Here is a 70,783-nt window from a genome sequence, read left to right as displayed (position 1 = left end):
GTTCCACCGATCCACATCTCCTTCCCCTTACCTTTCTCCTCTCTCTCTCTCCCCCCTCTCTCTCTGTCTCTCTCTCTTCCCCTCTCTCTCTCTCTCCCCTTCTCTCTGTCTCTTCTCTCTCTCCTCACTCCTCGCTCTCTCTCTGTCTCTCTCTCCCCCCCCTCTCTCTGTCTCTCTGTCTCTCTTCCCCTCTCTCTCTCTCTCTCTCTCCCCCTTCTCTCTGTCTCTTCTCTCTCTCTCCCCCCTCCTCGCTCTCTGTCTCTGTCTCTCTCCCCCCTCTCTCTCTGTCTCTCCCTCTCTCTCTCTCTTTCTCCCGCCTCTCTATCTCTGTCTCTCTCTCTCCCTGTTTCTCTCTCTCTCTCTCCCCCCTGTCTCTCCCCTCTTTCTCTCATCTCTCTCTCTCCACCCTCTTTCTCTCTGTCTCTCTCTCTCTCTCCCCCCTCCCCTCCTTCTCCCCCCTCCCCTCCTTCTCCCCCCCCTTTCCCTCCCTCCCCCTCCCTCTCTCCCCCTCCCTCGCCCCCCACCCTCTCACCCTCTCCCTCGCCCCTCTCCCTCCCTCGCCCTCCACCTCCCTCACTCCCTCACCCCCCACCCTCACCGCCCACCCTCTCGCCCCCCCGCCCACTCCCTCTCTCACCCCCCCTCGCTCCCCCACTCCCTCCCTCCCTCTCCCGCCCCCTCCCTCCCTCTCTCCCTCTCCCCCCTCCCTCCCTCCCTCTCCCCCCTCCCTCCCTCCCTCTCCCCCCTCCCTCCCTCTCTCCCTCTCCCCCCTCCCTCCCTCCCTTGCCCGCCCATCTCTCTCGCAACCCCCTAGTTCCCCCTAGTTCCCCCCTTCTCTCTCGCCCCCCCCACCCCTCTCTCTCTCTCTGTCTCTGTCTGTGAGAGTGAGGAGGAGGCGGGGGGGGGGGGGGGGGAGGGAAGAGTGGAATGGAGTATGGAGGGACAGGTAGTGTGGAGCAGGGAGTGACAGTCCGAATCCAACAGTGAAAGACAGACCATGGGGGAGAAGGGGAAAGTGAGAGAGAGATCGACAGGAAAATAAGGGAGAGAGAATAAGACAGGGAAAGATAGACTGGCACGAGAGAGAGAGAGAGAGAGAGAGAGAGAGAGAGACAGAGAGACAGAGAGACAGACAGGGAGACAGGATGAAGCAAGAGAGGCGAATCTCCAAGTTTATGCACTTTCGCTGCTAAGATCTGTAAAAGTCGGGGAGTAGCCTTCGCGCACAAGGTCAAAACAAGAGTGAAAAAAGCACTGAGTGCTCACAATTTGAATTGAGAAAAAGAAAACAATTTAAGACGGTTGAGGGACACTTTGGATTGGGTTGAGCAGATGTCGAGATGACCAGGAACATCTGACATGTCGACGGTTCTCCAAAATAAGGATCCAATTGGATCCAGTTAAAGGGTTCACTTGGATTTGGTGGTGATAATGATACGAGATGCTTCCGCAGCTCAGCGGTGCATGGGCTCTGTCAGAAATAGCGATCAGAACGCGCAAAAATGTCGAAAATGGGAAAAGCGTGAAATGAGCGCAAGTCTTCCATATTTCCTCAGCCCGTTGACTCCATCGCGACCTCTTGCTGCCTCAGGGAAAGCAGCCAAAATAATCCAGGACCCCCGTCCCACACCGGTTCTCATTTCGTCCGTCGGGCAGAAGATACAGAAGCTTAAACTCATGGTCCCAACAAATTCGGCCTCTCACTCCCCACCCGCCGCTGTTTTTTGGCTTCTGAATGGACCAGGCAAATTGTAAATTTAAGGGGCCTTTCACACTTGGCGGACTTCCCCTGCGGTCGTAACGTTGCATTCTGTTCTACTGCCTCTCCAGCACGCTAAAAAATAGACTGTTTGCAGTGCCTGGACACGACAATAAATCAAAATCAAAATCAAAGTCAAAAACACATAAATGAGCTGGTGCAGACATAGAGTCATACAACCGCGACAGTGTGGAAATAAGTCCATACCAACCCTCTGAAGAGTATCCCACCCAGACCCATTCCCCTACCCTATTAATCTACATCTACCACCGACTAATGTGCCTCACCTACACATCCCTGAGCACTATGGGTAATTTAGCATGGCCAATCCACCCTAACCTGCACATCCCTGAACACTATGGGTAATTTAGCATGGCCAATCCACCCTAACCTGCACATCCCTGAACACTGTGGGTAATTTAGCATGGCCAATCCACCCTAACCTACACATCCCTGAACACTATGGGATAATTTAGCATGGCCAATCCACCCTAACCTGCACATCCCTGAACACTATGGGATAATTTAGCATGGCCAATCCACCCTAACCTGCACATCCCTGAACACTGTGGGTAATTTAGCATGGCCAATCCACCCTAACCTACACATCCCTGAACACTATGGGATAATTTAGCATGGCCAATCCATCCTAACCTGCACATCCCTGAGCACTATGGGTAATTTAGCATGGCCAATCCACCCTAACCTGCACATCCCTGGGCACTATGGGTAATTTAGCAAGGCCAATCCACCCTAACCTGCACATCCCTAAACACTATGGGTAATTTAGCATGGCCAATCCATCCTAACCTACACATCCCTGAACACTATGGGTAATTTAGCATGGCCAATCCACCCTAACCTACACATCCCTAAACACTATGGGTAATTTAGCATGGCCAATCCATCCTAACCTACCCATCCCTGAACACTATGGGTAATTTAGCATGGCCAATCCACCCTAACCTGCACATCCCTGGGCAATATGGGTTATTTAGCATGGCCAATCCACCCTAACCTGCACATCCCTGGGCAATATGGGTTATTTAGCATGGCCAATCCACCCTAACCTGCACATCACTGAACACTATTGGTAATTTAGCATGGCCAATCTATCCTAACCTACACATCCCTGAACACTATGGGGTAATTTAGCATGGCCAATCCACCCTAACCTACACATCCCTGAACACTATGGGGTAATTTAGCATGGCCAATCCACCCTAACCTACACATCCCTGAACACTATGGGTAATTTAGCATGGCCAATCCACCCTAACCTACACATCCCTGAACACTATGGGGTAATTTAGCATGGCCAATCCACCCTAACCTACACATCCCTGAACACTATGGGGTAATTTAGCATGGCCAATCCACCCTAACCTACACATCCCTGAACACTATGGGGTAATTTAGCATGGCCAATCCACCCTAAACTACACATCCCTGAACACTATGGGGTAATTTATCATGGCCAATCCACCCTAACCTACACATCCCTGAACACTATGGGGTAATTTATCTTGGCCAATCCACCCTAACCTGCACATCCCTGAACACTATGGGTAATTTAGCATGGCCAATCCACCCTAACCTGCACATCCCTGAGCACTATGGGTAATTTAGCATGGCTAATCCACCCTAACCTGCACATCCCTGAACACTATGGGGTAATTTAGCATGGCCAATCCACCCTAACCTGCACATCCCTGGGCACTATGGGTAATTTAACATGGCTAATCCACCCTAACCTGCACATCCCTGGGCACTATGGGTAATTTAGCATGGCCAATCCACCCTAACCTGCACATCCCTGAGCACTATGGGTAATTTAGCATGACCAATCCACTCTAACCTGCACATCCCTGAACACTATGGGGTAATTTATACATGGCCAATCCACCCTAACCTACACATCCCTGAACACTATGGGTAATTTAGCATGGCCAATCCACCCTAACCTGCACATCCCTGAGCACTATGGGGTAATTTAGCATGGCCAATCCACCCTAACCTGCACATCCCTGAACACTATGGGGTAATTTAGCACGGCCAATCCACCCTAACCTACACATCCCTGAACATTACGGGTAATTTAGCATGGCCAATCCACCCTAACCTGCACATCCCTGAACACTATGGGTAATTTAGCACAGCCAATCCACCCTAACCTACACATCCCTGAACACTATGGGGTAATTTATCATGGCCAATCCACTCTAACCTGCACATCACTGAACACTACAGGTAATTTAGCATGGCCAATCCACCCTAACCTGCACATCACTGAACACTACGGGTAATTTAGCATGGCCAATCCACCCTAACCGACACATCCCTGAACACTATGGGTAATTTAGCATGGCCAATCCACCCTAACCTACACATCCCTGAGCACTATGGGGTAATTTAGCATGGCCAATCCACCCTAACCTGCACATCCCTGAACACTATGGGTAATTTAGCACAGCCAATCCACCCTAACCTACACATCCCTGAACACTATGGGGTAATTTATCATGGCCAATCCACTCTAACCTGCACATCACTGAACACTACAGGTAATTTAGCATGGCCAATCCACCCTAACCTGCACATCACTGAACACTACGGGTAATTTAGCATGGCCAATCCACCCTAACCGACACATCCCTGAACACTATGGGTAATTTAGCATGGCCAATCCACCCTAACCTACACATCCCTGAGCACTATGGGGTAATTTAGCATGGCCAATCCACCCTAACCTGCACATCCCTGGGCACTATGGGTAATTAAACATTGGCCAATCCACCCTAACCTGCACATCCCTGGGCACTATGGGTAATTAAACATTGGTCAATCTACCCTAACCTGCACATCCCTGGGGACAATTTAGCATGGCCAATTCACCGTAACCTGCACAACACTGGTCAGTATGGGTAATTTAGCATAGCTAATCTACCTGAACCTGCGCATTCCAGGGCACTATGGAAAATTTAGCACGGCCAATCTACCCAGCCTGCACCTCCCGAACACTATGGGACAATTAAGCATTGCCAATCCACCCAAACCTGCACATCCCTGGGCATTATGGATAACTTAGCATGGCTAATCCATCCTAACCTGCACATCCCTGGGGATGATGGGGTAATTTAGCATGGCCAGTCTACCCTGGCCTGCACAACACTGGTCACTATGGTTAATTAAGCAAGGCCAATCCACTTAACCTGCACATTCCAGGGCACTATGGGAAATTTAGCACGGCCAATCCACCCTAACCTGCACATCCCTGAACACTATTGGTAATTTCCCATGGCCAATCCACCCTAACCTGCACATCCCTGAACACTATGGATAATTTAGCATGGCCAATCCACCCTAACCTGCACATCCTGAACACTATAGGTAATTTAGCATGGCCAATCCGCCCAAACCTGCATGTCCCTGAACACTATGGGTAATTTAGCAAGGCCAATCCACCCTAACCTGCACATCCCTGGGCACTATGGGTAATTTAACAAGGCCAATCCACCCTAACCTGCACATCCCTGGGCACTATGGGTAATTAAACATTGGTCAATCTACCCTAACCTACACATCCCTAAACACTATGTGTAATTTAGCATGGCCAATCCACCCTAACCTGCACATCCCTGAACACTATGGGTAATTTAGCATGGCCAATCCACCCTAACCTACACATCCCTGAACACTATGGGTAATTTAGCATGGCCAATCCACCCTAACCTGCACATCCCTGAACACTATGGGTAATTTAGCATGGCCAATCCACACTAACCTACACTTCCCTGAACACTATGGGTAATATAGCATGGCCAATCCACCCTAACCTGCACATCCCTGTGCACTATGGGTAATCTAGCATGGCCAATCCACCCTAACCTACACATCCCTGAACACTATGGGGTAATTTAGCATGGCCAATCCACCCTAACCTACACATCCCTGAGCACTATGGGGTAATTTAGCATGGCCAATCCACCCTAACCTACACATCCCTGAGCACTATGGACAGTGTGAGGGGGTGATATCATTTGACTGCACTGGGGGCCAAACAGGTGACAAGTGCAGCTACATGCAGAGGAGCGTGAGGTGACGCAGTTTGACGGTAAGGATAGGAAGACGTGAGTTAACTCTGAAAGAGGGCCTGGGGGTGTCGGGCCATGGTGGATCCACATACCTGGGCCTTTGGAAGTGGCTCCAGCAGGGTAAAAGGTCAACCACCACTCTCCTTTGAAGACCAGGAACTGAGCATGTGCACAGCGATGCTGGAACATTGGGGATTGGAGGCCGGGCCTGTCGCTGTGGCCCTGGGTTAACGTTCTGTTCCTTCCCGTCTTCACTCAGCTAGGATGCAGACCTGACTTTGCACGGAGGAAGTGCGACAGCAGCGGGCAGAGCCAGCCCATTGGCACACGCACCGGGCGAAATCCTTGGTACCTTTGTCACCCTCTCCATCCCCCACGACCCGCGGTGACTGTACGTTCCTACAGCACTCAATATCGCCGTTTCCCCCCTCCAACGACAACCATCTTCCTTGTCTCTCGATGCACCCACAAACCCGACAATCCTTGCTATCTCTGCCCCCAGCAGAGATTCACATGGGTGACTCCTGGAATGGTCGGCCTAACATAGGATGGGTGGCTGAGGATCCTGGGATTGTCTTCATCAGAGTTCGGAAGGCTGAGGGGAGGTCTAATAGAAACTTCCCAGATAACGCGCGGCTGAGGAAGGGTGGACGCTTGGAGTTTGTTTCCGTTAGGCAGGGAGACGAGGACGCATGGGCACTGCCTCAGAATTAGAGGGGGGTCAATTTAGATTTGAAATGAGGAGATATTTCTTCAGCCAGAGCACGGTGGGCCTGTGGCATTCATTGCCATGCAGCGCAAGCGAGGCCAGGACGTTAAATGTCTTCAAGGCAGAGACTGATAAATTCTTGATGACAGAAGGAATTAAGGGATATGGGGAGAGTGCTGGTAAGTGGCATTGACATGCCCATCAGTAAAGATCAAATGATGGAGTGGACTCAATGGGCCAAATGGCCTGACTTACACTCGTGGGTCTAATGGTCTTATCTCTGCACTGGCTTCTCGTCTCTGCAACACTCCCTTTGGTTAGACCACCGTTGGAGCACCGTGCACAGTTCTGGTCTCCGTATCCCTCAGTCAAACCACACTTGGAGCACCGTGCACAGTTCTGGTCTCCGTATCCCTCAGTCAGACCACACTCGGAGCACCGTGCACAGTTCTGGTCTCCGTATCCCTCAGTTAGACCCCACTTGGAGCACCGTGCACAGTTCTGGTCTCCGTATCCCTCAGTCAGACCACACTCGGAGCACCGTGCACAGTTCTGGTCTCCGTATCCCTCAGTTAGACCACACTTGGAGCACCGTGCACAGTTCTGGTCTCCGTATCCCTCAGTTAGACCACACTTGGAGCACCGTGCACAGTTCTGGTCTCCGTATCCCTCAGTTAGACCACACTTGGAGCACCGTGTACAGTTCTGGTCTCCGTATCCCTCAGTCAGACCACACTCGGAGCACCGTGCACAGTTCTGGTCTCCGTATCCCTCAGTTAGACCACACTTGGAGCACCGTGCACAGTTCTGGTCCCCGTATCCCTCAGTTAGACCACACTTGGAGCACCGTGCACAGTTCTGGTCTCCGTATCCCTCAGTTAGACCACACTTGGAGCACCGTGCACAGTTCTGGTCTCCGTATCCCTCAGTTAGACCACACTTGGAGCACCGTGTACAGTTCTGGTCTCCGTATCCCTCAGTCAGACCACACTCGGAGCACCGTGCACAGTTCTGGTCTCCGTATCCCTCAGTTAGACCACACTTGGAGCACCGTGCACAGTTCTGGTCTCCGTATCCCTCAGTTAGACCACACTTGGAGCACCGTGCACAGTTCTGGTCTCCGTATCCCTCAGTTAGACCACACTTGGAGCACCGTGCACAGTTCTGGTCTCCGTATCCCTCAGTTAGACCACACTCGGAGCACCGTGTACAGTTCTGGTCTCTGTATCCCTCAGTTAGACCACACTCGGAGCACCGTGCACAGTTCTGGTCTCCGTATCCCTCAGTTAGACCACACTTGGAGCACCGTGCACAGTTCTGGTCTCCGTATCCCTGAGATAGACCACACTTGGAGCACCGTGCACAATTCTGGTCTCCCTATCCCTCAGTTAGACCACACTTGGAGCACCGTGTACAGTTCTGGTCTCTATATCCCTCAGTTAGACCACACTTGGAGCACCGTGCACAGTTCTGGTCTCCGTATCCCTCAGTTAGACCACACTTGGAGCACCGTGCACAGTTCTGGTCCCCGTATCCCTCAGTTAGACCACACTTGGAGCACCGTGCACAGTTCTGGTCTCTGTATCCCTCAGTTAGACCACACTTGGAGCACCGTGCACAGTTCTGGTCTCCGTATCCCTCAGTTAGACCACACTTGGAGCACCGTGTACAGTTCTGGTCTCCGTATCCCTCAGTTAGACCATACTCGGAGCACCGTGTACAGTTCTGGTCTCCGTATCCCTCATTTAGACCACACTTGGAGCACCGTGCACAGTTCTGGTCCCCCTATCCCTCAGTTAGACCACACTTGGAGCACCGTCCACAGTTCTGGACTCCGTATCCCTCAGTGAGACCACACTTGGAGCACCGTGCACAGTTCTGGTCCCCCTATCCCTCAGTTAGACCACACTCGGAGCACCGTGCACAGTTCTGGTCCCCGTATCCCTCAGTTAGACCACACTTGGAGCACCGTGCACAGTTCTGGGCTCCGTATCCCTCAGTTAGACCACACTCGGAGCACCGTGCACAGTTCTGGTCTCTGTATCCCTCAGTTAGACCACACTTGGAGCACCATGCACAGTTCTGGTCTCCGTATCCCTCAGTTAGACCACACTTGGAGCACCGTGCACAGTTCTGGTCCCCCTATCCCTCAGTTAGACCACACTTGGAGCACCGTGCACAGTTCTGGTCCCCCTATCCCTCAGTTAGACCACACTTGGAGCACCGTGTACAGTTCTGGTCTCCGTATCCCTCAGTTAGACCACACTTGGAGCACCGTGCACAGTTCTGGTCTCCGTATCCCTCAGTTAGACCACACTTGGAGCACCGTGCACAGTTCTGGTCCCCCTATCCCTCAGTTAGACCACAGTTGGAGCACCGTGCACAGTTCTGGTCTCCGTATCCCTCAATTAGACCACACTTGGAGCACCGTGCACAGTTCTGGTCCCCGTATCCCTCAGTTAGACCACACTCGGAGCACCGTGCACAGTTCTGGTCCCCGTATCCCTCAGTTAGACCACACTTGGAGCACCGTGCACAGTTCTGGTCTCCGTATCCCTCAGTTAGACCACACTCGGAGCACCGTGCACAGTTCTGGTCTCTATATCCCTCAGTAAGACCACACTTGGATTACCGTGTACAGTTCTGGTCTCTATATCCCTCAGTAAGACCACACTTGGAGCACCGTGCACAGTTCTGGTCTCTGTATCCCTCAGTTAGACCACACTTGGAGCACCGTGCACAGTTCTGGTCCCCGTATCCCTCAGTTAGACCACACTTGGAGCACCGTGCACAGTTCTGGTCTCTGTATCCCTCAGTTAGACCACACTTGGAGCACCGTGTACAGTTCTGGTCTCTATGTCCCTCAGTAAGACCACACTTGGAGCACCGTGCACAGTTCTGGTCTCCGTATCCCTAAGTTAGACCACACTTGGAGCACCGTGCACAGTTCTGGTCCCCGTATCCATCAGTTAGACCACACTCGGAGCACCGTGCACAGTTCTGGTCCCCGTATCCCTCAGTTAGACCACACTTGGAGCACCGTGCACAGTTCTGGTCTCCGTATCCCTCAGTTAGACTACACTCGGAGCACCGTGCACAGTTCTGGTCTCTGTATCCCTCAGTTAGACCACACTTGGAGCACCGTGCACAGTTCTGGTCTCCGTATCCCTCAGTTAGACCACACTTGGAGCACCGTGCACAGTTCTGGTCCCCCTATCCCTCACTTAGACCACACTTGGAGCACCGTGCACAGTTCTGGTCCCCCTATCCCTCAGTTAGACCACACTCGGAGCACCGTGTACAGTTCTGGTCTCCGTATCCCTCAGTTAGACCACACTTGGAGCACCGTGCACAGTTCTGGTCTCCGTATCCCTCAGTTAGACCACACTTGGAGCACCGTGCACAGTTCTGGTCTCTGTATCCCTCAGTTAGACCACACTTGGAGCACCGTGCACAGTTCTGGTCTCCGTATCCCTCAGTTAGACCACACTTGGAGCACCGTGCACAGTTCTGGTCCCCGTATCCCTCAGTTAGACCACACTCGGAGCACCGTGCACAGTTCTGGTCCCCGTATCCCTCAGTTAGACCACACTTGGAGCACCGTGCACAGTTCTGGTCTCCGTATCCCTCAGTTAGACCACACTCGGAGCACCGTGTACAGTTCTGGTCTCTATATCCCTCAGTAAGACCACACTTGGAGCACCGTGCACAGTTCTGGTCTCCGTATCCCTCAGTTAGACCACACTTGGAGCACCGTGCACAGTTCTGGTCCCCGTATCCCTCAGTTAGACCACACTTGGAGCACCGTGCACAGTTCTGGTCTCTGTATCCCTCAGTTAGACCACACTTGGAGCACCGTGTACAGTTCTGGTCTCTATATCCCTCAGTAAGACCACACTTGGAGCACCGTGCACAGTTCTGGTCTCCGTATCCCTCAGTTAGACCACACTTGGAGCACCGTGCACAGTTCTGGTCTCCGTATCCCTCAGTTAGACCTCACTTGGAGCACCGTGCACAGTTCTGGTCTCCGTATCCCTCAGTTAGACCTCACTTGGAGCACCGTGCACAGTTCTGGTCTCCGTATCCCTCAGTTAGACCACACTTGGAGCACCGTGCACAGTTCTGGTCTCCGTATCCCTCAGTTAGACCACACTTGGAGCACCGTGCACAGTTCTGGTCTCCGTATCCCTCAGTTAGACCACACTTGGAGCACCGTGCACAGTTCTGGTCCCCGTATCCCTCAGTTAGACCACACTTGGAGCACCGTGCACAGTTCTGGTCTCTGTATCCCTCAGTTAGACCACACTTGGAGCACCGTGTACAGTTCTGGTCTCTATATCCCTCAGTAAGACCACACTTGGAGCACCGTGCACAGTTCTGGTCTCCGTATCCCTCAGTTAGACCACACTTGGAGCACCGTGCACAGTTCTGGTCTCCGTATCCCTCAGTTAGACCTCACTTGGAGCACCGTGCACAGTTCTGGTCTCCGTATCCCTCAGTTAGACCACACTTGGAGCACCGTGCACAGTTCTGGTCTCCGTATCCCTCAGTTAGACCTCACTTGGAGCACCGTACACAGTTCTGGTCTCTATATCCCTCAGTAAGACCACACTTGGAGCACCGTACACAGTTCTGGTCTCTATATCCCTCAGTAAGACCACACTTGGAGCACCGTGCACTGATCTGCTTTTCTCATATCTCAGTCAGACCACACAAACGAGATCGGGACATTTCGATCAAACAGTTAAATTAGCGAATATGACAAGTATTCTGTGGGATAAAAAGTTTGAAATGGCAATGCTGTACGGAGGCAAGAGATTACCATAACAGACTGGGACTGCATTGTGTTCGGAGCACTGAAGTGCACATCAGTAGGTTATAAACAATGCAGTGGGAGGAGAGTTTACTTGGAGTTTCAGGACACAGTGGACAGAGAGAGAGGGAGAGATACTGATAGACCATGGAGAGAGAGAGAGAGCAATGGAGGGAGCGGCAGAGAGCGATGGAAGGAGGGAAAGTGATGGCGGCTGACTGAGATGGAGAGATGACAGGAGATAGAGGAAGGAAGGGAGAGAGAGAGAAAGACAGGACGGAGAGAGAGAGAGAGAGGGAGATGGAGCGGAGAGAGAGATGCGCAATATGGACGAGAGAGAGAGAGAGAGAGAGAGAAAGAGACGGCAGGTGATGGAGAGAAGGATGGCAGGAGCGAGAGATCGATTCATGAAGGGGGAGACAGATGAGGGCGAGAGAGAGAGAGAGAGAGATGGGAGAGAGACGGGGCCAAAGATGCTGCAGAAGATGGGGAGATTTGGAAGGTGATAGAGACAGGGGGTGTGAGAGTGCGTGATGTAGGAAGTAGGGGAGGCACAGAGAGAGTTGGCGGGTGGTGGAGGCGAGCGTGAGATGGAGGGAGGAGGATAGCAATACGGAGGGAGAGGGAGAGAAATTGTGTGCGAATAGAGAGAGAGAGAGGGAGACAGGCGTTGGGGTTGGGGGGCAGGCAGAGTTTGAGAGATGGCTGGAGGGGGAGAGGGATGGAGATAGGGAGGGAGATCGGAAGTTGGGCAAAGAGAGAGAAAGAAAGACAGATGGAGGGAGAGAGAGATGAACAGAAAGATCGAGGTCGAGAGAGAGCGAGCTGGAGGGCTGGTGCCGGGGAGAGAAAGAAGGAGGGAGAGAGATGGAGACAGAGAGAGAGAGAGAGTTGGAGACAGAGTGAGAGAAAGATGGAGAGAGATGGATATAGAGAGATGGATATAGAGAGATGGAGAGAGCGAGACATGGAGAGAGATGGAGAGAGCGAGAGATGGAGAGAGCTAGAGAGAGAGAGAGAGAGAGAGACATGGAGAGAGAGAGAAAGATGCAGAGAGAGATGGAAAGAGATAGAGAGATGGAGAGAGAGATAGAGAGAGAGATGGAGAGAGAGATGGAGAGAGAGATGGAGATGGGGAGAAAGATGGAGAGAGAGAAAGATGGAGAGAGAGAAAGATGGAGAGAGAGAGAGATGGAGAGAGCAAGAGATGGAGAGAGAGAGATGGAGAGAGAGAGAGACATGGAGAGAGAGCGAGAAAGATGCAGAGAGAGATAGAGAGATGGAGAGAGAGATGGAGAGAGAGATGGAGAGAGAGAGATGGAGAGAGCGAGAGATGGAGAGAGAGTGAGATAGAGAGAGCGAGAGATGGAGACAGAGAGAGAGAGAGATGGAGAGAGAGATGGGGAGAGAGAGAGATGGAGAGAGAGAGAGATGGAGACAGAGTGAGAGAAAGATGGAGAGAGATGGATAGAGAGAGAGATGGAGAGAGCGAGAGATGGAGAGAGCAAGAGATGGAGAGAGAGAGAGAGACATGGACAGAGAGAGAGAGAAAGATGCAGTGAGAGAGATGGAGAGAGATAGAGAGATGGAGAGAGAGAGATAGAGAGAGAGGTGGAGATGGAGAGAGAAATGGAGAGAGCGAGAGATGGAGAGAGAGAGAGATGGAGAGAGCGAGAGATGGAGAGAGAGAGAGAGATGAAGAGAGAGAGAGATAGAGAGAGAGGGAGAGAGATGGAGAGAGAGAGAGAGATGAAGAGAGAGAGAGATAGAGAGAGAGGGAGAGAGATGGAGAGAGAGTGAGAGAAAGATGGAGAGAGTTGGATAGAGAGAGAGGTGGAGAGAGAGAGTGAGAGATGGAAAGTTGGAGAGAGCGAGAGATGGAGAGAGAAGAGAGAGATGGAGAGAGAGATAGAGAGAGAAAGATGGAGAGAGAGAGAGAGAGGCAGAGAGAGATGGAGAGAGAGAGATCCTTTGGCCAGGTAACCAAAACTGGGCTGAATGGCCTACTCCCTCTCCTGGACCTGTTACCTTCCTGTCCGCAGTGAGTGTTGCACATTGGGGAGTCCCTGATGGATGGAAGAAGGGTGTGGTGCCTCAGGGAATACTCACCAAAGCATTGCTTCCCTCCTGAGATTCCCCAATCAATCTGTTCACAGATTGTCTATTGTAACCAACTGGAAGAGCAGGGACTTGAACCCAGCTCCCCTGAGTCAAATACTCCCGCACCCCCACGCGGTTCCGACCAATCACAGGCTCTCGGTTTGTCTGCGTGAGCTTTGTTCAGGACTCCAAGGCCAATGCCTTCGGAAACATTTGCTCAGGCTGGGTATTGACATTCTCCAGGTGTCAACCTGACTTGGGTCACATGGTTATTTCGGTAAACAGTGGGACTCAGAATCCACGGAGTCACACCAATGCGGAAAGAGGCCATTCGGCCAATCAGGCCAAGACTGGCTCGATGGCCTTCTCCCCCATATCCTTGCTCTCCATTTCTGTCTGAATACCCATTAAATGCCGCTCTGGGATTCCCCAACTGAACCATTCCTCCACCACATTTCCACGCCATGTGTTTCACACCCTAACTGGGTCAGAATGATTCTCTTGACCATGCTCAGGCCGCGCTCGCACATCTTTTAAATCTCCTGCCCCTCCTGTTCTTATTCCTCTTCAGTCCAAAGATGTATAGGTTAGGGTGGATCGGCCATGCTAAATTACCCCATAGTGTTCAGGGATGTGTAGGTTAGGGTGGAATGGCCATGCTAAATTACCCCATAGTGTGCAGGGATGTGTAGGTTAGGGTGGATTGGCCATGCTAAATTACCCCATCGTGCTCAGGGATGTGTAGGTTAGGGTGGATTGGCCATGCTAAATTACCCCATAGTGTTCAGGGATGTGCAGGTTAGGGTGGATTGGCCATGCTAAATTACCCCATAGTGTTCAGGGATGTGTAGGTTAGGGTGGATTGGCCATGCTAAATTACCCATAGTGTTCACGGATGTGCAGGTTAGGGTGGATTGGCCATGCTAAATTACCCCATAGTGTTCAGGGATGTGCAGGTTAGGGCGGATTGGCCATGCTAAATTACCCCATAGTGTTCAGGGATGTGTAGGTTAGGGTGGATTGGCAATGCTAAATTACCCATAGTGCTCAGGGATGTGTAGGTTAGGGTGGATTGGCCATGCTAAATTACCCATAGTGTTCACGGATGTGCAGGTTAGGGTGGATTGGCCATGCTAAATTACCCATAGTGCTCAGGGATGTGTAGGTTAGGGTGGATTGGCCATGCTAAATTACCCATAGTGTTCAGGGATGTGCAGGTTAGGGTGGATTGGCCATGCTAAATTACCCCATAGTGTTCAGGGATGTGTAGGTTAGGGTGGATTGGCCGTACTAAATTACCCATAGTGTTCAGGGATGTGCAGGTTAGGGTGGATTGGCCATGCTAAATTACCCATAGTGCCCAGGGATGTGCAGGTTAGGGTGGATTGGCCATGCTAAATTACCCCATAGTGTTCAGGGATGTGCAGGTTAGGGTGGACTAATCAGGATTAAATGCAGCGTAATAGGTTTGTGGAATGAGTTGGATACTCTTCGAAGGGTCAGTGTGGATGTGTTGAGTTGAAGGGCGTGTTTCCACACTATGGGGATTCTAAAAAAAAACCCCTTCTTCCTGTCTGTTGGTTCGTTCACCACGACTGGATGTGGTCGGACTGCAGAGTTTGGATTATGTACAGTGTGGAAACAGGCCCTTCGGCCCCACAAGTCCAAACCCACCCTCCGAAGAGCAACCCACCCAGACCCATTCCCCTACACCTAACACTACGGGCAATTTAGCACGGCCAATTCACCCTAACCTGCATTTTGGAGTGTGGGATAAGCCGGAGCACCAGGAGGAAACCCACGCAGACACGGGGAGAACGTGCAAACTCCACACAGTCAGTTGCCTGAGGCAGGGATTGAACCCGTGTCTCTGGCGCTGTGAAGCAGCAGTGCTAACCCACTGTGCCACCGTGCCGCCCAGACCTTGGATTGGATCCGTTAGTTGTGGGAGTGCTTAGCTCTGTCTGTCACTTGGTGCAGATGCTGTTTGGTGGCATCGTCAGGTTGACAGCTCATCCTCCGGCCTGCCTGGTGCTGCTCCCAGCATGCCCTCCTGCACTCTCCATTGAACCAGGGTTGACCCCCTGGCTTGACGGTAATGGGTGAGTGTGGGGGGGGGGATATACCGGGCCAGGAGGTTCCAGATTGTGCTGGAGGACCGTTCTGCTGTTGTTGATGGCCCACAGCGCCTCATGGATGTCCCAGTCTTGAGCTGCTGGGTCTGTTTGAAGTCTGTCCCATTGGGGATGGAGCCACCCAACCCAATGGAGGGGATTCTCATTGGGAAGGTGGGACTTTGTCTCCATAAGGACAGTGCGGTGGTCACTCTTACCGATACGGTCATGGACAGATACATCTGCAGCCGGCTGGTTGGTGAGGATGAGGGGAGGGGTGTTTCTCCCTCCTGTTGGTTCCCCCCCTCACCCCACACCCCAACCTGCCCCAGACCCCAGTCCAGCAGCGATGTCCTTTCGGACCCGACCAGCTCGATCCGGAATGCTGCTGTCTCTGAGCCACCCTTGGTGGTGGGCACTGAAATCCCCCCCGCCCCACCCCCAGAGCACACTCTGTGCCCTTGCCACCCTCCAAGGGTGGTTCTACACAGAGAGGGGGGGGGGGGGGTATTGATCCATCAGCCGAGGGAGGGTGGTACGGGGGAACCATGGGGAAGGTTCCTTGCCCGTGTTTAACCTGAAGACATCATGGGGACCAGAGTCAATATGGAGGGCTCCCAGAGCATCTCCTCTGTATCCCACTGTGTGACAGGACACATCCAAGGGTGGTGACGGTGGGGTCTGGGACATTGTCCGTAAGGTACGACTCCATGAGTATGACTTTGTCAGACTGTGGTTGGCCCAGTCTGTGAGAGAGCTCTCCCAGCCCCCTAGACAGTAGTGAGGTGGACATCATTGCTGGTTACACTGCCAGGGTTCAGGTTGGATGGTCGGTTTGTACACGGGAGTCAGTGAGTGCATGCGTGTGTGAAACGACCTTTGTAATATTGAAATCTCTCTCCCCTCCCACCCCTCACCGACTCCCCTGTTCTGTCTGTTTGAACTCTCCTTGTGTCTCTGTCACTCCCCTCCCCCCCATCTTCTCCCTCTCCCCCTCCCCCTCCATCTCCCTCCCTCCCTCTCTCTCTCTCTCTCTCTGTTTTGATCCTGCAAGCGATTTTCACATATTTCTTTCTCAGCTGCAGCTGAACAAAGGGGCTCCAGATGGGAGGAATTGCAGAGGACTTGTTGGTATCTTAGAAATGACAAATCTGCATTGTTCCGAGAACAGGGCTCTCGCAACAAAGAATGAGCCATTCAACTCTTCACAGCTCCTCCTGTTCTCTCGCATTTCACCCATTCAAGACCACGAACGCACAGCATTTGAGAGAAATGGTGCAGACGCTATCACAGCTGGTTGCAGAATAGAGGATGACATTCGCCATGTATATTACGCAGAATAACAATCTGTGTATCTTATAGAGAATAACATCCTGCCTATATCACAGAGTATGACACCCCAGTGTAAGGAAGGGTGATGTTATTCTCAATGTATATGAAAGAGAAACAGCAGTCCCTGTGTACGTTGTAGAGAATTTTGGTCGTGTGGATGAGCAGAGGGATCTTGGTGTCCATGTACACAGATCTCTGAAAGTTGCCACCCAGGTAAATAGTGCAGTGAAGAAGGCATATGGCGTACTGGCTTTTATTGGTAGAGGAATTGAGTTCCGGAGTCCTGAGGTCATGCTGCAGTTGTATAAGACTCTGGTGCGGCCTCATCTGGAATATTGTGTGCAGTTTTGGTCGCCATACTATAGGAAGGATGTGGAGGCACTGGAACGGGTGCAGAGGAGGTTTACCAGGATGTTGCCTGGTATGGTAGGAAGATCCTATGAGGAAAGGCTGAGGCACTTGGGGTTGTTTTCATTGGAGAAGAGAAGGTTTAGGGGTGACTTGATAGAGGTGTACAAGATGATTAGGGGTTTAGATAGGGTTGACCGTGAGAACCTTTTTCCGCGTATGGAGTCAGCTGTTCCTAGGGGACACAGCTTTAAATTAAGGGGGGGTAGGTATAGGACAGATGTTAGGGATAGATTTTTTACTCAGCGGGTTGTGAGTTCATGGAATGCCCTGCCAGTAGCAGTGGTGGACTCTCCCTCTTTATGGGTATTTAAGCGGGCATTGGACAAGCATATGGAGGCTAGTGGGCTAGTGAAGGTTAGGTGGGCTTAGATCGGCGCAACATCGAGGGCCGAAGGGCCTGTACTGCGCTTATTCTTCTATGTTCTATGTTCTAATTACATACCTGCGTAGATCAGATTAGAGTCCCTACAGTGTGGAAACAGGCCCTTAAGACCTTAAGACATAGGAGTGGAAGTAAGGCCATTCGGCCCATCGAGTCCACTCCGCCATTCAATCATGGCTGCTGGGCACTTCAACTCCACTTACCCGCATTCTCCCCGTAGCCCTTAATTCCTCTAGACAACAAGAATCTATCAATCTCTGCCTTGAAGACATTTAGCGTCCCAGCCTCCACTGCACTCTGCGGCAATGAATTCCACAGGCCCACCACTCTCTGGCTGAAGAAATGTCTCCGCATTTCTGTTCTCTAATTCTAAGGCTGTGTCCACGGGTCCTAGTCTCCTCGTTTAACGGAAACAATCTCCTAGCGTCCACCCTTTCCAAGCCATGTATTATCTTGTACGTCTCTATTAAGTCTCCCCTTAATCTTCTAAACTCCAATGAATACAATCCCAAGATCCTCAGCCGTTCCTCGTATGTTAGACCTACCATTCCAGGGATCATCCGTGTGAATCTCCGCTGGACACGTTCCAGTGCCAGTATGTCCTTCCTGAGGTGTGGGGACCAAAACTGGACACAGTACTCCAAATGGGGCCTAACCAGAGCTTTATAAAGTCTCAGTAGCACAATGGTGTTTTTATATTCCAACCCTCTTGAGATAAGAGACAACATCGCATTCGCTTTCTTAATCACGGACTCAACCTGCATGTTGACCTTTAGAGAATCCTCGACGAGCACTCCCAGATCCCTTTGTACTTTGGCTTTACGAATTTTCTCACCGTTTAGAAAGTAGTCTGTGCTTTTATTCTTTTTGCCAAAGTGCAAGACCTCGCATTTGTTCATGTTGGATTCCATCAGCCATTTCCTGGACCACTCTCTCCTTTGGACCGACCAGTCCACACCGACCCTCCGAAGAGCAGCCACCCAGACCCATTACCGTCTCACGAATGATCCGAACACGACGGGCAATTTGTCATGGCCAATTCAACTGGCCGGCATATCTTTGGAGTGTGGGAGGAAACCAGAGCACCCAGAGGAAAACACGCAGACACGGGGAGAATGTGCAAACGCCATACAGTCAGTCGCCCCGAGGTTGGGAGCGAAGCTGGGAGCCTGGTGCTGTGAGGATAGTCGACCCTGTGCAGATTATGTGATATAATCCCTGTGTTCACTATACAGGAACAGCCCTGAACATATTACAGAGAATAACGACCTCGTGTATGCTGAAAGAATACCAGTCCCTGTGTATATTAGAGAGAATAGCAGTCCCTGTGTGTATTATAGAGAACAGCAGTCCCTGTGTATATTAGAGAGAAGAGCAGTCCCTGTGTGTATTATAGAGAATACCAGTCCCTGTGTATATTGTAGAGAATAGCAGTCCCTGTGTGTATTATAGAGAATAGCAGTCCCTGTGTATATTAGAGAGAAGAGCAGTCCCTGTGTGTATTATAGAGAATAGCAGTCCCTGTGTATATTAGAGAGAATACCAGTCCCTGTGTATATTAGAGAGAAGAGCAGTCCCTGTGTGTATTATAGAGAATACCAGTCCCTGTGTATATTAGAGAGAATAGCAGTCCCTGTGTATTTTAGAGAGAATGGCAGTCCCTGTGTGTATTATAGAGAATAGCAGTCCCTGTGTGTATTATAGAGAACAGCGGTCCCTGTGTATATTATAGAGAATACCAGTCCCTGTGTATATTAGAGAGAATAGCAGTCCCTGTGTGTATTATAGAGAATAGCAGTCCCTGTGTCTATTGGAGAGAATAGCAGTCCCTGTGTATATCATAGAAAATAGCAGTCCCTGTATGTATTATAGAGAATACCAGTCCCTGTGTGTATTACAGAGAATAGCAGTCCCTGTGAGTATTAGAGAGAATACCAGTCCCTGTGTGTATTACAGAGAATTGCAGTCCGTGTGTGTATTATAGAGAATAGCAGTCCCTGTGTGTATTATAGACAATACCAGTCCCTGTGTGTATTACCGAAAATAGCAGTCCCTGTGTGTATTATATAGAATACCAGTCCCTGTGAGTATTACAGAGAATTGCAGTCCGTGTGTGTATTATAGAGAATAGCAGTCCCTGTGTGTATTACAGAAAATAGCAGTCCATGTGTATATTAGAGAGAATAGCAGTCCTTGTGTGTATTATAGAGAATAGCAGTCCCTGTATGTATTGTAGAGAACAGCAGTCCCTGTTGGTATTATAGAGAATACCAGTCCCTGTGTTTATTACAGAGAATTGCAGTCCGTGTGTGCATTATAGAGAATAGCAGTCCCTGTGTGTATGAAAGAGAATAGCAGTCCCTTTATGTATTACAGAGAATAGCAGTCCCTCCGTATATTATAGAGAATAGCAGTCCCTGTGTGTATTATAGAGAATGCGAGTCCCTGTGCGTATTATAGAGAATATCAGTGCCTGTGTATATTATAGAGAATACCAGTACCTGTGTTTTTATAGAGAATACCAGTCCCTGTGTGAATTCAAGAGAATACCAGTCCCTGTGCGTATTATGGAGAATAGCAGTCCCTGTGTGTGTAATCGAGAACAGCAATCCCTGTGTGAATGAGAGAATAACAGTCCCTCTGTGTATATTATAGAGAATAGCAGTCCCTGTATGTATTGTAGAGAACAGCAGTCCCTGTTGGTATTATAGAGAATACCAGTCCCTGTGTTTATTACAGAGAATTGCAGTCCGTGTGTGCATTATAAAGAATAGCAGTCCCTGTGTATGTTATAGAGAATAACAGTCCCTGTGTATATTATAGAGAATAACAGTCCCTGTGTGTATTATAAAGAACAGCAGTCCCTGTGTGTATTATAGAGAATAGCAGTCCCTGTGTATATTACAGAGAATAGCAGCCCCGATGTGTATTATAGAGAATACCAGTCCCTGTGTGTATTATAGAGAATAGCAGTCCCTGTGTGTATTACAGAGAATACCATTCCCTCTGTGTCTTATAGAGAATAGCAGTCCCTGTGTGTATTACAGAGAATAGCAGTCCCTGTGTGTATTACAGAGAATACCATTCCCTCTGTCTCTTATAGAGAATAGCAGTCCCTGTGTATATTATAGAGAATACCAGTCCCTCTGTGTATTATAGAGATGAACAGTGCCAGTATGTATTATAGAGAATTGCAGTCCCTGTGTGTATTATAGAGAATAGCAGTCTCAGTGTGTATTATAGAGAATAGCAGTCCCTGTGTGTATTACAGAGAATAGCAGTTCATGTGAATATTACAGAAAGTAGCATTGCCTGTGTGAATTACAGAGAATAGCAGTTCCAGTGTATAATACAGAGAATAGCAGTCCCTGTGTGTATTATAGAGAATAGCAGTCCCTGTGTGTATTACAGAAAATAGCAGTCCATGTGTATATTAGAGAGAATAGCAGTCCTTGTGTGTATTATAGAGAATAGCAGTCCCTGTATGTATTGTAGAGAACAGCAGTCCCTGTTGGTATTATAGAGAATACCAGTCCCTGTGTTTATTACAGAGAATTGCAGTCCGTGTGTGCATTATAGAGAATAGCAGTCCCTGTGTGTATGAAAGAGAATAGCAGTCCCTTTATGTATTACAGAGAATAGCAGTCCCTCCGTATATTATAGAGAATAGCAGTCCCTGTGTGTATTATAGAGAATGCGAGTCCCTGTGCGTATTATAGAGAATATCAGTGCCTGTGTATATTATAGAGAATACCAGTACCTGTGTTTTTATAGAGAATACCAGTCCCTGTGTGAATTCAAGAGAATACCAGTCCCTGTGCGTATTATGGAGAATAGCAGTCCCTGTGTGTGTAATCGAGAACAGCAATCCCTGTGTGAATGAGAGAATAACAGTCCCTCTGTGTATATTATAGAGAATAGCAGTCCCTGTATGTATTGTAGAGAACAGCAGTCCCTGTTGGTATTATAGAGAATACCAGTCCCTGTGTTTATTACAGAGAATTGCAGTCCGTGTGTGCATTATAAAGAATAGCAGTCCCTGTGTATGTTATAGAGAATAACAGTCCCTGTGTATATTATAGAGAATAACAGTCCCTGTGTGTATTATAAAGAACAGCAGTCCCTGTGTGTATTATAGAGAATAGCAGTCCCTGTGTATATTACAGAGAATAGCAGCCCCGATGTGTATTATAGAGAATACCAGTCCCTGTGTGTATTATAGAGAATAGCAGTCCCTGTGTGTATTACAGAGAATACCATTCCCTCTGTGTCTTATAGAGAATAGCAGTCCCTGTGTGTATTACAGAGAATAGCAGTCCCTGTGTGTATTACAGAGAATACCATTCCCTCTGTCTCTTATAGAGAATAGCAGTCCCTGTGTATATTATAGAGAATACCAGTCCCTCTGTGTATTATAGAGATGAACAGTGCCAGTATGTATTATAGAGAATTGCAGTCCCTGTGTGTATTATAGAGAATAGCAGTCTCAGTGTGTATTATAGAGAATAGCAGTCCCTGTGTGTATTACAGAGAATAGCAGTTCATGTGAATATTACAGAAAGTAGCATTGCCTGTGTGAATTACAGAGAATAGCAGTTCCAGTGTATAATACAGAGAATAGCAGTCCCTGTGTGTATTATAGAGAATAGCAGTCCCTGTGTGTATTATAGAGAATAGCAGTTCCAGTGTATAATACAGAGAATAGCAGTCCCTGTGTGTATTATAGAGAATAGCAGTCCCTGTGTGTATTATAGAGAATAGCAGTCCCTGTGTATATTACAGAGAATAGCAGTCCCAGTGTATAATACAGAGAATAGCAGTCCCTGTGTGTATTATAGAGAATAGCAGTCCCTTTATGTATTACAGAGAATAACAGTCCCTCCGTTTATTATAGAGAATAGCCTTCCCTTTGTGTATTATAGAGAATACTAGTCCCTGTGCGTATTATAGAGAATATCAGTGCCTGTGTCTATTATAGAGAATACCAGTACCTGTGTTTTTATAGAGAATAGCAGTCCCAGTGTGGATTCAAGAGAATACCAGTCCCTGTGTATATTATAGAGAATAGCAGTCCCTGTATGTATTGTAGAGAATAACAGTCCCTGTGTATATTATCGAGAATAGCAGTCCCTGTGTGTATTACAGAGAATACCAGTCCCAGTGTGTATTATAGAGAATAACAGTCCCTGTGTATATTACAGAGAATAGCAGTCCCTGTGTGCATTGTAGAGAATAGCAGTCCTTGTGTATGTTATAGAGAATAGCAGTCCCTGTGAGTTTTATAGAGAATATCCGTCCCTGTGTGTATGACAGAGAATACCAGTCCCTCTGTGTATTATAGAGAATAGCAGTCCCTGTGTATATTACAGAGAATACCAGTCCCTGTGTGTATTATAGAGAATAGCAGTCCCTGTGTATATTATAAAGAATAGCAGTCCCTGTGTGTGTATTATAGACAATCGCTGTCCCTGTGTATATTATAGAGAGTAGCAGTCCCTGTGTATATTATAGAGAATAACAGTCCCTGTGTATATTATAGAGAATAGCAGTCCCTGTGTGTATTATAGAGAATAGCAGTCCCTGTGTATATTATACAGAATAACAGTCCCTGTGTATATTATAGAGAATAGCAGTCCCTGTGTGTATTATAGAGAATAGCAGTCCCTGTGTATATTATAGAGAATAGCAGTCCCTGTGTGTATTATAGAGAATAGCAGTCCCTGTGTATATTATAGAGAATAGCAGTCCCTGTGTATATTATACAGAATAACAGTCCCTGTGTATATTATAGAGAATAGCAGTCCCTGTGTGTATTATAGAGAATAGCAGTCCCTGTGTATATTATAGAGAATAGCAGTACCTGTGTATATTATAGAGAATAGCAGTCCCTGTGTGTATTTTGGAGAATACCAGTTCCTGTGTATATTACAGGGAATAGCAGTCCCTGTGTGTATTATACAGAATAGCAGTCCCTGTGTGTATTATAGAGAATAGCAGTCCCTGTGTGTATTATAGAGAATAACAGTCCCTGTGTATATTATAGAGAATAGCAGTCCCTGTGTGTATTATAGAGAATAGCAGTCCCTGTGTATATTGTAGAGAATAGAAGTCCCTGTGTGTATTATAGAGAATAGCAGTCCCTGTGTATATTGTAGAGAATAGCAGTCCCTGTGTATATTACAGAGAATAGCAGTCCTTGAGTCTATTTTGGAGAATACCAGTTCCTGTGTATATTACAGAGAATAGCAGTCCCTGTGTATATTATAAAGAATACCAGTTCCTGTGTATATTACAGGGAATAGCAGTCCCTGTGTGTATTATAGAGAATAGCAGTCCCTGTGTGTATTATAGAGAATAGCAGTCCCTGTGTATATTATAGAGAATAACAGTCCCTGTGTGTATTATAGAGAATAACAGTCCCTGTGTGTATTATAGAGAATAGCAGTCCCTGTGTGTTTTATAGAGAATACCAGTCCCTGTGTATATTATAGAGAATACCAGTCCCTGTGTGTATTACAGAGAATAGTAGTCCCTGTGTATATTATAGAGAATAGCAGTCCCTGTGTGTATTACAGAGAATACCAGTCCCTGTGTATATTATAGAGAAGACCAGTCCCTGTGTATATTACAGAGAATAGCAGACCCTGTGTGTATTATAGAGAATAGCATTCCTTGTGTGTATTACAGAGAATAGCAGTCCCTGTGTGTATTATGGAGAAGAGCAGTCCCTGCGTGTATTTTGGAGTATACCAGTTCCTGTGCATATTACAGAGCAAGTCAATCCCTGTGTATATTACAGAAAATATCAGTCCCTGTGTGGATTATAGAGAATATCAGTCCCTGCGTGTAATTTGGAGAATACCAGTCTATATGTATATTACAGAGAATAGCAGTCCCTGTGTATATTATAGAGAATAGCAGTCCCTGTGTGTGTATTATAGAGAATCGTTGTCCCTGTGTATATTATAGAGAGTAGCAGTCTCTGTGTGTATTATAGACAATAGCAGTCCCTGTGTATATTACACAGAATAACAGTCCCTGTGTATATTATAGAGAATAGCAGTCCCTGTGTATATTATAGAGAATAGCAGTCCCTGTGTGTATTCTGGAGAATACCAGTTCCTGTGTATATTACAGGGAATAGCAGTCCCTGTGTGTATTATAGAGAATAGCAGTCCCTGTGTATATTATAGAGAATAGCAGTCCCTGTGTATATTATAGAGAATAGCAGTCCCTGTGTGTATTATAGAGAATACCAGTTCCTGTGTATATTACAGGGAATAGCAGTCCCTGTGTGTATTATAGAGAATAGCAGTCCCTGTGTATATTATAGAGAATAGCAGTCCCTGTGTGTATTATTGAGAATACCAGTCCCTGTGTGTATTACAGAGAATAGTAGTCCCTGTGTATATTATAGAGAATACCAGTCCCTGTGTGTATTACAGAGAATACCAGTCCCTGTGTATATTATTGGAGAATACCAGTCCCTGTGTATATTACAGAGAATAGCAGTCCCTGTGTGTATTATAGAGAATAGCATTCCTTGTGTGTATTACAGAGAATAGCAGTCCCTGTGTGTATTATGGAGAAGAGCAGTCCCTGCGTGTATTTTGGAGTATACCAGTTCCTGTGCATATTACAGAGAATATCAGTCCCTGTGTGTATTATAGAGAATACCAGTCCCTGCGTGTAATTTGGAGAATACCAGTCTATGTGTATATTACAGAGAATAGCAGTCCCCGTGTATATTATAGAGAATGGCTGTTCCTGTGTATATTATAGAGAATAGCAGTCCCTGTGTGTATTATAGAGAATAGCATTCCCGGTATATATTATAGAAAATACCAGCCCCTGTGTATATTATAGAGAATAGCAGTCCCTGTGTGTATTATAGAGAATAACAGTCCCTGTGTCTATTATAGAGAATAGCATTGCTTGTGTGTATTACAGAGAATAGCAGTCCCTGTGTGTATTTTCGATAATACCAGTCCCTGTGTATATTATAGAGAATAACAGTCCCTGTGTCTATTATAGAAAATAGCAGTCCCTGTGTATATTATAGGGAATAGCAGTCCCTGTGTGTATTATAGAGAATACCAGTCCCTGTGTGTATTATAGAGAATACCAGTCCCTGTGTGTATTATAGAGAATAGCAGTCCCTGTGTGTATTATAGAAAATACCAGTCCCTGTGTGTATTATAGAGAATAGCAGTCCCTGTGTGTATTATAGAGAATAGCACTCCCTGTGTGTATTATAGAGAATACCAGTCCCTGTGTATCTTATAGAGAATACCAGTCCCTGTGTATATTAGAGAGAAAAGCAGTCCCTGTGTATATTACAGAGAATACCAGTCCCTGTGTGTATTATAGAGAATGACAGTCGATGTGTCTATTATAGAGAATAGCATTGCTTGTGTGTATTACAGGGAATAGCAGTCCCTGTGTGTATTATAGATAATACCAGTCCCTGTGTATATTATAGAGAATAACAGTCCCTGTGTCTATTATAGAAAATAGCAGTCCCTGTGTATATTATAGGGAATAGCAGTCCCTGTGTGTATTATAGAGAATACCAGTCCCTGTGTGTATTATAGAGAATAACAGTCCCTGTGTGTACTATAGAGAATTGCAGTCCCTGTGTGTATTATAGAGAATTGCAGTCCCTGTGTATATTATAGAGAATACCAGTCCCTGTGTATATTATAGAGAATAGCAGTCCCTGTGTCTATTATAGAAAATAGCAGTCCCTGTGTATATTATAGGGAATAGCAGTCCCTGTGTGTATTATAGAGAATACCAGTCCCTGTGTGTATTATACAGAATAGCAGTCCCTGTGTGTATTATAGAGAATTGCAGTCCCTGTGTGTATTATAGAGAATTGCAGTCCCTGTGTATATTATAGAGAATACCAGTCCCTGTGTATATTATAGAGAATAGCAGTCCCTGTGTCTATTATAGAAAATAGCAGTCCCTGTGTATATTATAGAGAATAGCAGTCCCTGTGTGTATTATAGAAAATAGCAGTCCCTGTGTATATTATAGAGAATACCAGTCCCTGTGTGTATTATAGAGAATACCAGTCCCTGTGTATATTATAGAGAATACTAGTCCCTGTGTGTATTATAGAGAATACCAGTCCCTGTGTGTATTATAGAGAATAGCAGTCCCTGTGTGTATTATAGAGATACCAGTCCCTGTGTATATTATAGAGAATAGCAGTCCCTGTGTCTATTATAGAAAATAGCAGTCCCTGTGTATATTATAGAGAATAGCAGTCCCTGTGTCTATTATAGAAAATAGCAGTCCCTGTATATATTATAGAGAATAGCAGTCCCTGTGTGTATTATAGAGAATAGCAGTCCCTGTGTGTATTATAGAGAATACCAGTCCCTGTGTATTTTCTAGGGAATAGCAGTCCCTGTGTGTATTTTAGAGAATAACAGTCCCTGTGTGTATTATAGAGAATACCAGTCCTTGTGTGTATTATAGAGAATACCAGTCCCTGTGTGTATTATAGAGAATACCAGTCCCTGTGTATATTATAGAGAATACCAGTCCCTGTGTATATTATAGAGAATAGCAGTCCCTGTGTGTATTATAGAGAATACCAGTCCCTGTGTATATTATAGAGAATACCAGTCCCTGTGTATATTATAGAGAATAGCAGTCCCTGTGTGTATTATAGAGAATACCAGTCCCTGTGTATATTATAGAGAATACCAGTCCCTGGGTATATTATAGAGAATACCAGTCCCTGTGTGTATTATAGAGAATACCAGTCCCTGTGTATATTATCGAGTCGAAGTTCTCAACAGGCAGGACCCCCTCCCCCACTCTCCCCAGCTGCAGCAGAGGTGCCCGCGGCTGCCCCGGGGGACTTACCCACTGTGGTGAGCCTCGTGGAAGTAATCTCTAAACTTGACCCGAGGATCGACCCCGTCATCGAAGAGTCCCGGAGCCGATGGGACTCACTCTCGGCCGCGCTCCAAAAGCACGGCCGAGTCATCGAGGAAATCGTGCGCTGAGTCGGAGGGGCTTATCTAAAGACCGCGACCTCCGAGACCATAGCAGAATCGGCCGTGGATTGGGTCCGGACTCTCGAGCAGCGAGTCCAATCACATTGACCACCTCGAAAATAGAGGCCGTCGAAAAAATATTCGTTTGCTGGGCCTTCCCGAACGGGAAGAGGAAGGCCAGCTTCCAGCGTTTCTCAAACAGTGGCTTCCACAGCTTTTAAATCTGGAGGCTGGATCAGGCCAGGTAAGGGTAGAATGGGCCTACCAGGTCGCAATACGCGGGACCGGCTCGAACCAGCGCCCCCGCCCGGTCCTGTTCCGACTGCAGAGCTACAAGGAGCGGCAGATACTCTTAGAAGCTTCCAGAAATCTTGGGAAAGATCCCCAAGCCATGATTTATAAAGGATCCAAGATTATGTTATTCCAGGACTTTTCCCCAGCTCTGGTCCCGAAAAAGGAAGGCGTTTGACGATGCGAAGAAGTGTTTAAGGGACTTAAATATTCAGTACTCCTTGCGCTGCCCAGCGACGCTACGCTTTAACCATGAAGGATCCGTGTATAACTTTGGATGGCCGGAAAAGGCCAAGGAATTTTTGGACTCTCTTAGATAAATTGTAAGAGTTAGTTGATGTTGTTTTGCTCTCCCCCCACCCTGATTTACACGCCCCCTTTTTTTAATATTAATTCCTTTCTTTAACTTACTGTTTAATATTATCTTCGGTGGGGGGGGGGGGAGAGGGGTTTATTTATTGTTCTCTACCTAGCGATTTTCTTCCCTCCCATTTTATATACATATAGGCCGAGGGGTCTAGTTAATGTCGGTGGGGGGAGGTGGTTACTTTATCCTATTTTATTTCTGTCTTTCGGAGCGGAGTTGTTTTCCCCTGTTATTTTATATTCCTATATTTAATTATTACTTGTTGAGGCTGTAATTTTATAGTTATATATGTTTATACATGGTATTAACATTACCAAATATATCCAGGTGTTGGTGGGGGTGGGTGCTCACTGTTAACTCTAGCTCTGTAGTATATTTGAATTTTTCTCATCCTATCGTGGAGTGCCTGGGTCAAAGGTGGGGTAATGGTTGGGAGAGGATACGATGGACTTTTGGAAAGGAAGTGATGCCCCTTGGGAACAAGGGGGAAAATCTCCATTTAAATATGTTTTTTTATTATTTAGAAATAGTTTTTTATTATACTGTTGTGAGTGCATTAGAGAGCCTTTATTTTTGTGAATTTTAAATGCTCTATGCTCGGGATATTCTGGATAGGGTTTCCCCTCCCGAGGGGTCTCGGATTTGCCCGGACGATTATGGTTGATCAGTCGGTTAAGTGGTGCACCTGGAATGTCAAGGGAAGTAATTCGCCAGTCAAAAGGAAGAAAATATTATCAAACCTCAAGAAAGGAAGGGTTGATATAGCTCTCCTATAGGAGACACATCTGTTGGATAAAGAACACTTGAAAATACGACAGGGTGAATTTGATCAAGCCTTTTTTTCTTCTTTTAGCTCAAAAAGCAGGGGAGTTGTTATTCTTATTCGGAAGAATTTCCCTCTCAAAATCCTAAATCAGATAAAAGACGAATCTGGACGATATATTCTGACTAAAGCCCTCAGAAATGGAGAGGAATATGGGATCTTAAATTTGTATTGCTCCCCCAGTACATCCTTTTAAATTTATAACGGAAGCCTTCTCAAAGTTGATGGCTCTTGGTGCCCGTCATACAATTATAGGGGGAGAACTTTAATTGTATTATGGATCCGGAAATAGATAGGATTCCCAAGAGTACTGCAGGAGTATCTCCAAGATCCAGACAATTGGTGGATCTGAACAAAGAATTAGGATTAGTAGATGTATGGAGATATCTTCATCCACAGGGCAGAGATTTTTCTTTTTACTCCAATCCACATAAATGCCACACCAGAATTGATATGTTTTTTGCCCCCTCGATTTTTAAAAATTCCATATCATCCTGTCAAATAGGTAGTATAGCAATTTCCGACCACGCTGCTGTATATAAGGAAACTAAGGCGAGGATCAATGGGACATCCCCTTGGCATTGGCGTATGGACCCCTTCCTGATGAAAGACAGTAAATTTGTAAAGTACTTCTCTCAAGAATTTAAAACATTTTTAGAAATTAATTCAGGTACGGCTAGCAACCCATCAATGATGTGGGAGACCATCAAAGCTTACACGCGAGGTTTGATCATCTCCTACTCAGCGACCCAGAAAAAATTGAAGGGAGAACAACAGCGTCTGCTTGAAGCTCGCTTAAAAGCAGCTGAAACAGCATACACTGATAGACCTTCTATTATTAAATTGCAAAGAATTACGGTTCTTAGGACAGCTCTAAACATCACTCTTACCCAAACGGCTAAGAGGGAACTATTATTTGCAAAACAAAGGTTCTATGAATTTGGCGACAAACCGGGTAGATACTTAACATCTCTCACAAAGAAAAAGAAGGCCCCTCAAACTATCACGTCTATCAAGGAAAGTGCGGGTATTCTGACTCGTGATCATAAAAGGATTAACACAATCTTTAGAAAATTTTATTCTGATTTATATAAATCGCAGGATTGCGAAGACAGAGCTAGGAGGATGCAATCATTTTTTAAAAACCTGACATTTCTGGACCTAACTCCCCCGACTTGACGCAATGCTTGACGCAATCAGGCAACTTCAGAGCGGTAAGGCACCAGGCCCAGATGGTTTTCAAGCTGAATTCTATGAAGAATTTACAGAAATATTGGCTGGTCCACTTATGGACATGTATAACTCTGCGTATAGTCAGGGCTGTCTCCCGCCTTCGCTGAAAGAGGCAAATATCTCTCTTATCCTTAAAAAAGGAAAGGATCCAGAAGACTGTACGTCATACAGACCAATATCCTTGCTAAATGTAGATTTTAAAATCCTCTCTAAAACGTCAGCATTGAGGCTAGAAAGGGTATTGTCACATATTATAAAGGAGGATCAGATGGGGTTTATTAAGGGCCGTAGATCATCCAATAATATTAGAGGATTTTGAATATGATTCAAGCCTGTCATCAGGGAAAGATACCAGGAGTAGTAGTTTCATTAGACGCGGAAAAGGCATTTGATAGGGTTAAATGGTCATATTTGTTTTACACATTGGAAAGGTTTGGCGTTGGACAGGTGTTTACCAAATGGGTCTCAACATTGTATAGTTAGATTGGCAAATTTTAAGGCAGGAGCATCTCCAATGTGTCCCAAATGCAAAATAGAGGTGGGCACTCTTGTACATTGCCTATGGACCTGTCATAAGATCCGTAGATATTGGACTAAAGTAGCAAGCGCTCTGACAGAAATCTTAGGAACGGAAATTAAAGTGGACCCTGTATCTCTCCTTTTGGGCTTTTCGAACTTTCCCTCCCTGGGTGTGCACGGGAAGAGACTATTTTCTATTCTCTCTTTCTGTGCAAGGAAAAATATTTTGGTGAACTGGGTGGCTGAGGGGCCCCCCTGGACTTTCGAATTGGCACAGATTAATCATGGAATATATTTCCCTTGACTTCCTCACAAATATGGTGCACCAAAAAACCAAATTATTCCATAAAATATGGCAGCCCTTCTTGAATTAGGATTTCTCATGCGTGTCTCTGTTTGGCTTGTCCCAGGATGGATGTGTTGTCCCAGTCGAAGTGGTGTCCTTTCTTGTCCGTATGTAAGGATACTAGTGAGATAGGGCCATGTCATTTTGTGGCTAGTTGGTGTTCATGTTTCCTGGTGGCTAGTTTTCTGCCTGTGTGTCCAATGCCGTGTTTGTTACAGTCCTTGCAGGGTCTTTTGTAAACGACATTAGTTTTGCGTGTTGTCGGTATTGGGTCGTTCTCGTTCACAAGCTGCTGTTTTACTGTGTTGGTGGGTTTGAGGGCCACCGTGATGCCAAGGACTCTGAAGAGTCTGGCAGTCATTTCCGAGCTGTCTTTGATGTAGGGGGAGAGTGGCGAGGGTTTCTGGAGGGGTTTCGTCAGCTTGGTTGGGGTTTGTTGCTGAGAGATCGGCGGACGGTGTTCATTGGGGACCTGTTCTTTTCGAATACACGGCACAGGTGATTTTCCTCTGCTCTGTGTTGTTCCTGTGTGCTGGAGTGTGGGTTGGGCTTGTTGGAATCATGTTGAAATGTTCGTTTGTGGGTGTTGGGATGATAGCAGTCCCTGTGAATATTATAGCCAATATCAGAACTTGTGCATAACACAGAGAATGTTATGGAGGGAGGACAAAGAGAGTGCAGCTGTGTGGGAGGGTCAGTACTGAGGGAGGGCCGCACTGTCGGAGGGTCAGTACTGAGGGAGGGCCGCACTGTCGGAGGGTCAGTACTGAGGGAGGGCCGCACTGTCGGAGGGTCAGTACTGAGGGAGGGCCGCACTGTGGGAGGGTCAGTGCTGAGAGAGTGCCGCACTGTGGGAGGGTCAGTACTGAGGGAGGGCCGCACTGTGGGAGGGTCAGTGCTGAGAGAGTGCCGCACTGTGGGAGGGTCAGTACTGAGGGAGGGCCGCACTGTGGGAGGGTCAGTACTGAGGGAGGGCCGCACTGTGGGAGGGTCAGTACTGAGGGAGGGCCGCACTGTCGGAGGGTCAGTACTGAGGGATTGCCGCACTGTGGGAGGGTCAGTACTGAGGGAGGGCCGCACTGTGGGAGGGTCAGTACTGAGGGAGGGCCGCAAAGTCGGAGGGTCAGTACTGAGGGAGTGCCGCACTGTGGGAGGGTCAGTACTGAGGGAGTGCCGCACTGTCGGAGGGTCAGTACTGAGGGAGTGTCGCACTGTGGGAGGGTCAGTACTGAGGGAGTGCCGCACTGTCGGAGGGTCAGTACTGAGGGAGGGCCGCACTGTCGGAGGATCAGTACTGAGGGAGGGCCGCACTGTCGGAGGGTCAGTACTGAGGGAGTGTCGCACTGTGGGAGGGTCAGTACTGAGGGAGGGCCGCACTGTGGGAGGGTCAGTGCTGAGAGAGTCCCGCACTGTCGGAGGGTCAGTACTGAGGGAGGGCCGCACTGTGGGAGGGTCAGTGCTGAGAGAGGCCCGCACTGTCGGAGGGTCAATACTGAGGGAGAGCTGCACTGTCGGAAGGGTCAGTACTGAGGGAGTGCGACACTGTCAGAGGGTCAGTACTGAGGGAGGGCCGCACTGTCGGAGGGTCAGTACTGAGGGAGCGCCGCACTGTCGGAGGGTCAGTACTGAGGGAGTGCCGCACTGTCGGAGGGTCAGTACTGAGGAAGTGCCGCACCATCGGAGGGTCAGTACTGAGGGAGGGCCGCACTGTCAGAGGGTCAGTACTAAGGGAGTGCTGCACTGTCGGAGGGTCAGTACTGAGGGAGGGCCGCAATGTCGGAGGGTCAGTACTGAGGGAGGGCTGCACTGTCAGAGGGTCATTACTGAGGGAGTGCCGCACCATCGGAGGGTCAGTACTGAGGGAGGGCCGCACTGTCAGAGGATCAGTACTGAGGGAGTGCCGCACTGTCGGAGGGTCAGTACTGAGGGAGTGCCGCACTGTTGGAGGGTCAGTGCTGAGGGAGTGCCGCACTGTGGGAGGGTCAGTGCTGAGGGAGAGCTGCACTGTCGGAGGGTCACTACTGAGGGAGTGCGACACTGTCAGAGGGTCAGTACTGAGGGAGGGCCGCACTGTCGGAGGGTCAGTACTGAGGGAGCGCCGCACTGTCGGAGGGTCAGTACTGAGGGAGGGCCGCACTGTCGGAGGGTCAGTGCTGAGGGAGGGCCGCACTGTCGGAGGGTCAGTACTGAGGGAGGCCGCACTGTCGGAGGGTCAGTACTGAGGGAGCGCCGCACTGTCGGAGGGTCAGTGCTGAGGGAGGGCCGCACTGTCGGAGGGTCAGTACTGAGGGAGGCCGCACTGTCGGAGGGTCAGTACTGAGGGAGTGCGACGCTGTCAGAGGGTCAGTACTGAGGGAGTGCCGCACTGTCGGAGAGTCAGTACCGAGGGAGCGCCGCACTGTGGGAGGGTCAGTACTGAGGGAGGGTCAGTACTGAGGGAGTGCCGCACTGTTGGAGGGTCAGTACTGAGGGAGTGCCGCACTGTCGGAGGGTCAGTACTGAGGGAGTGCCGCACTGTCGGAGGGTCAGTACTGAGGGAGTGCTGCACTGTCGGAGGGTCAGTACTGAGGGAGTGCCGCACTGTCGGAGGGTCAGTACTGAGGGAGGGCCGCACTGTCGGAGGGTCAGTACTGAGGGAGGGCCGCACTGTCGGAGGGTCAGTACTGAGGGAGGGCCGCACTGCGGGAGGGTCAGTACTGAGGGAGGGCCGCACTGTCGGAGGGTCAGTACTGAGTGAGTGCCGCACTGTGGGAGGGTCAGTACTGAGGGAGGGCCGCACTGTCGGAGGGTCAGTACTGAGGGAGTGCCGCACTGTCGGAGGGTCAGTACTGAGGGAGGGCCGCACTGTCGGAGGGTCAGTACTGAGGGAGGGCCGCACCGTCGGAGGGTCAGTACTGAGGGAGTGCCGCACCGTCGGAGGGTCAGTACTGAGTGAGTGCCGCACTGTCGGAGGGTCAGTACTGAGGGAATGCCGCACTGTCGGAGGGTCAGTACTGAGGGAGGGCCGCACTGTCGGAGGGTCAGTACTGAGGGAGTGCCGCACTGTCGGAGGGTCAGTACTGAGGGAGGGCCGCACTGTCGGAGGGTCAGTACTGAGGGAGGGCCGCACTGTCGGAGGGTCAGTACTGAGGGAGTGCCGCACTGTCGGAGCGTCAGTACTGAGGGAGTGCCGCACTGTCAGAGAGTGAGGTCTGAAGGAGTTATATTCCTACCTTCTCTGCTTGTCAATCATCCAAGGCAGTCCCAACCCAATTGTTGTTTATTAAAAAAAGAAGGCATCTCCCGAAATACAGCAACAAGTGTTTGACAATGCCCCCAACCTCCAGTGGGCCATTTTACAGCGGCCTGTCTAAGAATCAGAACAATAGAGACGATTGACCTGCTCACGCGGAACTCCACTGCGTTGGGATCAGTTGAGTCCTGTTCCTGGACGTGCTCGCTGTCTCCTTGTCCTCCCCTTCATCCAATCAGTGTTTACTCCTTGTCCCAATCTCGTCTTCAGCAAGTGATCAGATCTGAGCAAAGGTCATCAGGTCGTCCGTGGTCCAGTTCATCTTTGGCTCACTCAGGCAACTGAATGAGTGTCCCGGAAGGAGGCTTATTTATCGGTTTTAATTTATCTTGACTCCCGGGCCAGCTTGCTCCCTGACACTGATGGAGGATATATCCTTGCAGTGTTGCTGTTGTGCCATTGACAGTGTCATCTGTGACCAGCCTGTCACTCTGTAAAGGTCATTTTGTCCTTGCTGTGTTTTCAGGAGAGGTTGTAAAGGCAGAGGTGTCGAAATAGGGTAAAAACAATGACTGCAGATGCTGAAAACCAAATACTGGATTAGTGGTGCTGGAAGAGCACAGCAGTTCAGGCAGCATCCAACGAGCAGCGAAATCGACGTTTCGGGCAAAAGCCCTTCATCAGGAATAAAGGCAGTGAGCCTGAAGTGTGGAGAGATAAGCTAGAGGAGGGTGGGGGTGGGGAGAGAGTAGCAGAGAGTACAATGGGTGAGTGGGGGAGGGGATGAAGGTGATAGGTCAAGGAGGAGAGGGTGGAGTGGATAGGTGGAAAAGAAGATAGGCAGGTAGGATAAGTCCGGGCAAGTCATGGGGACAGTTACTGAGCTGGAAGTTTGGAACTAGGGTGAGGTGGGGGAAGGGGAAATGAGGAAGCTGTTGAAGTCCACATTGATGCCCTGGGGTTGAAGTGTTCCGAGGCGGAAGATGAGGCGTTCTTCCTCCAGGCGTCTGGTGGTGAGGGAGCGGCGGTGAAGGAGGCCCAGGACCTCCATGTCCTCGGCAGAGTGGGAGGGGGAGTTGAAATGTTGGGCCACGGGGCGGTGTGTTTGATTGGTGCGGGTGTCCCAGAGATGTTCCCTAAAGCGCTCTGCTAGGAGGCGCCCAGTCTCCCCAATGTAGAGGAGACCACATCGGGAGCAATGGATACAATAAATGATATTGGTGGATGTGCAGGTAAAACTTTGATGGATGTGGAAGGCTCCTTTAGGGCCTTGGATGGAGGTGAGGGAGGAGGTGTGGGCACAGGTTTTACAGTTCCTGCGGTGGCAGGGGAAAGTGCCAGGATGGGAGGGTGGGTTGTAGGGGGGTGTGGACCTGACCAGGTAGTCACGGAGGGAACAGTCTTTGCGGAAGGCGGACGAAATGTGTGAATCTTCAGTAAAGAGCTCCTCTGACCTGCTTTGGAAATCTATTTGTATGTTGTTTCCTCCTGCCTGTAAGGGTCTGTGTTTGAATTTACCTTTTTTTGCCAATGCGTGTGTTTATGGGATATTATTGTTTTGCAACAGTTAATTAGTAATAGTCACTGTCTCGGGTCTGTTCGGCTTTCCACTCATTAAATTATTCTAAATTCTGCTCTCTTCTGTACATGGTTCAGTTGCCGTAGCGACTTATAGAATCCAATCCCGACAGAATCATAGAATCCCTGCAGTGTGGAAACAGGCCCTTCGGCCCAACAAGTCCACACCGACCCTCTGAAGAGTATCCCACCCAAACCCATTTCCTTGCCCTAACCCCTGACCTGCACATCCCTGAGCACTATGGGTAATTTAGCACGGCCAACCCACCCTAACCTGCACACCCCTGGGCACTATAGGTAATTTAGCCCAGCCAATCCACCCTAACCTACACATCCCTGAACACTATGGATAATTTAGCATGGCCAATCCACCCTAACCTGCACATCCCTGAACACTATGGGTAATTTAGCATGGCCATGTTAAATTACCCCATAGTGCTCAGGGATGTGCAGGTTAGGGTGGATTGGCCATGCTAAATTACCCATAGTGTTCAGGGATGTGTAGGTTAGGGTGGATTGGCCATGCTAAATTACCCCATAGTGTTCAGGGATGTGCGGGTTAGGGTGGATTGACCCTGCTAAATTACCCATAGTGTTCAGGGATGTGTAGGTCAGGGTGGATTGGCCATGCTAAATTACCCATAGTGTTCAGGGATGTGTAGGTTAGGGTGGATTGGCCATGCTAAATTACCCATAGTGTTCAGGGATGTGCAGGTTAGGGTGGATTGGCCATGTTAAATTACCCCATAGTGTTCACGGATGTGTAGGTTAGGGTGGATTGGCCATGCTAAATTACCCATAGTGTTCAGGGATGTGCAGGTTAGGGTGGATTGGCCATGCTAAATTACCCCATAGTGTTCAGGGATGTGTAGGTTAGGGTGGATTGGCCATGCTAAATTACCCATAGTGTTCAGGGATGTGCAGGTTAGGGTGGATTGGCCATGTTAAATTACCCCATAGTGTTCACGGATGTGTAGGTTAGGGTGGATTGGCCATGCTAAATTACCCATAGTGTTCAGGGATGTGCAGGTTAGGGTGGATTGGCCATGCTAAATTACCCATAGTGTTCAGGGATGTGCAGGTTAGGGTGGATTGGCCATGCTAAATTACCCATAGTGTTCAGGGATGTGTAGGTTAGGGTGGATTGGCCATGCTAAATTACCCATAGTGTTCAGGGATGTGCAGGTTAGGGTGGATTGGCCATGTTAAATTACCCCATAGTGTTCACGGATGTGTAGGTTAGGGTGGATTGGCCATGCTAAATTACCCCATAGTGTTCAGGGATGTGCAGGTTAGGGTGGATTGGCCATGTTAAATTACCCCATAGTGCTCAGGGATGTGCAGGTTAGGGTGGATTGGCCATGTTAAATTACCCCATAGTGTTCAGGGATGTGCAGGTTAGGGTGGATTGGCCATGTTAAATTACTCCATAGTGTTCAGGGATGTGCAGGTTAGGGTGGATTGGCCATGCTAAATTACCCCATAGTGTTCAGGGATGTGTAGGTTAGGGTGGATTGGCCATGCTAAATTACCCCATAGTGTTCAGGGATGTGCAGGTTAGGGTGGATTGGCCATGATAAATTACCCCATAGTGTTCAGGGATGTGCAGGTTAGGGTGGATTAGTCAGCGGTAAATGTAGCAAAATTGGCCTGGATGGGTCACTCTTCGGAGGGTCTGTGTGGACTTGTAGGGTTGAAGGGACCTGTACCCACACTGTAGGGAATCTCATCTCATCAAACTCTATCAATGAACACATCGAGTTCGACCTCATCTCCCTTCCCTTGCGAAAAAAGAACCGGCAATGGCATCACCCACCTGAAGGAGCCAAGGCCTATAAATAGAGAGGTGGGACACACTGTCAGCCCTTCACCGGAGACTCACACTGATGATGTCACCCAGTCGCGGTGACGAAACGTCTGAAAGCAGACCTTCCAGCTCCGTGAGCTGACCCAAAAGATTTACTCAGGCGGTTTCCTTTTCCTCTCAGCTCGGCTAGGCTTCGGGTGACTCCTGACGGCGGGGAGGCGGGGTTATGACATTGGCCACTGGCCGATATTCCTCACTGATCCGACAGCTCCCCAAATTGTTTGGGGGACCCCATTACTGAGGCCCCATTGTTGTCGGAGGGGGGTGGGGGTGGGGGGGGGCAGGTTTTCGACACGATACCAGCGGCTAACATTTGACGTCCATGTTGGGCGGCATCCTGCCCCCCCCCCCACGTTCAGGAGGCAGTCAGAGGCTCCCACCTACCCCAGTCCTTCAGTTCGGAATAAGGCACGTCTCGGTAGAATGGGCGAAACCTCCAGGAGATCGGGCAGCGGCAAATATGAGTCCGTCTTGTCGTACAGTGTCAATCATGGTTTTGAAAAGGTCCTGGGGCCTGGACAGAGAAGTGGGGGGAGGGGGAGGGGCTGTGAGGGTCATTGCTGACCGCCGAGGGGGTGAAGACAGACCTCCCCAAACCTCCTCCACCCATGTTAACCGTGACAGGTCACTGGCACACGATTAACAGCTGCTCTTTCTCTCTTTTTCTCTCTCTTTCTTCCTCTCTCTCTCTCTCTCTCTCTTTCTCTGTCTCTCTCTTTCTTTTTCTCTCTCTTTCTTCCTCTCTCTCTCTCTCTTTCTCTGTCTCTCTCTCTCTCTCTTTTTCTCTCTCTTTCTTCCTCTCTCTCTCTCTTTCTCTGTCTCTCTTTCTGTCTCTCTCTCTCTCTCCTTTTCTCTCTCTTTCTTCCTCTCTCTCTCTCTTTCTCTGTCTCTCTTTCTGTCTCTCTCTCTTTTTATCTCTCTTTCTCTCTCTCTCTTTCTCTCTCTTTTTCTCTATCTCTCTCTCTTCCTCTCTCTTTCCCTCTCTCTTTTTCTCTCTCTCTTTCTTCCTCTCTCTCTCTTTCTCTGTCTCTCTCTCTCTTTTTCTCTCTTTCTTCCTCTCTTTCTCTCTTTCTCTGTCTTTCTGTCTCTCTCTTTTTATCTCTCTCTCTTTCTTTTTCTCTCTCGTTCTTTATCTCTCTCTCTTCCTCTCTTTCTCTCTCTCTCTTTCTCTCTCTCTCTTTCTCTGTCTCTCTCTCTTTTTATCTCTCTTTCTCTCTGTCTCTCTTTCTCTCTCTCTTTTTCTCTCTTCCTTTATCTCTCTCTTCCTCTCTCTCTCTCTTCCTCTCTCTCTCCTTCTCTCTCTCTCTCTCTCTCCTGCCCTCGCGCTGGGCCAAGGCAGACTCGTGGCTTCCAGCCCTCGAATGGAACGCTGGCTGCGGGTCGGGTGACGCGGGGAACCACGCACCCCACTCCCGCGACCTGTGTTCGAGTCCCGCCGCGGCAGGTTCCCGGTAAAACCGGGGACTGACGACGAGCCGTGATCCCGCTGTCGGAAAAATTCCATCCGGTTCACTCGTTTGCCCTCAGGGAAGGAATTCAGTCGTCAGGATCTGGGCTGGCTTGCGTGTGACTCCAGACCAACGGTGGCGTGTGGTTGACTCGAAACTGTCCCTCTGGGCGAAACAGGGAGGCCACGCCCCCTCTTGTGAATAAACGTTTCGAAAAGTTAAAGACATTGACACAACTGGGGGGGGTGACGTTGAAGTCAACTTTTTGGTCCCTCACTCGTTCTGCCTGTCCCCCTCTTGTCTCTGACCCCTGCTCGGCCTGGCGGGGTCAGAGGTCGGCTGGGACCTACTCCTGAGAGAGGTCACAGAGGAGAGGGTCTGAGATGTCCTCTTCAGTTTCTTCAACCTGGGCTTGTGCAACTGGGCAGGGAGGCATTCCCCCGTGGGCAGGTGGGCTGTGCCACCGGCAGAGAGAGGGGCAGAGAGAGAGAGAGACAGAGAGTGACAGAGAGAGAGAGAAATTCATCAAGCGAGAGAGGGAAAGAAATAGACAGAGAGAGAGAGGGAGACGGAGAAATAGACAGATGGAGCAATAAAGAGAGAGAGAGGGAGAGATGGAGAAATAGATAGAGAGAGATAGACAGAGAGAGAGAGAGATTTGGAAAAATGGACGCAGAGCGAGAGAGAGAGAGAGACAAAAATAGATGGAAAGAGACAGACAGAGAGAGGGTCAAAGAGAGTGTGAGAGGGGCAAAATGACAAAGCAGAGAAAGAGAGACATGCACAGAGAGAGAGAGAGAGAGAGATAGAGATAGAGAGAGAGAGAGAGAGAGACAGGCACACAGAGAGAGAGAGAGAGACAGGCACAGAGAGAGAGAGAGAGACAGGCACAGAGAGAGAGAGAGAGAGAGAGACAGGCACAGATAGAGAGAGAGAGAGAGACAGGCACAGAGAGAGAGAGAGAGACAGGCACAGAGAGAGAGAGAAAGAGACAGGCACAGATAGAGAGAGAGTGAGAGACATGCACAGAGAGAGAGAGAGAAAGAGACAGGCACAGAGGGAGAGAGACAGAGAGAGAGACAGGCACAGAGAGAGAGAGAGACAGACGTGCACAGAGAGAGAGAGAGAGAAAGAGACAGGCACAGAGGGAGAGAGAGACAGGCACAGAGAGAGAGAGAGAGAGACAGGCACAGAGAGAGAGAGAGAGAGAGAGACAGGCACAGAGAGAGAGAGAGAGAGACAGGCACAGAGAGAGAGAGACAGGCACAGAGTGACAGAGAGAGAGAGAGACAGGCACAGAGAGAGAGAGACAGAGAGACAGAGAGAGAGACAGACAGGCACAGAGAGAGAGAGAGAGACAGGCACAGAGAAAGAGACAGGCACAGAGAGAGAGAGAGAGAGAGACAGGCACAGAGAGAGAGAGAGAGAGGCACACAGAGAGAGAGAGAGACAGAGACAGAGAGAGAGCGAGAGAGAGAGAGACAGGCACAGAGAGAGAGAGAGAGAGACAGGCACAGAAAGAGAGATAGAGAGGGAGAGAGACAGGCATAGAGAGAGAGAGATAGAGAGAGAGAGAGAGACAGGCATAGAGAGAGAGAGATAGAGAGAGAGAGAGAGAGAGACAGGCACAAAGAAAGAGAGAGGGAGAGAGAGAGAGAGACAGGCACAGAGAGAGAGAGAGACAGGCACAGAGAGAGAGAGAGAGAGACAGGCACAGAGAGAGAGAGAGAGACAGGCACAGAGAGAGAGAGAGAGACAGGCACAGAGAGAGAGAGAGAGAGACAGGCACAGAGAGAGAGAGAGACAGAGACAGAGAGAGAGCGAGAGAGAGAGAGACAGGCACAGAGAGAGAGAGAGAGAGAGACAGGCACAGAAAGAGAGATAGAGAGGGAGAGAGACAGGCATAGAGAGAGAGAGAGAGACAGGCATAGAGAGAGAGAGATAGAGAGAGAGAGAGAGAGAGAGACAGGCACAGAGAGAGAGAGAGACAGGCACAGAGAGAGAGAGAGAGGGAGAGAGAGAGGCACAGAGAGAGTGAAAAACAGACAAAGTGAGAGAGACAGAGAAAGACAAAGAGGAAAAGAGAGAGAGATGGAAAAATGGCCAGAGAGAGTGAAAGAGGAAGGGCAGAGGATGAATGAAACAAGATGGATTACTGGAATCAAATAATTCCTTAGATGTATCAAGTTATATTGACCATCTCTCTGAATGAGATTCCATTAGCCTGATAAAATACATACCGAGAAATTCGGAGTTGATGATTGGATTGTGCTGCAGAAGTGGGATGTATTTGGGGGTTCCGCAGCCCTCAGACCCTGTCATGGGGAAAGTGGCAATTATTGTCAGATTAAGACAATGGCACAGATGTAACAGTCCCGGAATTGAGCAATTCCAATTGTATGTGTCCCAATGTCACTCCCCTGCCCAAACAACACTTCTTATATCCAAGTGTAACTGAGGGATACAGGGACGAGAACTGTGCACGGTGCTCCAAGTGTGGTCTAACTGAGGGATACGGAGACCAGAACTGTGCACGGTGCTCCAAGTGTGGTCTAACAGAGGGATACAGAGACCAGAACTGTGCACGGTGCTCCAAGTGTGGTCTAACTGAGGGATACGGAGACCAGAACTGTACACGGTGCTCCGAGTGTGGTCTAACTGAGGGACACGGGGACCAGAACTGTGCACGGTGCTCCAAGTGTGGTCTAACAGAGACCAGAACTGTGCACGGTGCTCCAAGTGTGGTCTAACTGAGGGATACGGAGACCAGAACTGTACACGGTGCTCCGAGTGTGGTCTAACTGAGGGACACGGGGACCAGAACTGTGCACGGTGCTCCAAGTGTGGTCGAACTGAGGGATACGGAGACCAGAACTGTGCACGGTGCTCCAAGTGTGGTCTAACAGAGGGATACAGAGACCAGAACTGTGCACGGTGCTCCAAGTGTGGTCTAACTGAGGGATACGGAGACCAGAACTGTACACGGTGCTCCGAGTGTGGTCTAACTGAGGGACACGGGGACCAGAACTGTGCACGGTGCTCCAAGTGTGGTCGAACTGAGGGATACGGAGACCAGAACTGTGCACGGTGCTCCAAGTGTGGTCTAACCGAGGGATACGGAGACCGGAACTGTGCACGGTGCTCCAAGTGTGGTCTAACTGAGGGAAACCCAATTTAATATTCAGAAACACTCACTTTCCACTTTCACTGGTATCAGCACCTCACGCTCCTTGAGTAGTTCAGACGCGTAAACTGCGGGGAACATTGACAAGTTTTTCACCGTCCCGGAGGCATCACTGAGATCAACTTCCTCTGATAGAAAATCATGTGATTACATACAGAGTAAAGCTCCCTCTACACTGTCCCCCATCAAACACTCCCAGGACAGGGACAGCACGGGGTTAGATACAGAGTAAAGCTCCCTCTACACTGTCCCCCATCAAACACTCCCAGGACAAGAACAACACGGGGTTAGATACAGAGTAAAGCTCCCTCTACACTGTCCCCCATCAAACACTCCCAGGACAGGGACAGCACGGGGTTAGATACAGAGTAAAGCTCCCTCTACACTGTCCCCCCATCAAACACTCCCAGGACAGGGACAGCACGGGGTTAGATACAGAGTAAAGCTCCCTCTACACTGTCCCCCCATCAAACACTCCCAGGGACAGGGACAGCACGGGGTTAGATACAGAGTAAAGCTCTCTCTACACCATCCCTGATCAAACCCTCCCAGGACAGGGACAGCATGGGGTTAGATACAGAGTAAAGCTCCCTCTACACTGTCCCCCATCAAACACTCCCAGGGACAGGGACAGCACGGGGTTAGATACAGAGTAAAGCTCCCTCTACACCATCCCTGATCAAACCCTCCCAGGACAGGGACAGCACGGAGTTAGATACAGAGTAAAGCTCCCTCTACACTGTCCCTGATCAAACCCTCCCAGGACAGGGACAGTGCAGGGTTAGTGTGATCGTGTCTGTACCTTGCGGTCTGCAGTGACAGAGGGTCCTGATGTGATCCATGAGTACGGGGACCTGGCACTGCAGGTTCAAGAGGGCCATCTTGTCGTCTGTGGGTGAGCACAGAGAGAGAGAGAGAGAACACCCTGAGTGCGTCGGTTTTACAATTGCAGGTTCAGACCAGGGAACAGGAAGATTCCAGGCCCAGCATTCACTCACCACCGTACTTCAATGTGAAGAACATCGGAAAGAGCCGATATCTCGGCGAATGACCTCTGACCTCTGACCTTTCACCACACTGCTGATGCCAATCCCGGGACCTTGGCGTCCTCTCGTCCCCAGGGCCTGAAACTAGGTTCAGAGGCTTGCCTTCGCTTCTCTGCGGCCCTTCCTCTCTCTCTCTCTCTCTCTCTGCCTCTGTCCGTCTCTCAGAGTCACCCCCTCCCCTTAGCAACCACTTGGTCTCCACAACACATCGCAACGCGGCCTTCCCCACAGACGGCTGTGGTTACCAAGGAGATCAGATCCCATCACGCCAAGACTCCTTGTTCTCCAGATTATCCTTTGAGAGAGGATAATTCCCCATCTCCTGGGACTCATCACATTGTCCCATTCCCACTCTACGTAACACTCTCCATCCCCTACACCACCCCCCTCCCTATCTCTGTAACCCCCTTCAGCCCCTACACCCCCTCCCTATCTCTGTAACCCCCTCCAGTCCTATACCCCCTCCCTATATCTGTAACCCCCTCCAGCCCCTACACCCCCTCCCTATCTCTGTAACCCCCTCCAGACCCCACACCCCCTCCCTATCTCTGTAACCCCCTCCAGCCCCTACACCCCCTCCCTATCTCTGTAACCCCCCTCCAGCCCGTACACCCCCTCCCTATCTCTGTAACCCCCTCCAGCCCCTACACCCCCTCCCTATCTCTGTAACCCCTCTCCAGCCCCTACACCCCCTCCCTATCTCTGTAACCCCCCTCCAGCCCGTACACCCCCTCCCTATCTCTGTCACCCCCTCCACCCCCTACACCCCCTCCCTATCTCTGTCACCCCCTCCAGCCCGTACACCCCCTCCCTATCTCTGTTACCCCCTCCAGTCCCTACAACCCCTCCCTATCCCTGTAACCCCCTCCAGCCCCTACACCCCCTCTCTATCTCTGTAACCCCCTCCAGCCCCTACACCCCCTCCCTATCTCTGTAACCTCCCTCCAGCCTCTACACCCCCTCCCTATCTCTGTAACCCCCTCCAGCCCCTACACCCCCTCCCTATCTCTGTAACCCCCTCCAGCCCCTACTCCCCCTCCCTATCTCTGTAACCCCCTCCAGCCCCTACACCCCCTCCCTATCTCTGTAACCCCCTCCAGCCCCTACACCCCCTCCCTATCTCTGAAACCCCCTCCAGCCCCTACACCCCCTCCCTATCTCTGTATCCCCCTCCAGTCCTATACCCCCTCCCTATCCCTGTAACCCCCTCCAGCTCCTACACCCCCTCCCTATCTCTGTAACCCCCTCCAGCCCCTACACCCCCTCCCTATCTCTGTAACCCCCTCCGGCCCCTACACCCCCTCCCTATCTCTGTAACCCCCTCTAGCCCTTACACCCCCTCCCTATCTCTGTAACCCCCTCCAGCCCCTACACCCCCTCCCTATCTCTGTAACCCCCTCCAGCCCCTACACCCCCTCCCTATCTCTGAAACCCCCTTCAGCCCCTACACCCCCTCCCTATCTCTGTATCCCCCTCCAGTCCTATACCCCCTCCATATCTCTGTAACCCCCTCCAGCCCCTACACCCCCTCCCTATCTCTGTAACCCCCTCCAGCCCCTACACCCCCTCCCTATCTCTATAACCCCCTCCAGCCCCTACACCCCCTCCCTATCTCTGTAACCCCCTCCGGCCCCTACACCCCCTCCCTATCTCTGTAACCCCCTCAAGCCCCTACACCCCCTCCCTATCTCTGTAACACCCTCCAGCCCCTACACCCCCTCCCTATCTCTGTAACCCCCTCCAGCCCCTACACCCCCTCCCTATCTCTGTAACCCCCTCCAGCCCCTACACCCCCTCCCTATCTCTGAAACCCCCTCCAGCCCCTACACCCCCTCCCTATCTCTGTATCCCCCCTCCAGCCCCTACACCCCCTCCCTATCTCTGTATCCCCCCTCCAGCCCCTACACCCCCTCCCTATCTCTGTAACCCCCTCCAGCCCCTACACCCCCTCCCTATCTCTGAAACCCCCTCCAGCCCCTACACCCCCTCCCTATCTCTGTATCCCCCCTCCAGCCCCTACACCCCCTCCCTATCTCTGTACCCCCTCCAGCCCCTACACCCCCTCCCTATCTCTGTAACCCCCTCCGGCCCCTACACCCCCTCCCTATCTCTGTAACCCCCTCCAGCCCCTACACCCCCTCCCTATCTCTGTAACACCCTCCAGCCCCTACACCCCCTCCCTATCTCTGTAACCCCCTCCAGCCCCTACACCCCCTCCCTATCTCTGTAACCCCCTCCAGCCCCTACACCCCCTCCCTATCTCTGTAACCCCCTCCAGCCCCTACACCCCCTCCCTATCTCTGTAACCCCCTCCAGCCCGTACCATCCTCACATATCAGTTTCCTGACTGACTCCTGTCTTGCCTGACCGTTAGATGTAGTTTGGTTTTCGCTGGTGTACACGTGTGGTGTGGATCTGCCTGAGGGTGCAATATTAACCCTGAAGCAAAGAGCCTCTAAGTTTCTTCTCTGCTCACGAGAAACAAATGGTGTATCTTACGCTCGGAAAGGAATTATTTGAAACATACCTGTCGAGTCATCGTCAGGCAGTCATACAGCACAGAAACATCCCCTTCGGCCCATCCAGTCCGTGCCTACCAGAACCCCATCTGAACTGGTCCCACCTGCCTGCTCCTGGCCCATATCCCTCCCAACCCTTCACCACTCACGTCCTCATCCAAGTACCTTTTAAACATTGTCGCTGTCCCCACATCCATCACTTCCTCAGGGAGGTCGGCCCAGACACGAACCATCGCCTGTGTGAAACAATTACCCCCTCATATCGCTTTTTATTCCTGATGAAGGGGCTTTTGCCCGAAGCGTCGATTTCGAAGCTACTTGGATGCTGCCTGAACTGCTGTGTGCTCTTCCAGCACCCACTAATCCAGAATCTTTTTTTATATCTGTCTCCTCACAACTTAAAAATGGTTTGAAACCAACCCCCCACCCCCCTCCCCAACCCACCATGGAAAATACACCTGACCACTCACCTTATCAACACCCCTCATGATTTCATCACCTTCTATTCGGTCACTACTCAACCTCCTACTGTTCAGTGGAAGACGTCCCAGTCTCTCCTTATACCACCCACCCCCCATACCCGGCAACCTCCCAGAAAATCCCTTCTGAACCCTCTCCGGGTTAATAATCTCCTTCCTGTAACAGGGCCCCCGGAACTGGACACAGTCCTCCAGACGAAGCCTCACCAATGTCCTGTACAACCCCAACATGACGTCCCCAACTCCTACACTCAAAGGACTGAGCAATAACTGGACACAGTGCTCCAGACGGGACCTCACCAATGTCCTGTACAACCCCAGCATGGCGTCCCAACTCCCACACTCAAAGGGATGAGCAATAACTGGGCACAGTTCTCCAGACAAGGCCTCACCAATGTCCTGTACAACTCCAACACGACATTCCCCAACTCCTGTACTCCAAGGATTGAGCAATGAAGGCAAGGGTGCTAAACGCCTTTTAACCCCCGCCCTGTCTACATATGAGACAAACTTCACAGAATGATGTCCCTGAACCCCTCGCTCCCCCTGTTCTCCAACATGACCCAGGGCCCGACCATTAACTGTGTAAGCCCTACCCTAGCATATAAAAGGCAAAAACAATGTCTGCAGATGCTGGAAACCAGAGTCTAGATTAGAGTGATGCTGGAAAAGCACAGCAGTTCAGGCAGCATCCGAGGAGCAGGAAAATCGACGTTTCGGGCACAAGCCCTTCATCAGGAATACAGGTAGAGAGCCTGAAGGGAGGAGAGATAATTGAGAGGGGGGTGGGGGTGGGGAGAGAGTAGGATAGAGTACAATAGGTGAATGGGGGAGGGGATGGAGGTACATTGATGACTGCATTGGCGCCACCTCGTGCTCCCGCGAGGAGGTTGAGCAATTCATCAACTTCACCAACACATTCCACCTTGACCTTAAATTTACCTGGACCATCTCTGACACCTCGCTCCCCTTCCTGGACCTCTCCATCTCCATTAGTGACGACCGACTTGACACTGACATTTTTTACAAACCCACCAACTCCCACAGCTACCTGGATTACACCTCGTCCCACCCTATCTCTTGCAAAAATGCCATCCTGTATTCCCAATTTCTCCGCCTCCGCCGTATCTGCTCCCAGGAGGACCAGTTCCACCATAGGACACACCAGAGGGCCTCCTTCTTTAGAGACCGCAATTTCCCTTCCCATGTGGTTAAAGATGCCCTCCAACGCATCTTGTCCACATCCCGCACCTCTGCCCTCAAACCCCACCCCTCCAACCGTAACAAGGACAGAACGCCCCTGGTGCTCACCTTCCACCCTACCAACCTTCGCATAAACCAAATCATCCTCCGACATTTCCGCCACCTCCAAAAAGACCCCACCACCAGGGATATATTTCCCTCCCCACCCCTTTCCGCCTTCCACAAAGACCGTTCCCTCCGTGACTACCTGGTCAGGTCCACACCCCCCTACGACCCACCCTCCCATCTTGGCACTTTCCCCTGCCACCGCAGGAACTGTAAAACCTGCGCCCACACCTCCTCCCTCACCTCTATCCAAGGCCCTAAAAGAGCCTTCCACATCCATCAGAGTTTTACTTGCACATCCACTAATATCATTTATTGTATCCGTTGCTCCCGATGCGGTCTCCTCTACATTGGGGAGACTGGGCGCTTTCTAGCAGAGGGCTTTAGGGACCATCTCTGGGACACCCGCACCAATCAACCAAACCGCCCCGTGGCCCAACATTTCAACTCCCCCTCCCACTCTGCCGAGGACATGGAGGTCCTGGGCCTCCTTCACCACCGCTCCCTCACCACCAGACGCCTGGAGGAAGAACGCCTCATCTTCCGCCTCGGAACACTTCAACCCCAGGGCATCAATGTGGACTTCAACAGTTTCCTCATTTCCCCTTCCCCCAGCTCACCCTAGTTCTAAACTTCCAGCTCAGTAACTGTCCCCATGACTTGTCCGGACTTGTCCGACCTGCCTATCTTCCTTTCCACCTATCCACTCCACCCTCTCCTCCCTGGCCTATCACCTTCATCCCCTCCCCCACTCACCTATTGTACTCTATGCTACTTTCTCCCCACCCCCACCCTCCTCTCACTTATCTCTCCACCCTGCAGACTCTCTGTCTGGATTCCTGATGAAGGGCTTTTACCCAAAACGTCGATTTTACTGCTCCTCGGATGCTGCCTGACCAGCTCTGCTATCCCTACCCTAGTATTTGTTGTACCAAAAATCTTGCACTTATTCAGATTTATCCTATCCATGCCCCTCATAATTTTATAAACCTCTATAAGGTCACCCCTCAGCCTCCGACACTCCAGGGAAAACAGCCCCAGCCTGTTCAGCCTCTCCCTGTAGCTCAAACCCTCCCACCCTGGCAACATCCTTGTAAATCTTTTCTGAACCCTTTCAAGTTTCCCAACATCTTTCCGATAGGAAGGAGACCAGAATTGCACGCAATATTCCAACAGTGGCCTAACCAATGTCCTGTACAGGTTCTGGATTAGTGGTGCTGGATGAGGACAGCAGTTCAGGCAGCATCCAAGTAGCTTCGAAATCGACGTTTCGGGCAAAAGCCCTTCATCAGGAGTCTTTTGCCCAAAACGTCGATTTTGAAGCTACTTGGATGCTGCCTGAACTGCTGTGCTCTTCCAGCACCACTAATCCAGAATCTGGTTTCCAGCATCTGCAGTCATTGTTTTTACCTCAATGTCCTGTACAGCCACAACATGACCTCCCAACTCCTGTACTCAATACTCTGACCAATAAAGGGAAGCAGACCAAACGCTGCCTTCACTATCCTATCTACCTGCGACTCCACTTTCAAGGAGCTATGAACCTGCACTCCAAGGTCTCTTTGTTCAGCAACACTCCCTTGAACCTTATCATTAAGTGTATAAGTCCTGCTAAGATTTGTTTTCCCAAAATGCAGCACCTCGCATTCACCTCCAATTTTGGTCTCATCTGCAAACTTACTAACTGTCCCTCTTATGCTCGCTTCCAAATCATTTATATAAATGACAAGAAGTAGAGGACCCAGCACCGATCCTTGTGGCACTCCACTGGTCACAGGCCTCCAGTCTGAAAAACAACCCTCCACCACCACCCTCTGTCTTCTACCTTTGAGCCAGTTCTGTATCCAAATGGCTAGTTCTCCCAGTATTCCATGAGATCTAACCTTGTTTATCAGTCTCCCATGGGGAACCTTGTCGAACGCCTTACTGAAGTCCATATAGATCACATCTACTGCTCTGCCCTCATCAATCCTCTTTGTTACTTCTTCAAAAAACTCAACCAAGTTTGTGAGACATGATTTCCCACACACAAAGCCATGTTGACTATCCCGAATTGGTCCTTGCCTTTCCAAATACATGTACATCCTGTCCCTCAGGATTCCCTCCAACAACTTGCCCACCACCGAGGTCAGGCTCACCGGTCTATAGTTCCCTGGCTTGTCCTTTAATATTATTACGGTGGAGAGGGCTCAGAAGAGATTTACCAAGATGCTGCCAGGAATGAAAGGCTTGAGATGTAAGGAGAGGCTGGATAGCTTCGATTTGTTTCCCTACAGTATGGAAACAGGCCCTTCGGCCCAACAAGTCCATTCCGACCCTCCGAAGAGTGACCCTCCCAGACCCATTCCCCTACCCTAAACACTGACTAATGCACCTAACACCTAGCAGTTTAGGATACCCAATCCACCCTAACCCCCACATCTTTGGAGTGTGGGAGGAAACCGGAGCACCTGGAGGAAACCCACGCAGACACGGGGGGGGGAGAATGTGCAAACTCCACACAGTCAGTCGCCTGAGGGGGGAATTGAACCCGGGTCCCTGGCGCTGTGAGGTTGCAGTGCTAACCACCGTGCCACCCAGTAGATAGACTGGGACGTTTCTCGTTGGACTGAAGGAGATGAAGAGATGACCTTATAGAGGTTTATAAAATCCTGAGGGGTCGAGGTAAGGTGAATGGCAGGGGTCTTTTACCTAGGATGGGGGATTTCAAGTCTAGGGGAAGCAAACTTTTAAGTTGAGAGGAGAAAGATTTTTTTGAAAAGACACGAGGGGCAATTGTTTTACACAGAGGGTGGTTCGTGTGTGTGGAACGGATTTGCTGAGGAAGTGATGAATGTGGGTACAGTGACAATATTGGTCAGGGTACTGGGTGCGGGAGTTGAGGAGGTCATGTTGTGGCTGTGCGAGACATTGGTTAGGCCACTGTTGGAATATTGCGTGTAATTCTGGTCTCCTTCCTATCGGGAAGATGTTGTGAACCCTGAAAGGGGTTCGGAAAAGGTTTACAAGGATGTTGCCAGGGTTGGAGGATCTGAGCTACAGGGAGAGGCTGAACAGGCTGGGGCTGTTTTCCCTGGAGCGTCGGAGGCTGAGGGGTGACCTTATGGAAGTTTACAAAATCATGAGGGGCATGGGATAGGATAAATAGGCAAAGTCTTTTCCCCTGGGGTGGGGGAGGCTGAGGGGTGACCTTGTGAAGGTTTGTAGGATCACGAGGGGCTTGGAGGGGATGAGTGGACGGGGTCTTCTCCCTGGGGTGGGGGTTTCAGAGCTGGAGGAGATTTACCAGGATGTCGCCTTGTCTGGGTGGAAGCTCTTATGGGGAAAGGTTGAGAGACTCGGGTCTGTTCTCATTGGAAAGAAGAGGGCGAAGAGGGGATTTAATAGAGACGGAGATGATGATCACAGGATTAGATAGGGCAGCCATTGACAGTCTTGGTTTACCTCGGACAATGACATCGGCTTGTACGAGGGGGCTAACTCCAAATTGAGGGGTGATCGATTTAAGACGGGAGTCAGAGACAGCTCCTTCACCCCCAAGATTGGTAAGAGGGTGGAATACCTTACTCAGCCACATTCGGGAAATTTAAACAGTCCTTGGATCAGCACATAGATGATGACGGGATAGTGCAGGGGGGAGGGGTTTAGATTAGTTCGCCGGTCAGCACAACATCGAGGGCCGAAGGGCCTGTTCTGCGCTGGATTGTTCTCTATTCTACAAGGACATGACGGGAAAGGGTTGGGAGGGATATGGGCCAGGAGCACACAGGCGGGATTAGTTTAGTCTGGGGACTCTGGCCGGCACGGACTGTGCGACCCTGGGGAAACCTCAGCGAGGGTTCGAAACCAGAAGCCGTCGGAAATGTTCAGGACGTCAGCGAGGGTTCACTCTGTCTCCAGGTTCAAATTCCTGGTTCAGCGCACTCGGGCGGACTTGGCATCTTTCTGGCAAACGTCTGTATTTACCGAGTACTTCCTCCTTCCTCTTGCCGAGACCCTTCAGCAGGCTGCTAACCCGGCTCACTTACTCCTCACCTTGTGTTCCTTCTCCTCATGCACTCGCCCAGCCTTGTCGGAAGCTTTCTGCTTCACCCGTGAATGCATTGTGTTCCTGGAGATCGTCTCTTACTGTCTTCTCAGCTCGTCAGGACGGCTTTGCTTCTGCCCTGATGGCTTCGGAGCCCGCAGTTTCTTTCTGAATTACCTGAAACCCTCTGGGAAAGAATTCAATAACTGTGAGGTCTTGCAGGGCAGGACTTGTACACTTCATGGTAAGGTCCAAGGGAGTGTTGCTGAACAAAGAGACCTTGGAGTGCAGGTTCATAGCTCCTTGAAAGTGGAGTCCCAGGTCGATAGGATAGTGAAGGCAGCGTTTGGTATGCTTCCCTTTATTGGTCAGAGTATTGAGTACAGGAGTTGGGAGGTCATGTTGCGGCTGTACAGGACATTGGTTAGGCCACTGTTGGAATATTGCGTGCAATTCTGGTCTCCTTCCTATCAGAAAGATGTTGTGAAACTTGAAAGGGTTCAGAAAAGATTTACAAGGATGTTGCCAGGGTTGGAGGGTTTGAGTTACAGGGAGAGGCTGAACAGGCTGGGGCTGTTTTCCCTGGAGCGTCAGAGGCTGAGGGGTGACCTTATAGAGGTTTATAAAATCATGAGGGGCATGGATAGGGTAAATAGGCAAAGTCTTTTCCCCTGGGGTGGGGGAGTCCAGAACTAGAGGGGCATAGGTTTAGGGTGAGAGGGGAAAGATATAAAAGGGACCTAAGGGGCAACTTTTTCACCCAGAGGGTGGTACGTGTGTGGAATGAGCTGCCAGAGGATGTGGTGGAGGCTGGTACAATTACAACATTTAAGAGGCATCTGGATGGGTATATGAATAGGAAGGGTTTGGAGGGATAAGGGCCAAATGGGATGAGATTAATCTTGGATATCTAGTCAGCATGGAGAAAGTGAGGACTGCAGATGCTGGAGGTCAGAGCTGAAAAATGTGTTGCTGGAAAAGCGCAGCAGGTCAGGAAGCATCCAAGGAACAGGACAATCGATGTTTCGGGCACGAGCCTTACTTCAGGAATCAAATGGGATCCCTGAAGAAGGGCTTATGCCCGAAACGTCGATTCGCCACGTATCTAGTCAGCATGGACAGTTTGGGCCAATGGGTCTATTGCGGACTCAGAGTGGAGCTGGGGAAAAGCACAGCGGGTCAAGAAGCGTCAGGGGAGAAGGGGAGCCGAGGGTTCCCCTGCCCCTCACCCTCCATCCAGGACCCCAAACAGTCCCTGTGGGTCAGACTGAGGGTTCCCCTGCCCCTCACCCTCTATCCAGGACCCCAAACAGTCCCCGTGGGTCAGATAGAGGGTTCCCCTGCCCCTCACCCTCCATCCAGGACCCCAAACAGTCCCTGTGGGTCAGACAGAGGGTTCCCCTGTCCCTCACCCTCCATCCAGGACCCCAAACAGTCCCTGTGGGTCAGACAGAGGGTTCCCCTGTCCCTCACCCTCCATCCAGGACCCCAAACAGTCCCCGTGGGTCAGACAGAGGGTTCCCCTGCCCCTCACCCTCCATCCAGGACCCCAAACAGTCCCTGTGGGTCAGACAGAGGGTTCCCCTGCCCCTCACCCTCCATCCAGGACCCCAAACAGTCCCTGTGGGTCAGACAGAGGGTTCCCCTGTCCCTCACCCTCCATCCAGGACCCCAAACAGTCCCTGTGGGTCAGACAGAGGGTTCCCCTGCCCCTCACCCTCCATCCAGGACCCCAAACAGTCCCTGTGGGTCAGACAGAGGGTTCCCCTGCCCCTCACCCTCCATCCAGGACCCCAAACAGTCCCTGTGGGTCAGACAGAGGGTTCCCCTGCCCCTTACCCTCCATCCAGGACCCCAAACAGTCCCTGTGGGTCAGACAGAGGGTTCCCCTGTCCCTCACCCTCTATCCAGGACCCCAAACAGTCCCTGTGGGTCAGACAGAGGGTTCCCCTGCCCCTCACCCTCCATCCAGGACCCCAAACAGTCCCTGTGGGTCAGACAGAGGGTTCCCCTGTCCCTCACCCTCCATCCAGGACCCCAAACAGTCCCTGTGGGTCAGACAGAGGGTTCCCCTGCCCCTCACCCTCCATCCAGGACCCCAAACAGTCCCTGTGGGTCAGACAGAGGGTTCCCCTGCCCCTCACCCTCCATCCAGGACCACAAACAGTCCCCGTGGGTCAGACAGAGGGTTCCCCTGCCCCTCACCCTCCATCCAGGACCCCAAACAGTCCCCGTGGGTCAGACAGAGGGTTCCCCTGCCTCTCCTCCATCCGAGTTTACTGCATCAGGTGTTCCCGGTGTGGTCTTCTTTACACTGGGGAGACCGAACGTAAACTTCGGGATCAGTTCACCGAGCCTCACAGCCGGGCCCTCCGGGGCTGACTGGAACTCCTGTTCTCCGCCCGTTTCAATTCCCCTTCCCACTCCCTTTCCGACACGACCTTCGTTGGTCTCCTCCATTGCCACAACGAGTCAGACCGCAAAATGGAGGATCAACTCATCTTCCGCCTGGGCAGCCCGGAGCTCTCCAGCTTCGAGTAACCTCCCCCCTCTCCGTCCCCTGACTCTCTTGCCTTCCCCTTCCCCCTTCCCTTCCATCCATCCCTCCAATGGACCCTTCCTTCTCGCTACCAACTGAATGAATCCCGCCCATCAGACAACCAGGCCGTAGCTGCTACCCCTCCCACGACCTCACCACTCCATCCCCCTCCCCACCCACAACCCTTCTCCCCACCCCCCCACCCCCAACCACCTCAGCTCCCTCCCACCCCCCAGCCCCAGTCCTGAAGAAGGGTCGCACCCGAAACGTGGACCTCTCCACCTCGCCGTGTTTTTTCCAGCCTTGCCCCCTGCCAACTTTGGATTCCGACATCTGCTGGGTCTCCCTTTTTGTCTCCGACGGATCGGGGATCGGTGGGCTGGCAGAGAGCGGGAGGGAATAAGTCCGTCCGCGCCAGGGTGAAATCGAAAATCACACAACGCCAGCAGGTTTGTTTGGAAAGGGGAGAGTGAGGACTGCAGATGCTGGAGGTCGGAGTCGAGAGTGTGTTGCTGGGAAAGCACGGCTAATCAGGCAGCATCCGAGGGAGCAGGAGAGTCGACGTTTCGGGCTGGAACGCTCTGTCGAGAAGCGCTGAAGGGCTTATGCCCGAAACGTCGATTCTCCTGCTCCTCGGATGCTGCCTGACCTGCCGCGCTTTCCCAGCAACACCCTCTCGGGGTTTATTTGGAAGCAGAAACATTCAGAGTGTTGCTCCTTCGTCAGGGAGCTGGTGGAGCAGGATCGGAGGACACACAGAATTGACCGCAAAAGATCACCGTGTCAGACAACTGATGCGATAAGGCAAGGCTGGACTGGCTTTCTTCTCGGGAGCTTTGGAGGCTGAGGGGTGACCTTATAAATTCGCGAGAGGCACGGATTAAGGAAACAGTCAAGGTCTATTCCCAAGGGCAGAGGAGACCAAAACTAAAGGGCATAGGGTTTAAGGTGAACAAACCGAGATTTGAAGGAGCCGGGGTTGGGACTGGGGTGTACAAAGTTCAAAGTCACGCAGCACCAGGTTAGAGTCCAACAGGTTTGTTTGGAAGCATGAGCTTTCAGAGTGCGGCTTGTTCATCAGGTGGGTGTGGAGAATAAGATTGTACGACTCCGAATTTACAGCAAATGTTGACGGTGTGATGTGACTGAAATTATACAGCGAAAGGCACATGGATTGTTTGTTAAGTCTCTCGTCTTTCTGGATGGACATGTTGGTTTCACTTCTTTCATGTGGAAATCACGAAACCTTTTTAAAAGTTAAAACCTGAAACGTACGAGTGTGCAGCCTGGATAGCTCAGTCAGTAGAGCATCAGACTTGTAATCTGAGAGTCCAGGGTTCAAGTCCCTGCACAGGCGTGGCTTTCAAATTCGAGTTCTCCGCCTGGTATCCAAACACTGAGGCGTGACACGTTTAAACCGGATTTGTGAATGGGAGGCACAGTGGCGAGTACCGCTGCCTCACAGCACCAGGGTCCCAGGTTCGATTCCAGCCTGGGGGTGACTGTCTGTGCAGAGTTGGCACATTCTCCCCGTGTCTGGGTGGGTTTCCTCCCATGGTACAAAGATGTGTAGGTTAGGGTGGATTGGCCATTCTAAATTACCAGTTAGGGTGGGTTGGCCATGCTGAATTATCAGGTTAGGGTGGATTGACCATGCTAAATTACCCATAGTGTGCAGGTTAGGGTGGATTGGCCATGCTAAATTACCAGGTTAGGGTGGGTTGGGCATGCTAAATTACCCCATAGTGCCCAGGGATGTGTAGGTTAGGGTGGATTGGCCATGCTAAATTACCCTATAGTGTTCAGGGATGTGTAGGTTAGGGTGGTTTGGCCAAGCTAAATTACCCATAGTGCTCAGGGATGTGCAGGTTAGGGTGGATTGGCCATGCTAAATTACCCCATTGTGTTCAGGGATGTGTAGGTTAGGGTGGATTGGCCATGCTAAATTACCCCATAGTGTTCAGGGATGTGTAGGTTAGGGTGGATTGGCCGTGCTAAATTACCCCATAGTGTTCAGGGATGTGCAGGTTAGGGTGGATTGGCCGTGCTAAATTGCCCACAGTGTTCAGGGATGTGTAGGTTAGGGTGGGTTGGCCATGCTAAATTACCCCATAGTGTTCAGGGATGTGCAGGTTAGGGTGGATTGGCCATGCTAAATTAGCCATAGTGTTCAGGGATGTGTAGGTTAGGGTGGATTGGCCAAGCTAAATTACCCCATAGTGTTCAGGGATGTGAAGGTTAGGGTGGATTGGCCAAGCTAAATTACCCATAGTCTTCAGGGATCTGTAGGTTAGGGTGGGTTGGCCATGCTAAATTACCAGGTTAGGGTAGGTTGGGCATGCTAAATTACCCATAGTGCCCAGGGATGTGCAGGTTAGGGTGGATTGGCCATGCTAAATTACCCATAGTGCTCAGGGATGTGTAGGTTAGGGTGGATTGGCCATGCTAAATTACCCCATAGTGTTCAGGGATGTGCAGGTTAGGGTGGATTGACCATGCTAAATTACCCATAGTGCCCAGGGATGTGCAGGTTAGGGTGGATTGGCCATGCTAAATTACCCATAGTGCTCAGGGATGTGTAGGTTAGGGTGGATTGGCCATGCTAAATTACCCTATAGTGTTCAGGGATGTGTAGGTTAGGGTGGTTTGGCCAAGCTAAATTACCCATAGTCTTCAGGGATGTGCAGGTTATGGTGGATTAGCCATGCTAAATTACCCACAGTGTTCAGGGATGTGTAGGGTAGGGTGGGTTAGCCATGCTAACTTACCAAGTTAGGGTGGGTTGGCCATGTTGAATTATCAGGTTAGGGTGGATTGACCATGCTAAATTACCCATAGTGCCCAGGGATGTGCAGGTTAGGGTGGATTGGCCATGCTAAGTTACACATAGTGCTCAGGAATGTGCAGGTTAGACTGGGTTGGCCATGCTAAATTACCCATAGTGCTCAGGGATGTGCAGGTTAGGCTGGGTTGGCCATGCTAAATTACCCATAGTGCTCAGGGATGTGCAGGTTAGGTTGGGTTGGCCATGCTAAATTACCCATAGTGCTCAGGGATGTGCAGGTTAGGTTGGGTTGGCCATGCTAAATTACCATAGTGCTCAGGGATGTGCAGGTTAGGCTGGGTTGGCCATGCTAAATTACCCATAGTGCTCAGGGCTGTGCAGGTTAGGCTGGGTTGGCCATGCTAAATTACCCATAGTGCTCAGGGATGTGCAGGTTAGCCTGGGTTGGCCATGCTAAATTACCCATAGTGCTTAGGGATGTGCAGGTTAGGCTGGGTTGGCCATGCTAAATTACCCATAGTGCTCAGGGATGTGCAGGTTAGGCTGGGTTGGCCATGCTAAATTACCCATAGTGCTCAGGGATGTTCAGGTTAGGCTGGGTTGGCCATGCTAAATTACCCATAGTGTTCAGGGATGTGCAGGTTAGGCTGGGTTGGCCATGCTAAATTACCCATAGTGCTCAGGGATGTTCAGGTTAGGCTGGTTTGGCCATGCTAAATTACCCATAGTGCTCAGGGATGTTCAGGTTAGGCTGGGTTGGCCATGCTAAATTACCCATAGTGCTCAGGGATGTTCAGGTTAGGCTGGGTTGGCCATGCTAAATTACCCCATAGTGGAGAAAGTGAGGACTGCAGATGCTGGAGATCAGAGCTGAAAATGTGTTGCTGGAAAAGCGCAGCTGGTCAGGCAGCATCCAAGGAACAGGAGAATCGACGTTTCAGGCATGAGCCCTTCTTCAGGAATGAGGAAAGTGTTTCCAACAGGCTAAGATAAAAGGTAGGGAGGAGGGACTTGGGGGAGGGGCGTTGGAAATGCGACAGGTGGAAGGAGGTTAAGGTGAGGGTGATAGGCCGGAGTGGGGGTGGGGGCGGAGAGGTCAGGAAGAAGATTGCAGGTTAGGAAGGTGGTGCTGAGTTCGTGGGTTGGGACTGAGACAAGGTGGGGGGAGGAGGAATGAGGAAACTGGAGAAATCGCAAGAAATGCAGAACTTGCGCCCACACCTCCCCCTTTACTTCCCTCCAAGGCCCCAAGGGATCCTTCCATATCCGCCACAAATTCACCTGCACCTCCACACACATCATTTACTGCACCCGATGTGGCCTCCTCTATATTGGGGAGACAGGCCGCCTACTTGCGGAACGTTTCAGAGAACACCTCTGGGACACCCGGACCAACCAACCCAACCACCCCCGTGGCTCAACGCTCCAACTCCCCATCCCACTCCACCAAGGACATGCAGGTCCTTGGACTCCTCCATCGCCAGACCATGGCAACACGACGGCTGGAGGAAGAGCGCCTCATCTTCCGCCTAGGAACCCTCCAACCACAAGGGATGAACTCAGATTTCTCCAGTTTCCTCATTTCCGCTCCCCTCACCTTGTCTCAGTCAAATCCCACGAACTCAGCACCACCTTCCTAACCTGCAATCTTCTTCCTGACCTCTCCGCCCCCACCCCCACTCCGGCCTATCACCCTCACCTTAACCTCCTTCCACCTGTTGCATTCCCAGTGCCCCTCCCCCAAGTCCTTCCTCCCTACCTTTTGCCTTTGCCAGCTGGACACACTTTCCTCATTCCTAAAGAAGGGCTCATGCCTGAAACGTTGATTCTCCTGCTCCTTGGATGCTGCCTGACCTGCTGCGCGTTTCCAGCAACACATTTTCAGCTCTAAATTACCCCATAGTGTTCAGGGATGTGTAGGTTAGGATGGATTGGCCATGCTAAATTACCCATCGTGCCCAGGGATGTGTAGGTTAGGGTGGCTTGGCCATGCTAAATTACCCATAGTGCCCAGGGATGTGTAGGTTAGGGTGGGTTGGCTGTGCTAAATTTCCCATAGTGCTCAGGGATGTGCAGGTTAGGGTGGATTGGCCATGTTAAATTACCCATAGTGCTCAGCGATGTGTAGGTTAGGGTGGGTTGGCCATGCTAAATTACCCATAGTGCCTAGGGATGTGTAGGTTAGGATGGATTGGCCATTCTAAATTACCCATAGTGCCCAGGGATGTGTAGGTTAGGGTGGGTTCGCTGTGCTAAATTACCCATAGTGTTCAGGGATGTGCAGGTTAGGGTGGATTGGCCATGCTAAATTACCCCATAGTGCTCAGGGATGTGTAGGTTAGGGTGGATTGGCCATGCTAAATTACCCCATAGTGCTCAGGGATGTGTAGGTTAGGGTGGATTGGCCATGCTAAATTACCCCATAGTGCTCAGGGATGTGTAGGTTAGGGTGGATTGGCCATGCTAAATTACCCCATAGTGCTCAGGGATGTGCAGGTTAGGGTAGATTGGCCATGCTAAATTACCCCATAGTGCTCAGGGATGTGTAGGTTAGGGTGGATTGGCCATGCTAAATTACCCATAGCGTTCAGGGATGTGTAGGTTAGGGTGGATTGTCAAGGTAAATTACCCCATAGTGTTCAGGGATGTGTAGGTTAGGGTGGATTGGCCATGCTAAATTACCCCATAGTGCCCAGGGATGTGCAGGTTAGGGTGGATTGGCCATGCTAAATTACCCCATAGTGTTCAGGGATGTGTAGGTTAGGGTGGATTGGCCATGCTAAATTACCCATAGTGTTCAGGGATGTGCAGGTTAGGGTGGATTGGCCAAGGTAAATTACCCCATAGTGTTCAGGGATGTGTAGGTTAGGGTGGATTGGCCATGCTAAATTACCCATAGTGTTCAGGGATGTGCAGGTTAGGGTGGATTGGCCAAGGTAAATTACCCCATAGTGTTCAGGGATGTGTAGGTTAGGGTGGATTGGCCATGCTAAATTACCCATAGTGTTCAGGGATGTGCAGGTTAGGGTGGATTGGCCAAGGTAAATTACCCCATAGTGTTCAGGGATGTGCAGGTTAGGGTGGATTGGCCATGCTAAATTACCCCATAGTTTTCGGTGCATTAGTCAGAGGGAAATAGGAGTGGGTGTGATACACTTCAGAGGCCCAGTGTGGACTTGTTGGGCCGAAAGGCACACTGTAGGGAATCTAATCAGCTGGACTGACATGACACCGGCCCTCTGACATGATTGTAAATGTCCACTTGTGAACTAAAAGATGAGAGACGTAACAAACAATCCAGCTCTCTTTCAATACATAATTTCAGTTGCATCACACCGTAAACGTCTGCCATAAGTCTTATGGTCTTATCCTCCACAACCCCCTGATGAAGGAGCAGCGCTCCGAAAGCTAGTGCTTCCAAATAAACCTGTCGGACTACATGGGCTGGCACTGCTGCCTCACAGCGCCAGAGACCCAGGTTCAATTCCCCCGCGAGAAGGCGACTGACTGACTGCGTGGAGTTTGCACAACCTCCCCGCGTCTGCGTGGGCTTCCTCCCACAGTCCAAAAACGTGCAGGTCCGGTGGATTGGCCACGCTAAACTGCCCCTATCGTTGGGTGAAATGGGTCTGGGTGGGTGGTGCTTCGGCGTGGACTTGTTGGGCCGAAGCGCCTGTTTCCACACTGTCGGGGAATCTAATCTATACACCCGGCGTTTTGCGTGACTTTAAAGATTGCGGCTAAACCTTTTGTCTTTTGGGGTGGGTTAGCGGGTTTCGATTTATTAACACGGAACTTTCAGGGTGGTAGCTGGGGCCTGGTGAAGTTACGCAGGGATCAGTGTTGCGGACACAGCCATTCACCACTGTACACTGAGAAACTGAGTTGCTCCAAGTTTTTTGCAAAGTTAAAAATCACACAACACCAGGTTATCGTCCAACAGGTTTAATTGGAAGCACACTAGCTTTTGGAGCGACGCTCCTTCATCAGGTGATTGTGGAGGGATCGATCGTAACACGGAATTTATAGCAAAATTGAACTGAAATTATACATTGAAAAATTGATTGTCTGTTAAGCCTTTCATCTGTTAGAGTACAGTGATAGTTTCACTTCTTTCATGTGTAAATCACAAAACATTTTTTTCAAGTTGCATTCTCAGGTTAGCTGTTAACAATGGTGATGGCTAGACAATATGTTGAAGGTGTTAGCCCCCTGTATTCTCTGTCTATGACCTGATGTTTAGATTGATTCTAATCTAAAAAGGGAGATAACAGAGTTTTACATAAATTCATGCAGTTTTTGAGCTCAGAGTTCTACATGAATGTATGCAGTTTTTGAGCAAAGTGCAATGTAACTTTGCAAGTACAAATTCACCCCACAGCATATATGTGTGTGCATGTGGGTCTTTGTCTGTCTGTCTGGGGTGGGGGTTGTGAGTGTGAGAAAGTGTGTGTGCGTGTGTGCGTGTAGTGAGTGCAGAGTGTCTTAAGTCTGTGAGGGGGTGCATGTGTGAGCGTGGGAGTGTGTGTGTCTATAAGGGTGTGTGTGGGTATCTGTGTGTACCTGTGTCCGTGTGTGTCCGTGTGTGTGTGTAATGAGTGCAGAGTGTCTTAAGTCTGTGAGGGGGTGCATGTGTGAGTGTGTGTGTCTTTAAGGGTGTGTGTGGGTGTCTGTGTGTACCTGTGTCCATGTGTGCGTGTGTAATGAGTGCAGAGTGTCTTAAGTCTGTGAGGGGGTGTATGTGTGAGTGTGTGTGTCTTTAAGGGTGTGTGTGGGTGTCTGTGTGTACCTGTGTCCATGTGTAGTGAGTGCAGAGTGTCTTAAGTCTGTGAGGGGGTGTATGTGTGAGTGTGTATGGGTGTCTGTGTGTATGTGAGAGTGTGTGTTGTGCATTGGTGATCACTTGTAATGTGACATGAACCCAAGGTCCTGGTTGAGGCCCTCCCTATGGGTACAAAACTTAGCTATGTTTTTGCAGGATTGACACTCAGATGCTGGGGGAGGGCAAGCCCCGCCCCTTGACCCCCCCTGGTGCTCACAGGGGTCACCGACACCCCATTCAGCCAACTTGACCCCACCCTTTCGTTCCAAATTCCCCACGGCCGGTCGCCTCGACCGCCTCACGGCCCATTTTGTTGGCGGACATGGGATTTTTCTCTCTCGAAATACAATTAATTTGATCCTAGATTGGCTCAGTCGCCAGAGCGCATGCGCGCAGCCGCCAAGCCTCGCAGCGCGGATTTCCCTGCTCCCTCCCCCTTCCCCTTCCCCCCCCCCGCCGTAAAATCCCAAAGCGCCGCGAGAGCAAGTCCAAATGCTGATCCGTCACGGTCTCCCTCCCCGTTAAAGGCGAAAATAACGACGGTGGAGGCGCATTTTGGAAGTGGGTGGGAAGAACAAAGATGGCGGCGCCTCGTTTCTCCCCACGGATCTGAGGTCGCGAAGGGGTGGTGGAGTGCCAGCACTCATCGTCACATCCGGGCAGACCAAAGATGGCGTCCCGACGTAGTCACTTGAGAAGCAGGGAGGGCGGGCCGCTGGAGAATCAAAGATGGCGTCCCCTTGGGGCGGGCGCTGCCGCCGTGACGCCTGGAGCGAGCGACCGCGGGGGTGGGGGGGGTGGGGGGGGTGGGGGGGGTAGGATCAAAGATGGCCGCCGCCTCGCCTAGCTTAGCCTAGCCTCGGTGAGCGGGCCGGGCGCGTCATCATCCGGCGACGGCAGGGATCATCAAAGATGGCGCTCCTCCTGAGGTCAGTGAGTCTGGGATGAGATTGTGGGTCCTTCAGAGGTTCATGATTATATTATAGAGTCACAGGATGGAAACAGACCCAGATATCCCAACCCAATCTAGTCCCCACCTGCCAGCACCCGGCCCATATCCCCCCAAACCCTTCCTATTCATATACCCATCCAGATGCCTCTTAAATGCTGTAATTGTACCAGCCTCCACCACATCCTCTGGCAGCTCATTCCATACACGTACCACCCTCTGGGTGAAAACGTTGCCCCTTAGGTCCCTTTTATATCTTTCCCCTCTCACCCTAAACCTATGCCCCTCTAGTTCTGGACTCCCCCACCCCAGGGGGAAAAGACTTTGTCTATTTACCCTATCCATGCCCCTCATGATTTTATAAACCTCTATAAGGTCACCCCTCAGCCTCCGACGCTCCAGGGAAAACAGCCCCAGCCTGTTCAGCCTCTCCCTGTAGCTCAGATCCTCCAACCCTGACAACATCCTTGTAAATCTTTTCTGAACCCTTTCAAGTTTCACAACAGTCTTTCCGATCGGAAGGAGACCAGAATTGCACACAATATTCCAACAGTGGCCTAACCAATGTCCTGTACAGCCGCAACATGACCTCCCAACTCCTGTACTCAATACTCTGACCAATAAAGGAGGAGAAAGTGAGGGCTGCAGATGCTGGAGGTCAGAGCTGGAAATGTGTTGCTGGAAAAGCGCAGCAGGTCAGGCAGCATCCAAGGAGCAGGAGAATCGACGTTTTGGGCCTTCCTGAAGAAGGGCTCATGACCGAAATGTCGATTCTCCTGCTCCTTGGATGCTGCCTGACCTGCTGCGCTTTTCCAGGCAACACATTTTCAACTCTGACCAATAAAGGAAAGCATACCAAACGCTGCCTTCACTATCCTATCCATTTGTGACTCCACTTTCATGGAGTTATGAACTGCAACAATATTTTCAAGGAACTTTGATTCTGTGGAAGTTGTTCGCACTGACCAGCGACAGCAAAATTCAAGGAAGTCAGATAGATTCACTGTAATACAATATGTTGTCCAATGGTTTCACAAAGGCCTTGTATGTATTGTTGCAACAGTTATCGAACTGTCAAATTGCAATTCTTTCTTTTTCTTCTTAATTTATCCCTGAACTGTGTCTGTTTGTCTGTGTGAGAGGAGGTTTCTCTTAAAAGAAAATTGAATCGTTCACGAGTGTTCGACTAAAGCCATGTTAATAAGAACTATATATTCAAGAGCTATTAGTTGAAAAGGTTAGAAACTTGAGTAGTTTGCAAGATTAGTGAATGTTTTAGGTTCGCTGCTGTGTTGCAACTCTAATGATAGGGTAATTTGATTTGACTGGCTTCTGTATGATGTAAGAACATTGAGGGTCAGTACTGAGGGAGCGCCGCACTGTGGGAGGGTCAGTACTGAGGGAGTGCCGCACTGTGGGAGGGTCAGTACTGAGGGAGTGCCGCACTGTGGGAGGGTCAGTACTGAGGGAGTGCCCCACTGTGGGAGGGTCAGTACTGAGGGAGTGCCGCACTGTCGGAGGGTCAGTACTGAGGGAGTGCCCCACTGTGGGAGGGTCAGTACTGAGGGAGTGCCGCACTGTCGGAGGGTCAGTACTGAGGGAGGGCCGCACTGTCGGAGGGTCAGTACTGAGGGAGGGCCGCACTGTCGGAGGGTCAGTACTGAGGGAGGGCCGCACTGTCGGAGGGTCAGTACTGAGGGAGGGCCGCACTGTCGGAGGGTCAGTACTGAGGGAGGGCCGCACTGTCGGAGGGTCAGTACTGAGGGAGGGCCGCACTGTCGGAGGGTCAGTACTGAGGGAGGGCCGCACTGTCGGAGGGTCAGTACTGAGGGAGGGCCGCACTGTCGGAGGGTCAGTACTGAGGGAGGGCCGCACTGTCGGAGGGTCAGTACTGAGGGAGGGCCGCACTGTCGGAGGGTCAGTACTGAGGGAGGGCCGCACTGTCGGAGGGTCAGTACTGAGGGAGGGCCGCACTGTCGGAGGGTCAGTACTGAGGGAGGGCCGCACTGTCGGAGGGTCAGTACTGAGGGAGGGCCGCACTGTCGGAGGGTCAGTACTGAGGGAGGGCCGCACTGTCGGAGGGTCAGTACTGAGGGAGGGCCGCACTGTCGGAGGGTCAGTACTGAGGGAGGGCCGCACTGTCGGAGGGTCAGTACTGAGGGAGGGCCGCACTGTCGGAGGGTCAGTACTGAGGGAGGGCCGCACTGTCGGAGGGTCAGTACTGAGGGAGCCCCTCACTGTCGGAGGGTCAGTACTGAGGGAGCCCCTCACTGTCGGAGGGTCAGTACTGAGGGAGCCCCTCACTGTCGGAGGGTCAGTACTGAGGGAGCCCCTCACTGTCGGAGGGTCAGTACTGAGGGAGCCCCTCACTGTCGGAGGGTCAGTACTGAGGGAGCCCCTCACTGTCGGAGGGTCAGTACTGAGGGAGCCCCTCACTGTCGGAGGGTCAGTACTGAGGGAGCCCCTCACTGTCGGAGGGTCAGTACTGAGGGAGCCCCTCACTGTCGGAGGGTCAGTACTGAGGGAGCCCCTCACTGTCGGAGGGTCAGTACTGAGGGAGCCCCTCACTGTCGGAGGGTCAGTACTGAGGGAGCCCCTCACTGTCGGAGGGTCAGTACTGAGGGAGCCCCTCACTGTCGGAGGGTCAGTACTGAGGGAGCCCCTCACTGTCGGAGGGTCAGTACTGAGGGAGCCCCTCACTGTCGGAGGGTCAGTACTGAGGGAGCCCCTCACTGTCGGAGGGTCAGTACTGAGGGAGCCCCTCACTGTCGGAGGGTCAGTACTGAGGGAGCCCCTCACTGTCGGAGGGTCAGTACTGAGGGAGCCCCTCACTGTCGGAGGGTCAGTACTGAGGGAGCCCCTCACTGTCGGAGGGTCAGTACTGAGGGAGCCCCTCACTGTCGGAGGGTCAGTACTGAGGGAGCCCCTCACTGTCGGAGGGTCAGTACTGAGGGAGGGCCGCACTGTCGGAGGGTCAGTACTGAGGGAGAGCCGCACTGTCGGAGGGTCAGTACTGAGGGAGTGCCGCACTGTCGGAGGGTCAGTACTGAGGGAGTGCCGCACTGTGGGAGGGTCAGTACTGAGGGAGGGCCGCACTGTCGGAGGGTCAGTACTGAGGGAGCCCCTCACTGTCGGAGGGTCAGTACTGAGGGAGGGCCGCAATGTGGGAGGGTCAGTACTGAGGGAGGGCCGCACTGTCGGAGGGTCAGTACTGAGGGAGAGTCGCACTGTCGGAGGGTCAGTACTGAGGGAGAGTCGCACTGTCGGAGGGACAGTACTGAGGGAGCCCCTCACTGTCGGAGGGTCAGTACTGAGGGAGGGCCGCACTGTCGGAGGGTCAGTACTGAGGGAGGGCCGCACTGTCGGAGGGTCAGTACTGAGGGAGGGCCGCACTGTCGGAGGGTTGAATTTAGTTTCCTTTCTGTCTCTCTCACAGGTGTCTCGGCCGTCAGTGCTTACGGCCCCCAGTTGCTCCTGTGTTCAACAAGCAATGGTGAGTGGTGATGGGTGGGAGGGGTTCAATGCTGTTGGAGTTTGGAAGGGGGTCCCATCGTTTGTGGAGAAGCGGGGAGGGGTCCCACAGTTTGTGGAGTGTAGTGTGGGGTGACTCACTGTTTACCAGGTGAGGGGGGTCTTTCAGGGTGAGGGAGTGAGGGGTGTCTCGGGGTGAGGGAGTGAGGGGTGTCTCAGGGTGAGGGAGTGAGGGGTGTCTCAGGGGGTGAGGGAGTGAGGGGGTGTCTCAGGGTGAGGGAGTGAGGGGTCTCACAGGGGGTGAGGAAGTGAGGGGGTGTCTCAGAGTGAGGGGGTGTCTCAGGGGGTGAGGGAGTGAGGGGTGTCTCAGGGTGAGGGAGTGAGGGGTGTCTCAGGGGGTGAGGGAGTGAGGGGTGTCTCAGGGGGTGAGGGAGTGAGGGGTGTCTCAGGGTGAGGGAGTGAGGGGTGTCTCAGGGGGTGAGGGAGTGAGGGGTCTCTCAGGGTGAGGGAGTGAGGGGTCTCTCAGGGGGTGAGGGAGTGAGGGGTCTCTCAGGGTGAGGGAGTGAGGGGTGTCTCAGGGTGAGGGAGTGAGGGGTCTCTCAGGGAGTGAGGGGTCTCTCAGGGGGTGAGGGAGTGAGGGGTCTCTCAGGGTGAGGGAGTGAGGGGTCTCTCAGGGTGAGGGGGTGAGGGGGTCTCTCAGGGTGAGGGAGTGAGGGGTCTCTCAGGGGGTGAGGGAGTGAGGGGTCTCTCAGGGGGTGAGGGAGTGAGGGGTCACTCAGGGGGTGAGGGAGTGAGGGGTCTCTCAGGGGGTGAGGGGGTGAGGGAGTGAGGGGTCTCTCAGGGTGAGGGAGTGAGGGGTCTCTCAGGGGGTGAGGGTGAGGGAGTGAGGGGTGTCGCAGGGTGAGGGAGTGAGGGGTGTCGCAGGGTGAGGGAGTGAGGGGTGTCGCAGGGTGAGGGGGTGAGGGGGTCTCTCAGGGTGAGGGAGTGAGTGGTCTCTCAGGGGGTGAGGGAGTGAGGGGTCTCTCAGGGGGTGAGGGAGTGAGGGGTCTCTCAGGGGGTGAGGGAGTGAGGGGTCTCTCAGGGGGTGAGGGAGTGAGGGGTCTCTCAGGGGGTGAGTGAGTGAGGGGTCTCTCAGGGAGTGAGGGGTCTCTCAGGGGGTGAGGGAGTGAGGGGTCTCTCAGGGTGAGGGAGTGAGGGGTCTCTCAGGGGGTGAGGGTGAGGGAGTGAGGGGTGTCGCAGGGTGAGGGAGTGAGGGGTCTCTCAGGGTGAGGGAGTGAGGGGTCTCTCAGGGTGAGGGGGTGAGGGGGTGTCTCAGGGTGAGGGAGTGAGGGGTCTCTCAGGGGGTGAGGGAGTGAGGGGTCTCTCAGGGGGTGAGGGAGTGAGGGGTCTCTCAGGGAGTGAGGGGTCTCTCAGGGGGTGAGGGAGTGAGGGGTCTCTCAGGGGGTGAGGGAGTGAGGGGTCTCTCAGGGGGTGAGGGTGAGGGAGTGAGGGGTGTCGCAGGGTGAGGGGGTGAGGGGTGTCGCAGGGTGAGGGAGTGAGGGGTCTCTCAGGGTGAGGGAGTGAGGGGTCTCTCAGGGGGTGAGGGTGAGGGAGTGAGGGGTGTTGCAGGGTGAGGGAGTGAGGGGTGTCGCAGGGTGAGGGAGTGAGGGGTGTCGCAGGGTGAGGGAGTGAGGGGTGTCGCAGGGTGAGGGGGTGAGGGGGTCTCTCAGGGTGAGGGAGTGAGGGGTCTCTCAGGGGGTGAGGGAGTGAGGGGTCTCTCAGGGGGTGAGGGAGTGAGGGGTCTCTCAGGGGGTGAGGGAGTGAGGGGTCTCTCAGGGGGTGAGGGAGTGAGGGGTCTCTCAGGGCGTGAGGGAGTGAGGGGTCTCTCAGGGGGTGAGGGAGTGAGGGGTCTCTCAGGGTGAGGGAGTGAGGGGTCTCTCAGGGGGTGAGGGTGAGGGAGTGAGGGGTGTCGCAGGGTGAGGGAGTGAGGGGTCTCTCAGGGTGAGGGAGTGAGGGGTCTCTCAGGGTGAGGGGGTGAGGGGGTCTCTCAGGGGGTGAGGGAGTGAGGGGTCTCTCAGGGGGTGAGGGAGTGAGGGGTCTCTCAGGGGGTGAGGGAGTGAGGGGTCTCTCAGGGGGTGAGGGAGTGAGGGGTCTCTCAGGGGGTGAGTGAGTGAGGGGTCTCTCAGGGTGAGGGAGTGAGGGGTCTCTCAGGGTGAGGGAGTGAGGGGGTGTCGCAGGGTGAGGGAGTGAGGGGTGTCGCAGGGTGAGGGAGTGAGGGGTGTCGCAGGGTGAGGGAGTGAGGGGGTGTCTCAGGGTGAGGGAGTGAGGGGTCTCTCAGGGGGTGAGGGAGTGAGGGGGTGTCTCAGGGTGAGGGAGTGAGGGGTCTCTCAGGGGGTGAGGGAGTGAGGGGTCTCTCAGGGTGAGGGGGTCTCTCAGGGTGAGGGGGTCTCTCAGGGGGTGAGGGAGTGAGGGGTCTCTCAGGGGGTGAGGGAGTGAGGGGTCTCTCAGGGGGTGAGGGAGTGAGGGGTCTCTCAGGGTGAGGGAGTGAGGGGTCTCTCAGGGTGAGGGAGTGAGGGGTGTCTCGGGGTGAGGGAGCGAGGGGTCTCTCAGGGGGTGAGGGAGTGAGGGGTCTCTCAGGGTGAGGGAGTGAGGGGTCTCTCAGGGGGTGAGGGTGAGGGAGTGAGGGGTGTCGCAGGGTGAGGGAGTGAGGGGTGTCGCAGGGTGAGGGAGTGAGGGGTCTCTCAGGGTGAGGGGGTGAGGGGGTCTCTCAGGGTGAGGGAGTGAGGGGTCTCTCAGGGGGTGAGGGAGTGAGGGGTCTCTCAGGGGGTGAGGGAGTGAGGGGTCTCTCAGGGGGTGAGGGAGTGAGGGGTCTCTCAGGGGGTGAGGGAGTGAGGGGTCTCTCAGGGTGAGGGGGTCTCTCAGGGTGAGGGGGTCTCTCAGGGTGAGGGAGTGAGGGGTCTCTCAGGGGGTGAGGGAGTGAGGGGTCTCTCAGGGGGTGAGGGAGTGAGGGGTCTCTCGGGGTGAGGGAGTGAGGGGTCTCTCAGGGTGAGGGAGTGAGGGGTCTCTCAGGGTGAGGGAGTGAGGGGTGTCTCGGGGTGAGGGAGCGAGGGGTCTCTCAGGGGGTGAGGGAGTGAGGGGTCTCTCAGGGTGAGGGAGTGAGGGGTCTCTCAGGGGGTGAGGGTGAGGGAGTGAGGGGTGTCGCAGGGTGAGGGAGTGAGGGGTCTCTCAGGGTGAGGGAGTGAGGGGTCTCTCAGGGTGAGGGGGTGAGGGGGTCTCTCAGGGTGAGGGAGTGAGGGGTCTCTCAGGGGGTGAGGGAGTGAGGGGTCTCTCAGGGGGTGAGGGAGTGAGGGGTCTCTCAGGGGGTGAGGGAGTGAGGGGTCTCTCAGGGGGTGAGGGAGTGAGGGGTCTCTCAGTGGGTGAGGGAGTGAGGGGTCTCTCAGGGAGTGAGGGGTCTCTCAGGGTGAGGGAATGAGGGGTCTCTCAGGGTGAGAGGGTGAGGGAGTGAGGGGTGTCGCAGGGTGAGGGAGTGAGGGGTGTCGCAGGGTGAGGGAGTGAGGGGTCTCTCAGGGTGAGGGAGTGAGGGGGTGTCTCAGGGTGAGGGAGTGAGGGGTCTCTCAGGGGGTGAGGGAGTGAGGGGTCTCTCAGGGTGAGGGGGTCTCTCAGGGTGAGGGAGTGAGGGGTCTCTCAGAGGGTGAGGGAGTGAGGGGTCTCTCAGGGGGTGAGGGAGTGAGGGGTCTCTCAGGGGGTGAGGGAGTGAGGGGTCTCTCAGGGTGAGGGAGTGAGGGGTCTCTCAGGGTGAGGGAGTGAGGGGTGTCTCGGGGTGAGGGAGCGAGGGGTGTCTCAGGGGGTGAGGGAGCGAGGGGTGTCTCAGGGGGTGAGGGAGCGAGGGGTGTCTCAGGGGGTGAGGGAGCGAGGGGTGTCTCAGGGAGTGAGGGAGCGAGGGGTGTCTCAGGGGGTGAGGGAGCGAGGGGTGTCTCAGGGGGTGAGGGAGCGAGGGGTGTCTCAGGGGGTGAGGGAGCGAGGGGTGTCTCAGGGGGTGAGGGAGCGAGGGGTGTCTCAGGGGGTGAGGGAGCGAGGGGTGTCTCAGGGGGTGAGGGAGCGAGGGGTGTCTCAGGGGGTGAGGGAGCGAGGGGTGTCTCAGGGGGTGAGGGAGCGAGGGGTGTCTCAGGGGGTGAGGGAGCGAGGGGTGTCTCAGGGGGTGAGGGAGCGAGGGGTGTCTCAGGGGGTGAGGGAGCGAGGGG

The 70,783-nt window shown here is 51.5% G+C and overlaps 1 protein-coding gene and 1 non-coding gene across 8 annotated transcripts; one reads left to right on the top strand and one right to left on the bottom strand.

Annotated features, from left to right (window-relative positions):
* Positions 1–30,296: 30,296 nt before the first annotated feature.
* Positions 30,297–43,899, bottom strand: LOC140468590 (uncharacterized protein CXorf65 homolog). Of its 7 annotated transcripts, XR_011955717.1 has the most exons (6): positions 43,617–43,899; positions 43,421–43,543; positions 42,630–42,746; positions 41,675–41,749; positions 34,689–35,122; positions 30,297–31,913 (listed from the first exon to the last, which is right to left on the bottom strand). XR_011955717.1 is itself a non-coding variant. In XM_072564687.1 (5 exons), the coding sequence occupies exons 1-5, from the start codon at positions 43,639–43,641 to the stop codon at positions 35,064–35,066; spliced, it is 399 nt and encodes a 132-aa protein (XP_072420788.1). In that variant the 5' UTR covers positions 43,642–43,899; the 3' UTR covers positions 34,294–35,063. The 7 variants fall into 7 exon arrangements, 5 of the variants coding, with proteins under 5 accessions (XP_072420788.1, XP_072420784.1, XP_072420786.1 ...); XM_072564687.1 differs by lacking the exon at positions 30,297–31,913 and having other exon boundaries at positions 34,294–35,122; XM_072564683.1 differs by lacking the exons at positions 30,297–31,913; positions 34,689–35,122 and adding an exon at positions 37,821–39,889.
* An 11,921-nt stretch (positions 43,900–55,820) lies between these two features.
* trnat-ugu (transfer RNA threonine (anticodon UGU)) lies at positions 55,821–55,893 on the top strand. The gene has a single exon. It is a non-coding gene; the product is annotated as a tRNA-Thr (tRNA).
* Positions 55,894–70,783: the final 14,890 nt, after the last annotated feature.

Source organism: Chiloscyllium punctatum, chromosome 47 (genome assembly GCF_047496795.1).
Source record: "Chiloscyllium punctatum isolate Juve2018m chromosome 47, sChiPun1.3, whole genome shotgun sequence".
Taxonomy (NCBI): Eukaryota; Metazoa; Chordata; class Chondrichthyes; order Orectolobiformes; family Hemiscylliidae; genus Chiloscyllium; species Chiloscyllium punctatum.
This window is presented reverse-complemented; position numbering and strand designations above follow the sequence as displayed.

What these genes read in the sequence shown, in the direction of transcription:
- LOC140468590 (XM_072564683.1), bottom strand. Translation starts at nt 43,641, where the DNA reads ATGTTCTTCACATTGAAGTACGGTG. An exon ending in CTTCACATTGAAGTACGGTG is followed by an intron (nt 43,544 to 43,616) that starts GTGAGTGAATGC and finishes CGACGCACTCAG; the next exon opens with GGTGTTCTCTCTCTCTCTCT. An exon ending in CTGTCACTGCAGACCGCAAG is followed by an intron (nt 42,747 to 43,420) that starts GTACAGACACGA and finishes ATTTTCTATCAG; the next exon opens with AGGAAGTTGATCTCAGTGAT.